Genomic DNA, 72,089 nt, shown 5'->3' with positions numbered 1-72,089 from the left:
ATTAGCCTCAGTCTTAGCAGTAATCCTGAGTTTAAAGAATAACCCCTCGTCATTATTTCTATAGTAACATCTTAAATGAAAGTCAAGTTCCATTAATTATGAGAGAAAACTTTGAAAAACTATACATATTATTAATAACTTTAAAGTGAATTTTTAAAAACATATCTTTAAATAATTCTGACTTTCTTTTCTCTTATTTACACTGTTCATCTTTCTCCAGTCTGACCTCAGAGGCTTCTGACTATCTTCAACGAGTTGTTGATAACTGTACGTATTTGCATACCTAGGTTTAGCTGGAAAGACCTGGATTTTGTCCTTTATATTTGAAAGTTGTATATAGATATTCATAGTTAGCTCATAGCAATTTATAGAAAAGAATGAGAAATATCTAGTTATAAATCCATTATTATACAGTGTCCCTGTACACTAATTGGATCAGATATTCATAGTGCCTAACTTGGATAATTGGACACACTGCCTGCATAGGTAGAAATGTGTGATACAAACTTTTAACTATCAGTAATTTAAAATAAAAATGGTTGCTCTCCAGAAAAAGAATGACTAATTTAATAGAAATTAATTTTAAAAGTCTGTGAATGTCTTCTGGAAAAAGTTTTCTTGACTTAAAAGTTCCTTCTACTTCATACATTAAATTGAGCCGAGGCAACCACTGTTACTGATATCAGTTCTTCTGTTATAGATATGTAGGGATAGTGCACTCAGTCCTTTGTGCAGTCAGAACTGGAACTACATGTTTTCCTTGTATGTTTTTAAGGACATGTCAGGGGATCATATTGGAGGGGAAATGAGCAGGAAGGAGGCTGCAGCCCTACAATAGAGCTAAAATTACCTCTGTATTGAGTGATAGCATAGGATAGAACTCAATATTTGTTGTTCCACATAGTTTTTTCACAAAAAAAATTCTTACTGAATGCACCCACCACACATACCTATGATTTTAACTTAAAGGCTTTTTTACTTTCCAAAAACCACATTTTCACAGTACCCACTTACAAATCTACTGGGTTGAACTGTGAGTGTAGCATCTGAGTTGCCAACACTGAAGTATTTCTCTTCCCAAATCTGTGAAATACTAGGTCTAAATGCACAAAAATACTTGAATTATTCAAAATAAAACCCAAACTCTTTAGGAGATTAAGAACCTAAATTCAGAGATTATGACCCTCAAAAACATATTTCTTGGCCTCCTATGATAGAATAATTACATCAGTGAACAAGAGAAAAGCTATGAATGTCATCTATCTGGGCTTCTGTAAAATCTTTCTCATGGCCCCCTACAACATCCTTTTCTGTAAATTACAGAGAAATGTGTTGGATACGTGGGTAGTTTGGTGGATAAGGAAATGGTTGGACAGTTTTGTCCAAAGGGTAGTGGCAGGCAAGAATTGTTAGTAACATTCCTGTTTATGGTACTCATATATTCACCTCAGACCACACTTCTCATTTATATTTGCCATTGGCCAAATATCAATATAGCTCCCTGTGCAGCAAGCTGGCTTTCTGGATCTGGTGTGTAAGCATCTGTCTCTCCCTGTGGGAACAGCTGCATGGATTCCACTACATGTCAGGATTCTTGCAAGTTATGGATTGCGACAATATACCTAGAACCCATCGGTAGATATAGCTCTAAGTCACTTGTTCAAAGTCATGCCAAATTTGTAGCAGAGCAAGAAATCTGATCCATATTGCAATACCCAAAATACTCTATTTATGAAGAGTCCATCCGCTTGTCCTCTTACTAAACCTCTTCCCCAAACAAGGAGCAAGATGAAACAAAATTGTCCAATGCTCTCAGGCACATGATTTGACTTTTGGGATGTCCTGCACAAGGCCAGGAGTGGGATTAATGATCCTGATAGTCCCTTCCAACTCAGCATATTTTATGGTTCTGTGATAAAATCCTTAGGCTATTTTTCTCACAACTTTAAAAAAGAAGAGGGTTTTGCTGAGGTTGTGTGGATTGTTGAATTATCAAATAAAAAAAAATTCCAGGCAGCTGAAATATCACAAAGGTAAATATTTGGGCTGTTGATTTGCATCCATTTTTATTGGTTTTCATTAAGTATTTTTATTCCTGTCAGGAAAAAGTTTTTTACTAACTGTAATTCAAAGAATAATTGCAGTGTGGAGGCACTACAACAGAGATGCTGGACAAGACCAGTGCTGTTCAATACTCGTTTTAGCTTTCAGCAAAATATTGGCTATATTAACATTAATGAAGGTCTTGCCTACTGATTTACTTCTTGAGGGTTTTGCCTTGCAAGCTGTAGCTGTTTATGTGAAGAACTCCAAGATGTATTTCCATTGATTGTTCTCAGAACCAGGTGAGAATCACAGGAGTGATTCACAGGAGAGAATCCTGCCTACATCTGTAACTTCCCAAAGAGTGACTTAGTCCACTTTGCATAGATCAACGATACAGCCTTAATATCTTCAGGCTCTTTTTCTCCAGGCTAAACAGACCAAGTGACCTCAGACATTCCTTGTATGTCTTCCACTCAAGGCTCTTTACTATATCTGTAGCCCTCTGGACACTCCCTAATATATCTTATGTTGTGATCCAAGACTGCATTGACTCTGGCACAGAGTAGAGTGGGACAGTCACCTCCTTTGACCAGCTGGAAATTCTGTGCTTAATCCAGTATGGTGAAAAACACAGTCTTTTATCTCACAATTTTTAAAGTGTCTTGTTTGCAAAAGCCTGTGTGCAATATTTCTTTGATTTCTTCCATCATGCAGATTTATAAATATCCATACAAACATATTCATATATAAATCTCAATTACTGCTTTAAATTTCCTTCAGGTTGTCCTGTTTCTGTTTGTTGTAGTTGACTGTTTGTTTGTTTTTTTATTGTCTTTTAATCCAAGAAGGAGTATACCACAGTGGACCTAGGGTTTCCTGATCTCTCATATTTCTTAAACAGTACAAAGAGGGCAAATTGCTATTTTTTTTCTTCAAAAATGAATGATTAAATAAGGGTGAAAATTAAAAGCTAAGTAAAATAAAAGCCTTGTGACAACTCCAGAGCACACAAACGTTGGCATACATTTATTTAGTCTGTTGTTAAACGCTGCATCTATACCAGTGTGCTGTAGCTTGCCAATCTGAGAAAAAACAGTGATAGTCCTGAACAACATCAAGGGGCCATTGTCTTAGTCACCTTTTTTCCTCACATTTCTTTGATAACTGAACAGTTCAAAGATCACAGGCCACTGCAAAACAAGCAGACATTAGCAGAAAGGGACATAACCTGTGCCAATATAATTCTAATTGAAACAATTTAATACCTATCCCTGGGAGTCCAACTGTAATGCTCAGTCAGAGAATGAAGAGCATCACAATTGTCTCAGACTGATATGAAAACAGGCAGATTAATTGATCCTGCTGTTCTGTCTATGTTAGCAATCCTGCTTCTCTGGCCCCACTTCCCATGCATGTGAAATATAGATAGTTTAGAGGGACACTTTATAGAGAAATACTGTAGCTCTCAGTAAATACAGCTAGAGTGAGCAGACCACTTCTGCCTTTCCTCTGGGAAGGTGTTAGGTTTGGTATGTGTCAATTGAGAATATAGCTGCAATTGTCACCTCAGAACATTGGTTGAAAGAGAATTACCTTTGTGTGCTGTAATGTGAGTGTATCAGTTATATAGAAATAGCTAAATAGTTATACTAGTGAAATATAACATTGCACATTAAAGAGAACATAAAGTCATATATGACAAATAAATTACTTCCCTCAGGAAGTATATTAGTTTTGTTTTTTCTCTGAACTAAAGTGTTACAGATGGTAAAAGTGTAAAAGAAGGAGTTTGGATTGATAAGACCATATCTTAAGCATTAACTGAAGTAGGAGGAAGGACTTCACTATGAAAATGGCACTTTCTAAAATTGTACTTAAATTTATTGTCCTAAGAGTATCTTTTAAAGTTTGAAGTGTTAAGTGTAGAACAATTTGTTAAATGAAGTATACAATGTTACTGTGACTATGTGGTATTCATTCAAAGTTTCAAGAAACTCAGATATGATAGTATGGACTTAATGTATGAAGCATTACTTAATGTTGTCTCAGTGTCAAAATGACAGAAGAAAAAAGATACTTTAATTTTTTTTTTTTTTAATTTCCTTTTAGAAGAATGTAGAAAACCACAGACTTTGATCTCCATAATGTGACAATTAGCAAGACAAGGAAAAATGTTAGCAGGCTCAGGTGAAGCATACATTAGGGAAGACAAAGTTTACCTTTTTTAGAAAGAATAGTGATTGCTGTTACCTAAGTAGTTTATTCATTCTCCTTGATTCAGTGTAAAAGAGACATACAGCATGTATCATTTTTGGCTACAATGGGCTATTCTGCTCAGGTTTTGGTTGTTACTCCCAGGGTTTTCACATATCCTGTCTCATGACTGCTAGCCCTATACACTTGTCTGGGACCCCCTTGCCTGTCTAGGGCATCTTTAATAGCCTTGGCTGCATTCATATCAGTGCATCCAGCCTTTACTGCTCAGGAGAAATTCAAGAAAAATGAGGCAGACATTCAATATAAGGTGATTCAATATAAGGTGAGGAAGGCAGAGTAGGACAATCCATTCCTTTCAAAACATTTTTTGACTTATTGATTCAATACACCACCCACCTAATTTTTAAACTGAACAATCTGGTGCAATTTAAGAGACATTTTTGAGGATTGATTAGTGTCATTGTACCTGCCTGTATCTCCAGAATTGTTATGGTGACACAAAGTAAAGCAAGGATGATTTAGAAGAAAAGGAGCATGGAACCTTAGTCACAAATCCTGTGCATGTTATTTGGTCTACATGATGGCTAAGAAAATAAGTATATGAACATTATTTTTGAAGATATGGAGGTTGATAATAAAATAGTTCATTGCAAATCATCCTCTCTTGAAACCTGTATTCATTCTATCTTTAAAAATAGGGACATTAAAAATATTGTTTACACCATATTTTAGAAACAAAATTCAAACCATATATTCATATGACAAAAAAGAGGAAGATATTTATGGACTCATAGCCCTTTAAATATTACACTATGTCACATCTCAGAAGTGTAAGACACACCATTGAATCATTTTAGAACCGCAGTGCTCCAATGAGCTTTCAGACAGATCTCCATATCTTAACAGCAGTTTATTTCCTTGATGCAAATTGGTGAAACCAATTAGCTGCTACTGAATAACATTAAAATCCAGCTATTTTTCTCAGAGAAACATTTAGGAGTTACTAATTGTTCATTCTAGAAACAGTCAGGTTTTGAGCATATATACATGCCCATGCATTAGTGACAACCATTAATTATACTTGTCCTTTTTACATGGTCAGAAAAGAGGAAATTAAATCCAAGGGTGACCAAGGACTTTATTCTTCAGTTATATATGTCATACAGTCATTTTCAACTCTGCAAGGCTAAAGGGGTTTCTGATAGTGTTGTAAATGAATTTTGTATTATATTGCTTTCAATTACATAATTACATGAGTACAAAAAAGAGACAGACCTCTGCATCCTTGTGTTTTTCCTCTGCCTTCTGCTGTTCTATTTTCTTTCTTTTTTTTTTTTTTTTTTTTTTTTTATGTGTGGAACTTGAGCTTGTGAAACTTTTACTTTTTTCTTACCATGGCATCTGACAGAATGAAAGCAACACCCTATGCAAATTAATGAAAAAAATTGGGGGATAATTTCTTCAGATATGGACTGTCTGACCTCAGGAACCTGGCAGATATCGCTGCAGAATTATTAACAGTCACTCAGGCCTCCAGGTGGAATTAAGGAGGCAGGAATGGCCACGCATTTCAATCTGTGCAGTTAACCTACTTAGATTAGAATCTATTATTTATGGTGATTATCAACCACTGCAGCTCTTGTAAATGGCAGTAGGTCAGTGCTTTGATAATAATTAAGGTATTCATTATAGGATAAAAGCGGAGGTCAGCTTCACTTCTGTCTTTTGAAACAGAATTGAACACAAGGAATTACAAGACTGAAGAAATTATTGCCACAAAGAGCCAACATAATTTTTTTTTTCATCTTCTTTATTCTGAAGCTGTGTTTTCACAGCTTTCTATATTCATGGCAGCAGTAAAACTAAAAGGTCCCTAATGCCTTCTTTTAAGGAGTTCATTAGAAAGCTGTTAGTGAATTTTTGTGTATTTTTATTACTACTGCACTTTGGAATGAGACACACAATACCTACAGGAGTCTGAAAAATGGGAGGAAATCATGCATGCAAAGCATATAAACTTTGCACTGTTTTCTGCCTTTTTTTATTGCACTGCATGATAAAACCCCTTGTTGTTTGAGCATATACACTACTTTATTCTTTAATAATGCAACTTAAATGTCATAGATACCTTACAAAGCTTATGTTTTTAAAATTTATTAGACAGTGATATGGTAAATGACTCTTAGGGGATTTGGATATTGCTGAACATTGGAAAAATCATAAGTAGGACTAGCAGATTTTCTGCTATTTACCTACTGAACTAAATCAACCTGAAGAAATACCATATTTAGCAATTAAAAAGAAGAGGGGAAAATGTTTGCTTTTTACTGCATAAAATGTCTGTTAGGAGTCATAAGTCTTCTTAATGTTGTTAAAAAGCCATCCAGTTTTAATGGAATTAATTTTAGCCAGTGACAGTGTCCATTTTTCATAAGATCTAGACATCAAAAGATATTCCTGCATATACATCAGAGAAGTATAAAGACCTGCCAGTACTGTAGATGTACATACCATGTATAAATATTAATGTTACGAAGGAATAACAGAAGAAAAGTAAGAATAACTTGTATCATGTACATATGTTTAATTCTTTCTTTATTCTCGGATATAAGAATTGTACTGGTTTGAGAGCCAAATGTTTTAATTTGGACAAAATTTTGAGTATGAGAGTCACAGCTCAATTTATCCTATATGTAAAAAATTATTTAGCTCTCCCAACATGAGCACCAACATCCTTCTCCGATTTCTAGTGGTATGGAATTGTGGAAAATAAGAGCTAACTACTTGCTTTTCTTCACAAACCTACAGGAATGGACTGTAGACTGAGTAGAGAAGAATGGAGAATGGACAAAATCTCCACAGGATTACCTTGCATATAACTCTAGGAAGATGACTCATTTTGATCAAGTTCCTCTGTCAGAATCAAATTATTGACATTTTGAAAAACTGTTCCTTTCATCAGATGTAAAATGGCCTCCTCCATCTGTGTTTTGTGTCAATGTCCTCTAAAGATTGGAAACAAGACTTTTTTTGCTATCTGGGCACACATATTCCATGTAAATGCAAGAACTTACTGATTGTGTAGCCACCCATTTAAAAATATATTCAGGACATATCTTCAAAATGAATCCAAATAGATCTTATTTTTATTTGTTTTCCAAAATTTCAATAATTTTTTTGGAAAAAATTCCTGCCTTCCTTTCCTAAGAAAACTCAACATATTTTGTAGCAGATATCTTTAGGACTATGCTACAATTTAAAGGAAGGGAAAAGGAAAAGAGGTCAACTGTTAGATTTCTTAATTTGAAAATGTAGATAGAAAATACAGAGGGAGGATAAAAATAGTTTCCTCAAAGTGTTTGAATAAGCATTAAAATGTTTTTGTACAGATCAGAGTTTCCAATACATTTGTAATATTTTTCAAGATGATGTTGTGGTTGTGTTTTCCTGTAATGCTATGTGACTTCTAAATGAATTATTTTACAGATTCTGATTTGCCATTAACAGAAAATGCTGATTCACTCTTCATGAAGCATTATATACTGAAAATTACTAAAATAAATAGGTTGGCATGGTGAATGAAGATAGACAAGCATTAATGATATCCTTAAATTTAAATGCTGTTCCCAGGAATTTTTGTGTAGCCTTAAGTCACTTTTCATTTTAAATGGAGTTTTTATAATTTTTTTTTCCAAAGAAATAATGTTGGAGAAAGGCAAGCTCAAAAAGCAACTCATCACTAGCCCTTCTAATCATTATGGGATGGTTTCCTTATACTTTTTTCAGATCTTAAAAGGATTCTTATTTAAGTCATTAATCAGACAACATTTGATTTCAATCTTCCTCGTGTTCATAGTTAGATTAAAAAATTGCTTATTTGGTACTAAAATTATATTATAAGGCATCTAACACCTTATACGTAATAAACAGAAAGGATGGGAATGGTCTACTGGTTTTCTTTCCCAAAATTTTCTATTGCATTATTTTCTTTTCATTTTATTTCCCAAACCTTCTCTTTGCCAGTCTGTACAGTCAAAAATCTGTCAGCTTCTCCATGTAGCTCAGATCTTCCAGTTCCTTAATCATCTTCATGGCTCTTCTGAACTTATTCCAGTCTGTCCACGTCTCTCTTGTGTGTGTGAGTCCATCACTGGACACAGTGTCTCAGACGTGTCTCACAAGCACTGAGTCAAGAAGAATCATCTCCCTTGACATTGGCAATGCTCTGCCTAGCAGAGCTCAGGAGCATGGGGTCTCTTTTGTTACTGTCTTTGACCTATTTGATCTCTCTCCCTAATGCCTTCAGTTCCACCCAGGCACCCTCCAATTCTGTCGCTTCTCTTCCCTGTATTCCCCTTTTCTTCTGTTACCTTTCTACTTCAGCACTTCTCCTGCTTTTACATTTCTATGGAACACCCAGTGCGAAGAAAAATAGGCAAAGTATATTCTTCTATTGATTTTGGCTCAAGCACTGTATTTAGGAACCACAGACTTCCTAAATTAGCCAGTTAGCCAGTTTTCTCTTGCCCCTGCTCTGCCTGGTCTGGAATCTGGAAAGAGGCCCACATGGATCTGTATGTGACAACCCAACTCAGTGCCTACTGCCAAGCTCGGTCTCCCTCATATCCAAGTTTAAGGACATTGGAGTCATTACACTTTTACATTTACACCAAAATGAATCAGCCAATTAGTCACATTTTGTTTAGTGTGAAATTCAAATTAGTCTTCACTGAAGTCACCAGAATAATGTTGTGTTGCAGCTGCTGGTATGCAGTGTTCATGAGTCATGTTACAAATGTTATGAAATAAGCTAAAAATTACACTTTTTAAAATAGCACATATAGAGATTTATTTAGTTTTGTTATTTTTTGTTTTCTCCACTACTCCTAAACCTTCATTTTCATGTTTTCTTAAATTTATCTCTGAGGACTAAACCTAGACTATTTTTACTTTAAAATTACACACTCCGTTATATGCAAGTAGCTGCAGTGTCCAGTCTTTCAAAGGGACTCTTATTATCATGGGGTTTGGCAATTTTGCCACAAGACTTTATTCCTATGAGTACTCTGACAGGCTAAAAGCAAAGCATAAAACCAGTACTTATTAAATCTCTAGTAGCCCATATTTCTTTTTCTGTATTGTTTTACTGAACATGTATTTTGCTGACCTTAACTTTGGCCATGTTACTATAAGAGTAGAATACTGGCATGCATTTTTATGTCAAACCCAAAACAGACTCAGCATGAAATATAAGGAATGAAAATCAATTATTTTTGTTAACCATCTAGGCTAGCAGCAGTGAAACACTAGAAACGTTCAGAAATGCCACTTACTTCATTTGATCCTCCTGCTGACAGGAGCTCCATATGAAAATATGAATCTTTACTGGATATGACTAATTTTGTAAAAGAAGTGATTTATTGGTGTCCTGACTGTATCAAAGTTCCACAAAGTTTTTGCCACCTAAAAGTCATCTACTTCATTGAGAAGTAGATGCCCAAACTTTTTTTTTTTTTTATTGTGGGTCTGCATTTTCTCTCACTGTGTTTGTTCCTTCACTGGTGAAGTAAAAACCATTACTTACTTTTACAATTTCTAATATAGCTCTTGTTGAAATCTTCATCGCTCTGTCTTTTAAATAATAAGAATGACCCTAATGGTTTCAAGGTATTTAACCTCTGATGCCTGGAAAACGTTAAGAAGTTTAATATATAAAATCATAATTCTGTTTAGGTTTTTTGGCCAACACGGTCTCTGATCATGTTATCCTGATTCCTAAGATTTACATTCAGCACAGAAAAAGGGAAAAAGGTGAATAAAGCAACACTCCTACACAATGAAATAGAAGGAGAAGGATCTTTTGTCACTTAGCAAATTGAGCACTGAAGTGTGGTCACTGGGTCAAAGTCAGCTCTTGAGAAAAATCAATACCATTTACTTCCCAGGGTTTTCTCTTCTTTATCAATCCCTAGTCTCCAATGGCAGCCAAAATCCAAGTCTGTGCTGGCTCTTCACTATTAGGAATACCCAGATACAAAAGAAAATGTTGACATTTCTTCTGTTTAACCTGACAAATCATCATTCAAACTGTGTAGTCAAATAATGAAAATCAGAGAATGACAAGTGAAAGCTCTAGACAGTGCATGATCTCACCTATACAATTAGAGAGGAAACAGTCCCTTGTCCCCTTTTTTTTTTTCACTCTAAAGCAAATTTTCTAAGAAGTTATCTTGTAGAAGTTTTATTTGGACTTTGGTGTTTGTAAAGACTTATATTGTCTTGCCAATCAAGAACTACTGGGAAAAACCAAAATCAACAAATTCAGGGAAACATGAAGTCCAAGATTAAATTAAAAAATATTCTATGTCCTCATTTGAAAGTGTTCTGAGGAATATATATACCCTTAGGTTCTCGCTGTAGTAAATTACGTCGTATTCATGCAAGATTTTCAAAATTATTCTAACGATACCTGGAGCTAGACAATGGGAATGGCTACGTTGCTATGCAGAAAGACAAAGGAAATGCCTTCTAAGTAGGTTGCTTGAATATTGAGGCTATGCACACATACTAAAGAGGACTCTAATATATATTTATTCACTCAACTCACCCCACACTGATGAAGAAACAGAAAGAGAAGGGGAGAAGATCAACAGAACCAACAATCTTGTCTATAATGCATTAGCCATCAGCTCTGAAATGGTACATGAGAACTGATAATTTAAAGATGTTTGAAGTACCCAGAGCATATGACAAGACATGGCATGAGCCAGATTCTCTTTCCTGACCAAAACTGATTTGCCATTTGGTCTGTAAGAATAATAGCAATAATTTATTCACAACAGAGTGTATTTTTGACTCAGTTAGGTTCCACATCCTCTTTCCCAAAGGTATACTACTGTAGCTACCATATTAGAATTCCATTATTTTTAAATTTCTCTAGAATTTAAGAACTTAAGTTACCAGAAAAACATATAATACATAACTAGTCATAACTAAAGGACAGGTCACTCTACATGGTTTTTAATTTTCAAAGTCTCCAGCCTAACTGCAGGCAGCTGTGATGTCACAGATCTGTATTGCCCACTGGATGTAGCTTGTGCACTTCCATAAAAACAGGACAATTCTTCAATATCTTATGTGCTCTAGTGGGTAGAGAATGCAATAATATGTATGATATTCTTATTTTAAAAAAAAAGATATCCCATGGGAAATCTAAAAAAGAGAGTATGCTTTCAAAGCTTACTAATTGATTAAGTAGGATCTTCACAGACATTATAAAAATATAAAACTAGAAAAGAAATCTATGTACTTGTGCTTGGAATTGCTTCCGCTTTTATTTTATTATTATTACCTTGGTGACATATTAAAAGAACTTGGTTCTATTTCTTTCTTTTATATTCACAACTGTCTTCACAGAATGTAAAGCAGGAATATTGGAAGTGTAATTCTTGTCTGAACACACCAAAAGCTGTGTTCCAACTGATTCCCTATATTGTTAACTATGCAGATCACTTTTGTTTGGGAAACTGAAGAGGCTGAGTGAGGAACAGTGTTGTGCAGACACATTCCAGGCAGTGTCACTAAAAGAGTAATTTCTTCTTGGACTCATCTACAGCAAGAGCCTCATCTACATCAAGGCTCATCTACAGAGCTGCCTGTGAGAAAGCAAAAGCTTCAGTCTTTGGAATTTCATTTTTATTAGAGAGATTAATATAAAAGAAAAAAAAAAGAAAAATAAAAGAAAAAAGAAAAAGAATATGAAGAAATTTCAAATGGATGCCTAAATAGTTCTGATATGAAATACAACTGATGTGAATTGAAAAGAAACCTCACAAACTTGTGATTATAATTTGGGGAAGGAAGTGAGAAAGGCATGACATTAATGCCTAATTTTTTTTTAGTTTTTTGATTTACAGTGCTGGATACTGGGATAAAAGGCCAAAATGTACGTCAGAAAAGTATCATGCAGTGAGAATGAATGGAGGAGAAGCAAGAATACTTCTCCTTTAGAAAGGGCATAAAGAAAGTAACATATTTTTGCATAAAATGATGAAATTTAACAGTAGGAATCTGGTTAAATTGGTGCAGGTTTTCCACATACACAGACAAGTTACAGGAGGGGAGTCTTCTCTGGATTTAAAACACTCTGTTGATAAAAGAATAAATTCTTGAATATGGAAATCCCTTACTTGATATGCTAACAGTATCATTATAGGTAAATGTTGGCTAAAAATCAACTACAGCAACAACTGAAAGGAAACTTAATCAAATAATGTTGTCCAAGAATAAAACCATAAATCAGAAGGTCAAGAGTTTAGGTGGCATGTGAAAGAACAGATTTATCACTTGCTGAGAATCTGCAAGTGTTTGTATCTTTATACAATGGCTATTTTGGTCATATAAGCAGTTTTTGTTCTCAGGGACTCTGCTGTAAAGTTGTCTCTTCACCTGCTAAGATGAAAATGTCATTTTCAAAATGTGGCAGATCTTACTTATGTCTGTTTAAAGGCAGTTACATTTTTATTTTCTTATTTAAAAGAAAAAAAAAAAAAAGAAAAAAATTGCTAAAATCCCTTCAGGACTTCATTAAATTTTCACCAATCTCTCCAGATGTTTCTGCTATGTCATCTTAGGTTACAGGACAAGACTTATTTTCTCATCACTAGGAGTCATTTGAGTAAGAGATTCATTTAATTAATTTTAAGCATCTCCAGTGTAGAAATATGTGAGGAATTATTCACTTTAGTTCTCTTCAATAGTCAGAGAAAATTACATAAATACAGTCAATGGAGTCTTTTCCACACAGGATTTTTTTAAAATATTAGAATAAATGCCACAATTAAGCACAAAATTATTTCTTTTCAACTTCTAAAAAGGGAGCTGAGGACTACTTTTTCACTTTTAGACATGAGTTGCCATTTAAAGTCTCACAATGTATTTTTTTTAATAATTCTAAAACTATCCAAAGTAATTGAAAAACTAATTAAAATACTAATTTTTATGTTCTCATAATATCTGCTTTTATTGTGATATACTTTCTTCATCAACTAATTAAGTTTTAACTTAGTTTGCTCAAGAGATTTTTAAAATAATCATATCCAGGTTTCATTCACAGCTTTCTGTAGTATGTTTTATATGTGTCAGTGTTATCTCAGGATAATACAATAGGAAGAAGGAAGTCATGTTTTGTATTTCTGTTTTGCAACAAGACTGAACTACAACAAATTAGTTGTGGTGGGAACTGAGACATCCAATAGAAGAATGGTTTATGATGCTACCTGGTTTATGATACTACATGGGAAGAACTCTTTGTCAAACAAGGAAAAGTCTGAAAGAAGGAACTATATGAGGGGAAGTAGAAGAGCAATAATTATAGAAATTATATTCCATAAAGCAGAGGGCTGAGTGACAAGAGCAAGGTCAAAGGTGGTAAATTATATTTGTGAAGAGACTTGGAGACAGACCAGAAGAATTGGATGTGAATTGCACATGAATCAACAGGCAGGAGGTAATTTGAGTATCATAAGTGTTCTATGCAAAAAGATTCAATTTACACTCAGAAAAGTATGTATCTCAATTCATATGTAGTTTTAGGTTGCTTTTTTGCGAGGTCATGTAAAGTGTTATTGTCAGACAGATGGTTTCATATTTCCATGAAAGACATTATTTCAGGAGTACTCTGAGGGTAGCATGCTGCTCCTCATTAAAAGAGACATTTCACTATAATGAGAAACATGCTTTTCTTATAAGGCCTCTGTGGAAAGTTATAACAAGCATTAGCTAATGTTCAATAAAACCAGGGATTGTAAAAGGAAATACATAAGACAGACATGTACCTTGTAGGTCAGCAAATGTGGAGTTGCTATTTCTGTTGCTTGTAACAGGTCACAGGCTGTGTGCTAAGCTAACAGAACAAGCATCAAGTCCTGTCAGGCTTTGTCAAGACTTCTTTTGGCCTGTCTAGAAATTTGTTTCAGCTTGTAACAGCATTATCTAAATACCCAGAGAACTGCTGTATGTGTTTTGGCTTTTCCTTTGCTTTGCACATTGGTGCAGTGTAACACTTTTTGTTATATATACGTAGACTTCTAACTAATGGACAGTAATATCAAGTGACCTTTCAGTGTAGAATGAATGTCTTTGACCCCAGAGTAAAATGCAGTTGTGGGTGAGTTAAAAGGGGAGAGCAGGCACAGGGTGATCTCAAAGGCGCTGAAGCACAGGCACAAATTGGTACTGCAGGCCCATGATTGTAAACACTTCACCAGTGGTCAATTCCAGGTCATCCAAAGAATAAACCCATGCGTCAGGTATACATACCTTTAGAGATAACAAACACAGTAAAGTACAAATATCTAATATATTTAAAACACATCTTAGAAAGTAAAGTTGCATGTAAAACTAACTTGCAGACAAAAAAAAGAACAAGGGGTAGAACAAGTCAATTGACAGAAGAAGCTGACTCCAAGCAGAAAGAAAGAAACAACCAACATCAGCACCATACTGCTCCAAGCAAAGATACAGACAGCTAAACCTGCAGTTTCTCCCCTGCATGAAGCCACTGGCCTTACAAGAGTGAATGTAGCATCTGAGGCACACAGACAGACTGGAAAGTCTGTGTATGTACCATTTTAATGATATACAATTTGAACCATCTTATCATCGTTATAGCTGGTCTAATAACCATTTCTATTAGACAGTTAATACTTTTGTTAGACTGAGAGTATATGACTGACTTGTACAAATATAGTGCTCTTATTTTGGCCATAACAATTTTGAGTACAACAAATTGATGGGAATACAATCAGTTCTTTCTGTAAACTGGATACAACAAACTTGTAGCATATATTAATCGTAATTCTTGCCAGTAGTTCAACTTTGTAAAACTGTAAATGTCATACAACAAAGCCCACAGTTATGAATTTGTTAAAAGAATCTAATCTTTACTGGTTTTATGTAAACCTCATATTTTGATTTGTTTTATAGTTGTGAATCATTTACTTAATCGTTATCTTCAAACATTGGATCTGTCCAGGGAAAGCTGAATACAGACAGATATTTTCTATTTTATTTGTTCTTACCAGTAAAACTTAGAATATTTCTATAGTAGTTAGAAAACTTTCTCTCCAATGGCAGTCACCAAAGAAAACTTTTACATTGGATGGAAAACCATTACTAGTAAAATTAATTATTGAAAATGACCATCAACAAAACAACCTCAGAAATTATTACTTTATTTTTTTTTGACTGATCTGAGATTTGCATTATTGATTTTAATTTTTTTTTTAATATGTTCCTGTAAAAATAAGTTTATTAAGCATTAAAGTTGTGTTGCCTGTGTGTTGTTTAGTTTTTGAACCTGCTCACTGATTATAAATTTTGACAGATTGGAAGAGGTCTAACAAATTTTAAGTTCTTAAAAATTTGATAACTTTAGGTAACTCTATTACTAACTCCAGTGAAGAAGGTGCTTTGAGAACTTACTCTTTATTAGACACAAGAATTTACAAGGCAGCCAGAAGTACTCAAATTTTAAATGCTGGAAAAGCTTTGATCAGAATTTCTGACTTATGTACCAGAGAACACAACCAAACAGTTAAAAAGCCAGGCCTTATCACCTTCACTGTTTCCAGAAGGGCTTTTCCTTGCTTTGGATGAGTGTCTCAAACCTTTATTGTCTCTCAAACCTTTATTGTCTCTCTACTACTTCCTGCTCTCCAGTCTGTCAGGGTACAGATTCAAGTTTTCATGTCAATTTTTGGTGAGTTTCTTTTCCTCCCCTTTAAAAACTTCATCATTTCCAGCCATGTAAAGATCCCTTTTCAGTCACTGAAAAAGAAAGAAAAGGAATAATTATCAAGATCAATATTTCTTCTCCCTTTCTCTAAAGAAAAGCAAAACAGCATTCTGCAGCAGCAATCTACAGAGTTCTGTTGGGCAGTTTATTGTTACCCCAAATATTTTATAATCCTGTGGGGATTTTCAGTCATCATTTTGCAAAATTATTTTCCTTATTCTGTTTTTAATTAAAATATTTTACCAGTGTAGGGCAAGCATAACTCACACCAACCCACAAGCCCACATTCATTCAAATTGTTCATACACCTGCCTATATTGGAATATTTTTTGAACAGTAGTCTAGGAGAAACATTTCTTACCTACATGTTATATTTTTGTTTATTTTTGAAAGAAAATATTTTCCTTCCCAAGTTAGGCAATGGAACATCTGATGAGGCAAAATATTGTTGTTTACACCTTGAACAGCCAGTTTCTCTAAAGTGATGGGAAAGTCTCAGAACAATCTCTGTGACTTCCAGGGCTGTGAGTCCCTTGAGCTTAAGCATCTTCCTCCAACTTGGGATGGAAATCTTTCAATTTAATTAGTTATTCTATGGCTATTTCTCTATAAACTCTCCTCTGCTAAATCCCTCCTGACATCTACAAACAAAACCTCACTGCCTTGGAATGAACCAAAACTGATTCCCTGTGACTGATCTCACCAATAAGCTTGTTGTTAACAAAGGCCTTTAGATCTGACAGCGGGTCTGTGCCATGGGGCCTGAGGGTAAGTGCCGTTCCCAGGTCAGGCTCCTCTGCAGTCTGCAGATGCTTCAACTAGCACTGTCTGTTTAATTAATTTCAGTCTGCTTCACCTATTTAAGCTTTTCACTTGCCTGCTGTTTTCCCTATCAATAAATATAAGTAACAGATTATAAAAAGAGAAATTCTGTATAGAGCGGGATGAATCATTTATGCTAACATGATTATCCCTTTCCATCATTAAAATTAAAGTTTTGTATGCAGCATATCACACAAATTATTTGAGTATATTGCATTCCTGATATAGTTGAGGTGTTCATATATAACAAATATATATGTTTGTAAATTTGTGTTACAGTATCTCCCTCTTTATACACACAGCCATGAAAATATATTAGGATATACCCATTTATATACACATAGCTCTTATGACTAGATAGTTAAATTTTTTCCTAAATTCATTTAAGCATGATACAAAATTCAGCTTATCAGAATTTGTTAAAATCTGCTTGTATTAGAAATATTTCCTGTGTCAGGTAGACCTGCAACTCTGTTTTGTTAAAATGCTACATAAGCAAGTAAGCCTATTAATTTCAGTGTTGATGTATTGGTGGAGCTATACTGACCTACTGTGCCAGCAAAACATTTGAGTGCAAATCCCAACCTTACACAAACTGTGTTTCTCTAGGATACTTGAGCTACCATTTCCAAATCCATATTAGTATTAGGACTTTAGCCTTCAGCATCAGTAGTCCTGTCTATATCACAGTCTTATAAGTAAAGCCATGGTTTTACAAGATGGGATGAACAGAGATATAGCAACCTGTCACCACTGGAAATGAAGGTCTTGAACCAAAGAGCTCTCTGTCCTTAGGTGAACTCATCTGTCATCTGGGAAAAGAGTCTGGTCTTCTTAGTTGACCCAAAGAACTGATTTAACTCAGAAACTGGTTAGTTTCCTGCCTGTTCAGTTAAACAGCCCAGGGAGACTGGGAAGTGAACTACCGATGGCACAAGGGAGGAAGGGAATCTGTAGGATCACAAGAGGCAAAGGAGGAGAGGCCAAGGTAAAGAGGGACAAGAGTACAACTGTCCTTTCTCAATGTAGTGGATGATGAGACCAACACAGCTGAACATAGAATGACAACTCCGGTATTTCGAATGATCATAGCCCAGCAAGTGGATACAGGAGATACAGAAGGGTATTAAAGAGTGACAGTGACTAGAAGACCTGGTGACCATAATTAAGTGAAGCAATATTGGTCAATTTTGAATAAGCCCTTTTTGTACTACCTTTTATTTGACTTTGTAAATGCAAACACATTAATGGTAATTATGATAGCCCACTAGCTTTTTTGAGAGGATAATGCTGCTTCCTTTGTTGTGGAACTTATAGTCACTAAATTCTCATCAATCCTCTTCTGAATATAATGAAATAGTGTACAAAATAACAGGAAAAGTGATGGTGCTACTAAAATATCAAAGCATAGGAAGTTATGAAAATACTTTTCATTACTTCCACACAGTCTTGCAAGATGTGGGGAAACTATGCAGCTTTCTGTGAATATCTGCTTTCTGTGTCAGAATAGTGACGTTCATTGAGTATGAAGTAGGACACAGCTCTTGAAAACGACACCCAAGGCTAAAGACAGGAAGAAATGCTGAGTAAATGGGTCTGTGACTAAGATAGTCTGACAGCTCTTTTTTTCCACTCAAGGTGTAAAAATTTTATGGACTGCGACACGATTTCTAACTCAGAGTTTACTAGAATAATTTTTTTTTCTCAAAAATAAAATCAAATTAAAACTTTTCTCTAGTAAGTGAGATAAATTTTGGTCATATAAGTGAAGAAAAGCACATATGAACAACTTTATGTCCTTCTTTTGTCTCTGAATAACAGAACATTAACTTCTTTCAGTTTTTACCTGCGAAAAGGAGAAAATTTACCTTAAGGTCCAGAATAAAAACTCAATAGCTTCTAAATATTGATAGCATCTTTTAGTTAGAAATTATGCCCACCAAAAGTGTGACACGTCTTAGGAATCTCAGTAAGCAAAAAAGTAGACCTTTAAAATAAGTGTTGAAACTTAGCTCTAAACCATTTTTCCTCAAATGATAGGCAGTTCAAATTATAAATTTTAATTTTCATTTAATAACTTTAATAACATTCTGGCAGAAAAATAATATTTTAATTAACTTGCTTGTTAATACTAACCAATATTTCCAGCATGCATGGATCACCCTGTTCTCATAACTTTTCACTGTTTCTAAGCCCAAAGCAGATGATAAGCACTGCAGAAATAGCTACTCATAACCAGCAAGCTGCTCTCCAGCAGTCATAATTTTTTCAGCTGTTGGCTATATAAGCACCATTTTAATCTAATTTTTCAGAGCAACAGAAGAATCCCAATTATTCAAGTGATTGAAAGAATGTGCAATAGACTACATTGTTATTTGCATATTTTAAGTAAACCTACTGTCATATTTCTACAAAAAGTTATTTCAAATTAATAAAACATCATAGTATGACAGGTACATTAATCTACAGTTGATGGATAGTGATGAGATGACAAGCAGCAGTGAAATAGTTAAAAATGTTGTCATTTAAATTAATCTTCAAAGTTAACTCCTCCAATTAAGATGAGTGGAAGATGTCTAGAAATATTTTAGTGCTATTTTTTCAATCTTTATTAATTGCCATAAAGACAGAAGGAGAGGCATTTTCATTATTAAGGCTTTCTTTTCACCTAAATGTAATTAAAATGAATAACCAAGCTTTGAATCTTGGAATACAGCATGAGGGAAAGTTTAAGGACACCTTTTTTTCCAGCAATAGCTTCCTGCGCACCAGTAAAATATTTTGCCATGAAAGCCTTCCAAGCTCTCCACCACTTATGTGTGACTCTTGAAAGGCTTATATTTGAATAAACACCCACAACATTTCAACTAAGGAAAAATAAGCACATAGTACAAGAGATAAAGAATGTTGTTCCAGTTCCTCCATATGGGGCCTCTGCAGTGCAGTCTGTATGTGACTCTCACAAGATGTCTCAGAAATTCACACAGCTGGTGAGGAATTTGGCAGCTTGCTAGCTGCATAGTACATATTTCTGAGAAAGTCTGGCATTTCTCACTGCCTCCTGAGTTGATGCAGGGTGCTGCACGAGGTCCTGACTTTCAAAGCCTGTAGTGCCCTGACACTGACTGGCAGGGGAGGCAGCTGTTCCCCAAGAGCGCTGGGGAGGTTCCTCAGCCCATGTCCAGCTTGCACATTTGAATGCTAAACCTTTGCTTACAGCATAGGTTAAGGTGGTAGTTTGTTTTTGGTCTGGTTTTGTTTTTTCTGAAGTGCGTGTTAGACTGGTAGGAAACCAAAAGAATGAAACATAATTTGAATTCTGAGTTCTGTATTCATGAGCATTCTAAAGGCAAGCCCTTACTGAATGCAGAGAATGAGAACCAGCATCCACTTCTCTATTCTCACCAGAGACAGATTTAGCTCACTCTGGAGAGGAATCTAGAGCCAAATTAATATTTACACAGTCATATGACTCTAACAAGTGTTATTAATAATGTGGCAGTACTGACAAGAGCTTTAGCTTTCCTGTAGATCTCAGTTGCTCCAGAGGCCTGAATGAAACACAGTGCAAGAGAGAAATGATGTAAATTTGTATAGCTATGCCTGGATGAAAGGGTGAGATGAAGGCCACATAGAAACACTAAAAAGAGAAGCAGCAGTAGTTGCACCTACAGCAAGGAATATTTTCTTTAATAAATGTCTATGCATGAAAAGTAAGTAAAGAACTCTGAGAACAAAAGACTTGTATCTGAAATACAGTCTCAAAATAAACACCTGGCATTAAGCCTATTCAGTAAAACATTGACTTTGTATCTTAGGAATGTCTGTATTTTATCTCACTTTGACCACCCAAGTGGGATTTGCTGTGTGGTAGACATCAAAGTTGTTTAAACCATCAGTGGAGAAAGATAGCCACCTTAACCTGGGCATGGTCTCCTCAGAGGAGATAAAGACTCCTTTGGAGGTATTATTCTTCTCCATATACAGAAAAGAGCCTGAATGGCCATCTTACATCAGAAGCTTAGCAGCTAGGTAGCTGGATCTGGCTGAGCTGAATCCCACACTCAGCTCATGCAGTTCCACTCCCTCAGCCTTCCACATGGTTCAGGAGAAGCTACAGCTGTGGGTTTATTTATTTATTCTTCAGCATTGGTGGGATCTTGACTAAATATGACTTTCTAGCAGGTTTATTGACTAAAGATGAATCAAGGAGGAGGAGATTTTAGTTTCTACTGGTATTCTACCAAAGAAAATCTGCTATCTCCTCTTTCCACAACACCAAACTTGGAGGTATATATCTGATTCACATCAACTTTCTGAGTGACTCAGGACTCATCCTAAAATCACAAGATATTCCTCATTCAGAGCCCTTTTCTAAAAATAGTGTTGCACTTTTTTCTTCCTCCTCCATTATCAGTGGTGAAAGATCTTTTTATCTTAATCCTTCTTTGTCTGCACTTTATTTAAGAGGTAGTCTGTAAAGCTTTCAGCGTTTCTCCATGCTGAAACTGGAACAAATTTTTCATGTTGGCTGTACTCATTGTTCTCTTTCTCCTACTAAGAAAAAGTACTGGCTCCCAAAAGTAAACTGTTGCATTGTCATCTAGCTTTTTCATCTATTTCTCTCTGTTTCTCTTATTAAAACAAGACTTTTTAATGCTATATTTTATTGTGTTCTCTGTATGACTTTTAAGAGTTATACAAGGCTTAGAGGTTGTATTTTTGTTTATTTGTTTCTATATTTTTTATCTGCTGCTCCATTTAGTTAGATTGCTCAAGTTTAAAACAGAATGTTATATTTACTTAAATTGCTATTAGAGAATCTTTTAGATGTAATTTTCAAATTGTTCTGTCAGGTTCTGTGAATGACTTAGATATCTTCATTGCAGAAACAACATTTCCTCATAATAAGTTTTTCTGTTAGATTTTCTTTCATTGTATTTGGAAATTTTTTCTCTGCCAACAATTGTTAGTTTTAGGGGAAGACTTTGCCCTTTCCTGCAATTTGACATTGTAACAATTTGTTTTCCCACTATTCTATTTTTCTCTTTAATTTTGTGTGTTGAAGATTAAAAAAAAAGAGTTAATATTTTATTCTTTCCCTTTAAGAATGTAATGCCAGAGTGAAGTGCTATGATAATTTATTGCTTTTTTTTTCATCCTTTTAAACCTGTTAAGAGAAGGAGCTATATCCAGTGGTTAAGTAGCAGCAGTTACAGGTGAGAAATTGGCAATTCAGTGCCTGTCTCTGGCAGGGAGTTTCTAAATAGACACAAGCAGGCTGCATCAGCATTACACAAATGATGGACTAATAGAGTCATACATGAAAGGTAGAAACAGAACCAAAAATAGACCAATTTTATTCAAGTGGAGGTACCCATTGCGTTTATATTTGCATATAACATCATAAAAAGTGTCTGCCCATGACTCAGTAAGATAAAATGGCATGGAGTTATTTGAAAAAATTTCCTTTGCTCTTTCTATGAAATTTACATGTTCCCTAAGAGACCCTTTTTTCACAAGGAATATATGAAATAAAGAGATGATAGATATATTTTTGACAGTGCTAGTTACTATGCATGGAAGTGGACTTTTTCATCTTCTTCCCTTAATTCCTGGAGAATAAACAAAATTTACTTCTGTTATCAGTCAGAAGTAGTTGCTGCTATGTAAAGCTAATTTCATAAGTGCTTCTATTGAGGAGATTTTCTGCTCTTAACCAGAAAAAAATGAAAGCATTTTAGTATAAGTGTATTATCTTATTTTCATTCTTCTTCTCCTTGTTCTTCTCATAGAGATTAAGAGTATAAGGTTCATAGGGATAGTTAGATCATCTCATCTGACTCCTATATTTGCCCATTAACCCCTGGATTCCTCCCAGCAGCATTATTGACTGAAGTACATCTTGCCTAATTCAGGCCATGCCTCATTCAAAGTCACCTCTTTGTGCCTCATCATAACACAAAGTTCCTGGACAGACAAGTTCTTAAAACTCTCAATTTTTTTTCAGCAATTGACCCAATTTTACAACATTTTTTTGAAATGTGGACACTATATCTCTGCCTTTATTTGCCATATACTTATCACACTGACAAAGGAAGTTCTGCAGAAAGGGTTCATTGCACTTGAGATACCCACTCCACAGACACCTGCAACTGAGGTAATCAGGATTCCTTTACAGACAACTGAAAGAAACAGGAATTTTCAAGGCATGTAGCTTTTAGTCTGCTTTAAATGCCTACGTTAGACAGGATGAATCATACTTCACTAATAGGCAGCAGAACTTTTCAGACTTTGGATGTTTTCTACTCATTACCTCCCTGTTTATGCACTGCAAGTGCATTACCTTTTTCATCCACTATTACTAATGAAGGCTCTTATTGAGTTGCTTAACTAATGTGTCTCCTAAATTCTTGCAGAATCACGCATTTCTGATAATTTTTTTTTCCATTTCTATAGTAATTGTTATGTTCCATGTACCAAAATGCATTCAGTGATGATTCCTCTTTGACTGATATTTTTTGTGCTACAATGGAGGCTGGAAAGCTTAAACTTGTCTCTGGCTAGGTCAAAGCAGCAGAAAAGATTATTTTAATAGAGAACTGCCGCTTTTCTCCCATGAAGTATGTAGTTGCTCACAAACAAGGTGAACCATCTTGTTTAGATTTTATTTGTTTAACTTTTTTTTTTTTTTAATAAAATAATCTTTGCATAGAACAATCTAAAATACATACCAGCTAAATTTTGGAAACTTCAGAACTAAGAAATTACTAAAATTATTGAGACATAAGGATAAATTAAACAAACTTCCATTGTCTCTTCCAACCCTATAAATCTGAAATTTTATTAATTGAAATATTTTTTTATAACTAAAGCTTTTTTGATTTCAGCAGAAAAATTTTAGAGGCATTCTTCTATAGCAAGGATTCCATTTTTTTAAGACATTGGCACATACATCCAGGCACAAAATAGCACAAAAAAATTATAATTTGTCCCTTAACACTGTCTTTAATGCTTCAGTATAATTATTTAACAGTATAAAATTATAAAAATAAAATGCATCAAATTTATAAAATTTACCAAAAAAAAAAAAGTATTTTAAAGTGTTCAACAGAGGAGTGATAAAAGTACTTTAATTTCTTGGAAGTCATTCAAGATCCCATACTAATGTTTGTAAAAGGAATTGAATAACCCTTAGAAGATAACAGAGGGCACTGAATGGATAAAACTGCTGGTTAACAGACAGAAAAGACTGATTGTGAGTTAGTCATTTTCCACAATGAAGGAAGGCAACCTGTACAGTATGTGAGCAGTCTCTACTGGAAACAATGCTGCATATTCACAAGTAATCTGCAAGAATGAAATTTAAAGATTTTCAAAATTATTTTAATCTATTCAAGCAGTGTAAATAAGAGGACTGTCTGTAAGAACTGCAGGCAAATTTAATATCTGAGCTTGACCATTTGCAATCCACTGAAACTGAACATACAATGAAACTCATGAAAAAAATCACCTTAACCTGATGACCTATAACAGTGTCGTGAACACGCAGTAGACAATTTTAGGAAAATAACAGATAAGTCCTGTATGAAAACCAAAAAGCAAGTAGCAAGGTACTGACCTGGGAATAAAGAACTACATTTATACCTCCATACATCCATAGCGCTTGCATTGGAGGGCTGACTAAATAAACAAGGACACCAAGCTGGGAAATGGGAGATCTGTCATGTGCCTGAGGAACTGTAAGTGACATTTCCTCTCTCCCATTAAAAGAGTGGGAGCTAAAGTTCATAAACAGGTTTTTGAAAGCAAAGAGAAAAATAATTCATCTCAAATTACATTGTGGAGATGAAAAACTCCCCAGTGAAGAGCAAGGGGGTTGCTGAATGCTTGCACACCTTCAAGAATATGCTGGACAAGCCCATGAAAGCAAAATAAGTCATGTTGTTTACAATGACTCTGTCTTACGTTATCAAGAAATTATTGAACCATCAATTACCAGAAAAAGGAAAATTAGTAAGAAAAATCCTACTATGTATTGTGCCTGCTCTGATATTTTCTTCTGAGCCTCCACGTAGAGGCGCAATCAAGTGGTGTGTTTGATGAAACTTGCAGTCCCTGCAGTCTTCAGAAAACCAACATAAAACTTCACAATTCTATACACAATATGCTTTAAAGCACAATATAGAATTTTATAACATGATTGTGCCATTACATTTTTAATGAATGATTTTAAGAAATTGTGAAAGATTAGGTAGAAAATCTACCATAAGTTGTTTGATAGCTTTATTGTGTCTTATTGTGACTCAAGTGATTTTCTGAATGTTTAGGGTAAGTATTGTGTTGTAATCTGCAGCCATAGTTCCATAAATCCATTATACAGATAAATTTCATTTGTTAAGGTAATGTTCAACAGAAATAAATTAATAGAAAAATCAAAGAGAGAGTGGAAAGCTCTGCAGAAACATTTGATATAGAATTTAAATGGCTGCTGAAGCTGTTAACATTCAAATTGGAAAAGGATAGAAAGCCAATGTCTATTTATGAAATAGGACAACAATGAACTTTATAATTGTATATACAAATGTTGAAATCCCCTACACTAGATAAACTATTTTGAATGTATTTCTTATAGCTCTAAGTATTTTAAGTTGTGAAGAGAATGACGTATGGAAAAAAGCGTGGTACAATGTTTGATACTGAGGTCCTGTGTTGCATCTGCATGCATAATATGATAGTAAAAATGCCCATATTAGATGATGAGGGTGGGTGAATCAGTCTATGGAAATGGAGCAACACACTACTATATAAATGCAGATTCAGAACAAAAATAGTCTAAGGACAAGAACAGATAATTAATGTAGCATTCTTCTCCTGAGTGAATCTCTTATGGATCATGATTATTTTGCTAAAACTGTATAATCAGGAGATCTGATTGGATAATCCAACATCTCTCAATCTGAAATTGCTGCCCAAACTCTTTGATGTGTCATAATCAGCAAGTGTTCTCTTTCTGTTCCAAGTATTATGAAATTTCTTCATCCTCTACTATAAGGTCTTCATACCTGCTGCCGTGCTGTCTAATGGATAATTTTTACAGTTACTTAATTGTGGCAACTCTAAATATTCTAGATGTAATTAAACAGCTTAAGAATGTCTTTGTTCAGAAAGAAAACTTTATTATTATTGTAAACCTTATTAAAGTATACCCAAATAAATATATCATTATGATTATAAGTATAGAAAGAAGTTACAGGCATATGTGGTATGGGGAAATCAGATAATTATCTTTCACTGACATTCAGTGAGAACTGTGTGCTTAACTCTGGTACATGTCACTGCACCAAACTGATATTAAGAGTAGTCATGAGGAAAAACTTTCTGATGATACAGACAGTGAAACACTGCAAAGGACTGCAGGACTGCTGGAGCAGACTGCTGGCCTTTATTGTTGGAAGTTGCACAAACATCTGTCTCCATTGACCTAAGGTGATCCTGTATTGAGACATAAGTATAAATTAAACAAACTTTCATTGTCTCCCAACCCTATAAATCAGCAATTTTATTAATTGAAATATTTTTTTATAACTCTAGCTTTTTGGGTTGGGAGTTGTGGAATAAACATATTGAAGTAAAGATAACACATAGCAAAGTTTATAAACAAGAATTATTTTACAGAACAAGGTATAGAAGAAAAGAATACCAAAATTGACATTTGTTGAAATAGTTCAGTATGTCAATGATCAGTAGAATTCTTTTAGATTTTGATAAAATCTAGGATAATCTAGATTTCAAATCTAAGTAATTGAGTGTTACTTAGCTTATGGCTATGACACCTTATACAAGTGATATACCAAATATGGGGTGATACCTCTTCAGGTATTCAATTCCCCAATGAATGAAGGAGTGTTTCTATTAAATGAATCTGAATGAAACACCAGAAAGTTTTTTAACTGAAATCAAAGACATTGAGAGAAATACTTGTAATACAACTATATTGTAAAAGTAAAAATCTGTACATAGACTTTCTTTTGTTGTGAATAACAACTTCAGTGAATTAAAATGACACTATTGTATTTAATTAAATGATGTTTTCATTACAGTTTTCTACTGAGAATATGTCACCCGTTGAATATTTCCTCCTATATTATCTTTGGTGAAAACTGTGATAATCAAAGATTTTATATCACATCTTTCTTCACTAGAGGAGACGATGGTTACCAAAACATTTTTGCAGCTATCTTTCATTTGCTGGCTGAGGTTAAACAATGACACCTGGATGACTCATAATTGCTGTCCTTTTAAATTTAAAAAGGATTAGTAAAGAGAGATTCAACAAAGCAGGTACATCAAAAAGTCAAAAAAAATTACAAAAGTGAACTACCAATGTAAAATGTCCATCTGTGTGATTCATGGTATGGAATTCATTATAAAACTCTGTATAACAGTGTTTCAATGATACCCACTTCAAAAAACATTTTCAAGAATGCTGGAGAATGTTTACTAAGGTTAAGGTTTTTTTGCATCTCCTTAGATCTGCCTTCACTTGTAAAATATAAATGCATGAAAATTGATAGAGTGTATCTATTTAGGAGTAATAATGGAATCCACTAGTAGTGAATTTCTGTGAAATATTCTTTCAAAATAAAGGACACACATCCATCACAAGCAGGCAAGAAATAAAGAAATGAGAAAGAGAAAAGAAAGAAGGGAAGAAAATAGGGGGAAAGAGAGAAAACAGATGAGAAAAAAATTAAAAAATTTAAAATTACATATATTTGTGAATTACACATCAGAATCTGCAATCACTAGTTATTGAGAAATACTTCAGAATTTTACTTTTTTACAAAATACTTTTCAGAATAATTCAGAATTCAGATGCCCTTCATTTCAGGGCATCTGTCTTTGAGAATCACACAGTTAATTTAGAACAAAGTATTGTGACTTTTGTATGCAGAGGTGTTCTGACTCTTTTGCATTCCTTGATCCTGCTCCTGAGGTGAAAATAGTTTAGCAGGAATTGTGACCAGAACACCTTCAGACTGCCTGAAGCCTTTCTAACATTATCATCTAAGACAATAGTTTCTTCTGGTTCAAAACTGGAATTGCTCTGAAGCACTCTCTTAAAAATTATTATTTTGAATTTGAAAGGGTGACTGACCAAGCTTTGTTGCCAGTGAGATATTAGTCTCATAAAATCTACATTATTAACTTTGTATTACAAGAAGATACATAAAATATTAAACAGAAAATATTTTGTGTGTGTGTGTGTGTGTGTGTGTGTGTGTATTTACAAATGCATTTATAGACATTACACCAAAAGATTTAATATATGATCATTAAATATAAAAAACAACTTTACAATATAACTAAGATAACTAAACACTACTGACTAACTTAATTTCCTGGTTGCTTCAGGCAATTTTACTCAAACTATGTGCCAAACTGAAAGCATTTATCTGACTTACAGGTTTAAAATATAATTGTTTAAAAAGTCACTAATAGGCTAAGAAAAAACCTGACAAAAACAAGGTTTTGAAAATTTGAAATTATGTGACAATTTAAATACTTCTCAACACTTAGAAACTCTTGGAACTTTGCTTTCAATACCTTGAAAAAATTCAGCAATGGCAAAAGTTTCTATTGTTTTTATTCCTTTAATACTGAAACTGCAATTATATTTCATATTAAATTTCATCAACCACATTAAAAAAAAAGAATTTATATTGAAGTATAGTGATGATAGGATATATGAAGTTGCTTTGTAGAGTTTCATTATTTCAGCATTTACTGTTACTTTGAAAGAACTTCGGAATTGCAAAATGTCTGTTCTTTGCAGAATTCTAAATTTGACTCTATTTCCTCTATCCCTAAAGGCCATCCAAGTAAAGACTATTTTAAATATTTTACTACCCAGGGTTTCTTGATAGATCTAGGCTATTTTGCTTTTTTAGCCATTTATACTTTCCAAAATACAGCACCTTTGTGAGAAGTGCTCCTGTTGGTGACTCCTGTCCCCTGAGGGACAGTCACATCTCCAATAATTATATGTGATTTTATAAAAGTGACTGACTTTTTGACTTCCTGTGTTCTTTTCTTTTATGCAATATAAATAACATAAGTCAAGTAATGTAAAGCATGTATAACAACTGGAGAAGAGCAATTCAGAGGTAGTGTGGTACTTTCTTAATTAATTGTCTGTAACAGGCTAATTAGAAGGTCCTGATAAGAGGTATTGTTTTTCCCATCTATTCTGAGTAGTGTTAATAGTCTAGCTGGAAACACTAGCTAATTCTTGTATTAGTATGGCCAGCAACAGCAGAATTAGTGTCCTGAACTCTGTAAGTCTATCAAGCTGCAGACGTCTCCAGAAGAATCAAAACCAGTATAAATCACTTCTGAAACTTTTAAGAAAGCCAAGGACGAGATGCTCTGATGACTCTTTTTAAAGCTTGGAGCTGGGAAATTCTTGGCTCAAAATGTTCAAAATGCTGACTTTTAGCCAAGTACTGCACAGTAAGTTTACTTTTTGGCATGCTATAATCAGCTCAGAAAAAGTACAAGGTGAACATAAAGAAAAGGTTGAGGTAAAACAAGGGCAGGAAAAATAAACAGTTACGACTGAGAAAAAAAATATCTGTAGAGTTCAAGATGTGGTGGACATTTTATTCTTGGATGAAGAGACCTAATGTTAGAAAAGCCTTTATTTTATCAAATTTACAGATTGCACTTTGTGAAATACCTGATTTTTATGGTTTGCAGCTGTGTGAATAGACATAGTCCCTAGGATTTGAATTAAAATGGTGTCGATTTTCAGCGCTATATTTCAATAAGTTTCAATTGCTTGATACCACAATGTCAGTGGACATCAGAAGTGCTAATGTGTTTAGTCTAAAAACAAGCACATAAGAGTTACCTGATCCCTGACAAGACAGAAATGCTCAAACAACAAAACCTGGAACAGAACTGGGACAGTAAGTTACTGTTTGCTTAAAGTAAGCGAATGGAAAGTATCCTATATTCTGAATGAAATGGACCTATTAGAAAAAATTTGAAGTTTAATGATAATTGTACTACTCAAAGAAATAGAGACAAAATTGTGTAAGATTGCAAAATTGTGGACTATATATCTTAGATGTGACTATCTATAATGTGACTTAAATATCTTAAAATATGATCCAAACATAATTTAATTAACAATGACTCCCTTATTTGAAATTATTAGAGCAACGGAATCCTAGCAACTCGTGTTTGAAGTAAAATAAATTTGTTGTGTTGTCTTTATTGTTATTGCTATTGTTATTACTATTATTAATATTTATTTTGAGTAAAGCGTGATTAGACAGCAAAAATTCCAAATCCTAGTATTATTTTATCGGTTTTTAAAAGACATATCTGATGTATCTCGTGTTAAAAATTCACCACAATATGAGTGTAACTCTCAGCTGTAGTGCTACCATATTTTTATTTTGGGAATATACATAAAGGATGTATGTGCTTCATGAATATTTTTTCATTTTATGTAAATGGGAAAGCCATGTTCCAAACTCTGAGCTTCTTTGATATATTGCAGCTCACACTTCTTGCATCCTTGCATGTCAAGAAGACTTGGGCTGTATGTTCTTTGAGTCAGTTCTCCAGTATTTGCCTAATGTTAGGGAGTAACTTCACTGTGATGACTGTGAGGCCACTAAGCCTCAAAGACTAGTGAAAGTGAAGAAAATTAAGATCTGTTCCCAGGTCTTGAGGTGGATACTGAAATGAGACAAAGCCCTACAAGGAAAGAAGAAAAACCATTAAATATGCATAAGAATGAACAAATATACAAGTTCAGCATTGGATGACTGTCTTGTACGATATTTGCCTTATCCCAGGATTTTTTGGTCTGTATGTCATGTTAGAACATGGTAAGAAGATACATGTAATAAGTACAGATATCATCAGTGGAAAAACCTTTAAATGGCCTAGATTTAAATTATTATTTATGCATCAGTGTATTTATTGTCTAAATAAATATTGGCTCTGGATACTGAATTCAAACAGACTTTTGGGAAGATATTAATGTCTTTTTTCTGAAATATACAAACTGGTATCTAGACATCAGCCTTCTTATCAACAGGTACTGAAGAGATTTTCATTATCATTTTTCTCTTCCATTATGTACTAATTTCTTACTGAAATCAAAATGAAACTTAAATACTTACTACACAGGCCAAAAAGAGTGACAAAATTTAGCCCCATGTTTGTAAATATAGGTCATTTTTTAGAGGCAGGACTTAAAGGCAGCAAACTTTGCCATTTTAATGAGTCGTTTGACAACATAGGGCTCGGTAAAGCAATTAACAACATATGAAACATAGAAAAAATAAACAAAATTAGGAAGACAAAAAATAGAATAAAGACTGTCTCCTTTGGAGAAAAGTAAGCTGCAATTTCACTGCTACCTGAGCTTGGTTCATTACTGAAGGGAATGCTGAAGACCTCCCTAATGAAGGAAAATCATCAGACTGTGATGAAAGTATATAATACTACATCTGCTCCATTAAGGATGGCAGCTATAATTCTTTTAAACATAAAGGTTTAGCTTGAACCAAGTAACTTACTTTCACTCTATCTAGAAAACATAATCTTACCCCTTCTTAAAAACCTGGGTGAAATTTAGTAGACTAAGCACACTTTAGCATGGTAATGGTTTAGAAAGACCAAATCCAAATTAAGAGAGACAAATCAAAATCACAGGATGAACATAATATATTAACACTACGTTTGCTACAATTTATTCTATGACAAACTGGAGTCCAATCCAGATTGTTCTGTGGAGAGTTCCTACTTAGTTCAGTAAAATTTAGATCAGACCCTTCTGACAACAGTCTTTCTGCCACAATATATTTAAGTATGTGCCTCTACTTATTATGTCCTCATATTATACCAATTATATATTTTATAATTTAGTAAAATAATTTTTTATTAAAATAATTTTTTACAGCATCCCAGACCTGTGTTCAATGGACTGTCTTTAAGATTTGTCGATTCAGTGATGGATTATGCAAATGGTGCTCTCTCTTTTTAAGCATTTCCTGTGAGGGGCAACACCTCTGATAGTTAATACAGTATCTTAATGGAGCACCAAGTACTGACTAAACTCATATTTCCAACCAATTAATTTTGTATTAAAATATTAGTCTTCTGCTGGCTTTCTGGGCCACCTTATAACATGAACTGGGTCGTTGGTGTTAGCAAGATTGTACATACAATACAGAAAACAATAATATTTTTGTAGTTATGACCTCATCCTATAAGATTTTTTTTTAGTATGAATGTTCTACTTGAATTAGATATGAATACTTCCTTGAGTTTCAGTGCAGGTCAAATTCACTCCAACACTAGAATTTTCTTCCCTAAAAATGGAATTTTAAATCAGGTTCTTGAACTATGAATATGCTGTAAAAATAGAATGACACATGTGTTTATCACCTTTAAAAAATTTTCTTCATTATTTAATCCTTATAGAAGATGATTGTTTTATTTTTCTTGTTCTTTTAAATTTTTTCCCCCTAAAGAATAGTTCCATCTTGGAAGTTTCTCTTAAGTGTTGAATTTTATACTCTTTAATTACAGGACATAAACAATTGCCTCTTTCATCTTTGCAGTTCTTTGAACGGCTTTTGAATCAAGATCAGAGACTACAATAAAAGAACTTCCTATGTACAGTTTTATATCATTCCATGTGAGATACATACCATGTTGAAAAACTTAATATTATTCAATATTTGTTGCACTAAAAAGAGACAAATGTCGAAGTTTGCTGTCACTTCTTTTCATGCACTCTGCTGAAGGAAAAATAAATTTTCAGGAACAAACATAATTTACAAAAACAATGTTTTGAAGAAGGGAAAACATTATTTTATTACTTCTCATTGTTCAAAGCAAATAATATATATAGCAAAAAAATCAAATAGAGAAAATGTGTATCTGAAGGAAAATTGTAGCCCTGTTCATGTAGTCCAGTGTAGGACCCTTTTCCTCTTCCAGATACTCATTTTACTTGTCAGCAGCTTAAATACTTTGAGCTCTTGAAGCTGTTCATGCCTTACATATTTTTTCCTTGTGGTTTTAATTTGCAGGGATCTGGGCTGCTGATGCAACTGCAGGCGAGCCCAGGCCGGCGCGGGCGGGAGATGAAAGTGGCAGCCTTGCCTCCCGTGGGGCGTCCGCCGTGACCTACTTCCAGGGCAGCCAGACGGAGCACGGGCACCGCGTGCGCCCGCCCGCCGTCACAACAAACCATTAAACACAGCAGCTTAAGGCTGGTTTAGGACCCTCTGGTCTGTGAGTGGTGTCTGACTTTTTTGATCTGCTAACTGATCACAGGTGGATGAAAGGGGATCACTGAGACAATTAACCATGAATTCGACAGGTTCACTGTCACAAAGGAGAATTAGTGTTTCGCCTTGGAGGGTGTTGAAAAAGCAGCATTCGATGATTGTCATGACAAAGATGAAAAAGCAAAGCAGAGGATGAAGACGTGGTCAGATTAATATCCATGCAAAAATTTCTGCCCAAAGTGTCACATCCTCCTGATTAAATTCTTGGTTCTACCCTCAGTAATGTTGTGTTTCTGCAGCATCAAATATTCTGTGACAAATAAAAGCACAGCTTAAAACAGCTGGGAAAAACATTGTGCATAAAAAATCCCTAGTGGTGCCTGAGAAAGTCATCATTCTTCAATAAACTACAGATATCATGCTCAACAAACTTAGCATTTAAAAAAAAAAAGATTTCAAACTGACTAGGTTAATAATTAAGGTTGTTTCTTCTTTGTTGCCATCCATGTGATCTGAGAATTATGCTTGGCAGAGGTTGAGTAAAGCCGCTGAGGCAGGGCACCCATGGTAACATTTTCAAAAGTACCTAGCTGAATTTTTTTTTCAATGGAATTACAAAATAATTATTATTTATTAAACCATTATTATTATTGTTGTTGTTGTTGTTGTTGATATTGTTTTATTATTGTTATTTCATTTTTTTTATTATTTTTCTTATGTTATTGGTAATTTTGAATAGCATCAAGAGTACATAATCGCGTCCCAACAACCACTGAGACAGACAAATTCCATATTCCACATGACAAAGGTGTGAGTATTGATCTTGTCTTTTTTAATATTGACCATGGACTTTTTCTTTTTTGAAATGGAAAGCTAGTACATGAAGCCAGCAGACCATAGAAATCTATCCCACTGTATGCTTAAGTACTAAAATAATGTGTCTTACTAGAACCTCTTTATATGAGAATCAATAGGTTTGGAAAAATAGATGACTGCTGCTACTGGTGGTGGGCAGTAATTTATTGGCAATTTGTGAGAAAGTTGTAAAATACTCCATTTCATGCATTTTTTTTCTTATTTATAGCTAAAGTAGCTGTAAAAAATGCTATTCTCTGCTTTTAAGAATTGAGGATGCATAACATGACATTTAAAGTAAAAGGGAGCAAAGTGCATCAGATAACACAACCCCTCATCTTTTTCATAAAAACCAGAAAAATGCCTTCCTGTCCTTCATTGAAAAAAATCCATTCCTTAATCATATAATTACATATAGCATTGGGGGCCACATCTCAGCTGGTATTCTGCAATTGCTGGCATGTTTGCCTGAGTCCCCTGACACAACTAAATATCTGCTATTTTGACTCATTTTAGGAGAAGTGATTCTCAGACAAGGTAAAAAGAGATGGACAACTGGAAACTGAACCTGCTCACAAACATAGGCAGGTCCACCATGGGTCATCTGGTTTGGCAGAAATGCAGCTTAGTGGTGAGAGGAGCCCATCACCCTGGTGCAGTTGGTCCTAGAATGTCCAATCTCACACTGGGTTGTTTCTTATTCTGAGTCTGCGTTCTTTTAGTCTCTCCAACATGCCACGGACTATAGACCTCCATGATGCAATGTTGTGCCTTTGGGCATAGTAAGCTCTCAGAATAAAAGACAGCTGGAGTGAGTGGGGTGCCTTTTATTTTCTAAATCTTTGGTTTTATAGTAATTTTGCTTCTTAGGACAAACCACAAACATAGCCTGAGCACATCTGGCAACTCCTGCTCCCATGTTAAATGAGGCAGGGACAACCTAACAGCTGAACTAGAATCTTTGTCTTGGACAGGATTCATCTTTTTCATATTAGATCCCTAGAACTTCGGTTTTTAGTCTAACTCTTATATCTCTAAAAAATTAAGCTTTTATATAAATTCTTACTGCTTGCAGAGAGACTTTCAAAAAGAAGGTATGACTGTCTAAGAGATGATTAAGAGGAGGAAGACCTTCTAGAAATATGTATCCTTCTCTGCAAAAGACACCATTTATTTGCAAACTTTTCTCCACTGTCAAAAAGAAAAAAAAAAAAAAGGAAAAAAAGCCCAGGCTGAAACCAAACTACAACCCACCAATCCTACAAGAAAAACAAATAATGTCTTGCTTCTTCTCAGAATTCTTGGCAAGGAACTCAAAATACTTTTAGGAGTATAAAAGACTTTGTGATGAGTTTGGGCATTGTTATTTTAAGCATCCCCTTAAAACTTTTAAATCCTGATATAGCATACATGTTTTGTAAGAACATGGTGTGACTCTTGGGACCGGTGCTGTGCCGAGCCAGGAATTGGACTTGATGATCCTTGTGGATCCCTTCCAACTCAGCACATTCTGTGATTCTGTTTCTGTGATTCTATGATTATTTTTACAAAAGAGACGATTGTACTGAGATAGAAGACTTTGAAATGTTTCTGATTTTACCAAAAGTACCTTACATGTCATTATAATTTCTTAGTGGTCTTTTTTTGTATTTAACAAAAAAAAAAAAAAAAAACCAAAAAAAAAAAAAAAAAAAAAATTTTTTTTTTTTTTTTTTTTTTTTTAAAAAAAAAAAAAAAAAAAAAAAAACAAAAAAAATTTTTTTTCATTGTTTAATATTGCATAATTCTTTTTTCTGTTATTTATCTAATGTAATACATGTTACAAAGAAAAATTCAGTAACATTCATTACAGAGAAAGCCTTGGGTGGTTTTTTATTCTATACTTATTTTGGGAAATTAACACCTATTTATTAGAGTTATTTAAACAGTTAGGCTGTTAACATGTAAATTTTCTACAAGAATGTTCTCTTGGTGATGCATGTATAATAACAGAAAGAAAAATACCTATAAAATGAGATTAAGTAAAAGTAATGAAAATCACTCCATTGTTCTTGCATACTGATCGCTTTAAGTTTTTCACTTCTTGTAAACATCTCTTGGACTACTCTTTTTACTTCTGGGACTCTTTTCAAGTCCCAATATTAGGTCCAAGGAAAATAAGTAAAGAAGTCTGTTTAGTTTCCATCATACTTGGCAAGTGAAAATTCTGGAGAACTGAAGGTCTGAACCAGAATAACAGCTGCATCACTCAGTTTTCTCTTTTCCTTGGAATACAATTTATATTTCAAGGACATAAACAAAAAAAACTAAAAAAAAAAATTAAGTGCAGTAGCTTTTTTTTTTTTTTTTTCTTGATTGTGGTTTTTTTAATATTTTAAAGAAATGGCCTCATAAAATTGTTTAGTTTGGAAAAGGTCTTTCAGACCATCGAGTTTAACTGTTAACCCAGCTCTGCCAAGTCCACCACTAAAGCATGTTCTTAAGTGCCACATCTACACATCTATAAAATACTTTCAGGGATGGTGACTCAAACATGTCTCTGGGCAGCCTGTTCCAATGCTTGACCACCATTTCTGTGAAAAAAGTTTTCCTAATATCCAATCTAAACCTTCCTTGGCACAACTTGAAGTAGTTTCTCTTGTAGATGAGATATTAGTCAATATTTCCACAAGACTTAAATAATTCTCAAAAAAAAAAAAAAAAAGAAAAAGTAAAATAATCAATAAGATCATGGACTAGTAAAACTACTACACTAACTATGGTATCTCAAAGTCTTTAAACAGGTGGCAACCCTGGTAGCCCTGCACCAACGACAGAGTTTCATGGGAGTGCTAAGGAATACAATGTTAATAACAGAAATACATCTTGTTGTTGTTTTTGTAACGAGAATAATTCCAAATAGAGATACAGATGGATTTTGGTGTGCTGGTCACTGTGAAGATTAATTTTCAAAATATTCATATTTCTTGCATTTTGACTAAATCAAAACATGATTTCTGGATAAGCTGAGAGGAAGAGTAATTTAACAATCTAAATACGTTTTGAATGAACAAAAAAATTGTATTGTAATTGCTGTTGTGTTTGTTACTAGATTGTTTAGACTGCCCCTCATTTTGTATGAAGCTGTATTCAAACACCATGAGCACAACAAGAAAAACTAAACAGCCCTCAAGTGTATATAGGACATCTGCAAGTCCTTAGAGTAAGCGGGATTTTATCTTTTATTGTCATGCAGAAGAGTCCTAATTGCCTTATGTCTTGACTATGCCAACCACTCTGCCTCTCATCTGATTTTCTTCATGTTATTATGATGGAATGTGAACCAAGACTTCCTTGTTTTACTGCTTTTAAGTACTAGTCTCAGACACTAATATCTGCTTCTGTTGCTCTAGCCTTTAATTTAGTCTACTGTACAGGAAGTGGCCTATTTAATGTCCTCTCCCTTTTAGTTGACTAAACCTAGCTTGAAATTTCTAAAAGGAAACAGCTGCCCTTTGGTAAAACACAAAAATCACTGGACACATTCCCCTATCCTTCCTGGGACTGAGGACAAGGATGGGTTGCTAAACCAGGAAGAGACATTTATTGCGCTAGCAGGTGCCACAACCTTTCGTCCACACAAGATCCACATGTCATCTTTGTCTAAGACTGTCTAATGGTTTCATTCATGAAAGAAAAAATCTTGGCACAATTGGCTCCACAAGTTGAAATTCTCAAAGTTTCTGGGGAAAAAAAATTAAAAATTAAGTGAAAGATCAAAAAATGTAGTCTAGATTTTGATTCTCCAGTAGTCTTCTCCCTGGCTTGCTCAAACTGCACAGTATAATTTCCAGGAAAAAAAATTATTCTTGTCTTTCTTACGAGCCAGGGTGCACAACAGAAAACTGCAGTGTAAAAGTGAGCTGACAGGCCCAGTATCTCTAATGCTTGTGGAGAGACCCGAGCATCCAGCAGTAACTACTGACCTCTCCCATATTTTTTCTAAACTTTGCTACTAGGAATGACAGCTGCAGTCAGATCAGGTATTCTTAGATATTTTGTTGCTTGTTTTACTCACTATTTTCACTACTTTCCAATGTAATCATCAGAATAATGAGAAGTTCTCGCCATGGGGATTGAGATGAAGGTGAAAGTTCCCTTTGGGCTCTAGTATCATGAGCCAATGCAGAAAGTGTTTTTGAGAGAGCATGTTACGGAGAGAAAAAAAACCTTCCAGTGATGCCCCCTCACCTGTGCTTTCTGACTTCATTGGGTGGCACATAACCAAAATGGTCTTCCTTTGAGTTGAGCTGTGCATTCATTATAATTTCTTTTAAAGACAGGACACATCATATTGCACCAAAATTTATAAATTTGGCTTGTTAAAATAGTTCTAATTCTATATCCAGAATATCCTTCTGAGGCCTTTTCAGAATGTGTCTGTGTTTCTGTCAAACAAGATTTCTTGAAATAAAAGGTATCAGTTTTATAGGAAATATGTTGGCCTCTTGCCTATTCATTCTCAGCAACAAAGCACGCCACTGTTGGTGTCCTGGCTATCTGAGACCTTCTCTCTCTCAGCAAGTGTTGCTTGTCTTAGCTTAGTCAGTATTTTAGTGCCTGGGCACAATATCTGAGAGTGGTTGCAAAGTGCTTCTCTTTAACAGAATTGCATATCTACTCCATTTTCATCTTTAACCACATTTTGACAAATGAGAATAATATCCTTATACAGAGGATGACTTTCTTTTTATTTCTAACTTAACATCAGTGTCAGATTTCCCACAACCAGAATCCAAGAAAGCAAGTTCTCTCTACCTATAATTCTTAGTCACCTGCTGATAATTCAGTAAAGATATTAAGAGTAGTTTCTAATGCAAATTCAGTTATATGTTGAATGTTCGTATCTGAGTGTACTTTACTATTGGATTGGATGTTAATACTTGCTTCCCTGCTTGACCTATTTATTGATAGTGTGGTCTGATGGGCTGTGGGCAGGAAGGACACCATATCTCAACATTGCACAGCTTTCTCTGGCACTTCTGCCAGTGGCTTGAAGAGCTGAAGAGATGCTAAGATGTAATGGAAAAGCAGGAGTTCCCTACACTTCTTTTTAGCATGTGGGCATGTTGAGATACTGGTGAGGCAAATTGCCTTGGACCCTACAGCAAATCTCAGTCTCTGGATGAATAAATATCAGATTTTCTATGACTGTCTTTTCCCCTTAACAGGCTGGCACAGTTCTTTAAGAGACGTTTAGTTTTAGTCTTTTACTCTCTTAACAGAAAAAAGGAAGCTAACGTTCTCAGCAGAGATAGGTGAAAATGTATGATTCTTTTTTAAACCTTAACAGGTTAAGGTTTTTTTTTAATTAATGTTAAAATTAGATCATCAGTGAAACTGCAACAGATAGGTATTTAGAAGAACACCTACAATAAAATAATTTTGGGGAACAGAAGTTATAGATGTCAAATGTATCAGGAGATACAGAAATTTGAGAGAATATCTCCAGGTCCTTCCTAACTGTTTGGCTACTGAGGTTTTGCGTGCGTCTTTCACTACAGAGTAGCTTTTCTCAAGGTAGGTTTTCCTTGGTATAGATCTTGTGCATAACCACAGTGCATTGAATACCATCAAAACTTTGTGTTGGATTGCTACTAAGTATATTTTTCCAAGGTTGACATTTTTGTTACTGGACGTTTGGGCCTTTCTATGTTGAATTATTAGTACAGATGAATATCTACCCACTATTCATAGCACATCTGTCTTGTCTGGATGTTTTGGACAGTTTAGAAATGCTGATAACTGGGAGCAATTTCTCACCAAAGACAAAGCAGAGTATTTAATAATTAAATCTTTCAAAAGAATAACAGAAATATATGGGGAGCATTCATAATTCCCAAGTTTAGACACCTTATTCTGTTACTTGAAGTAGCCAAATGGCTACATCCAGCGCAGGATAAAAACCCTGGGACAAAACAAAGACCCAAGGCACATTTTTCCAGGTGATATTTCTTTTAATGCCTGTGTAGGCATTTGGGGCTCTCCAGAGTGTAACTCAGGTGATTTAAAATAGAACCACTCTCAACTGAAATTTCATAGAATCATAGAATGGTTTGGGTTGGAAGGGACCTTAAAGTTCCAACCCTCCTGCCATGGGGGATCGTTTCTGGGTGCTGAGAAAACTAACCAAGGAAGATACTGCAGTAAATAAGCAGCTTTATGTGGGAAGGTTTCACCATTCACTATGGATATACAATCCTGTGTGCAAACTAGGCAAGGTTTTGACAAGTAAAACAGCAGGAAGTTTTGACTTAACTTTTGGGTCTGTTTACTTTTTTTCTTACTTTAAAAGAATGAAAGTGAAATCAGAGGGTCTCACAATTTTATCTCTGAGAGACACTTTTTCAAAATCAAGTTAATTTGTCACTTGTGTCTTCATCATGACTGTGGACTGGAAGGGTGGCATGGATAATCAGAAAAATGAAAATGAAAACTGTTTTTGTGTAAGCTCTTTTCCTTTCTAGCTGGGAAAGTTCAATAGACAAATTCTGTACAATGCAGAACATATGTAAAAATATTTACAAGGACTTTAGGGATAACTATATATTTTTGTGTTTATGTAAAACAGAAAAAAGCTCTTATAAAAACTCAAGTCAACAGTCAGAAATTTAAAGTGAAATTGTGAATAAGCATAACTACAAAACAGTTAAAACCAGGGACAATTTCTCATCTAGCCTCCAAAGCAGAGTGAAAGTGTTCACTGAACACTTTATGAAAATGATATTAAAATGTAATATTGACATTATATCCTAAAGGAGTAATTTAATTAACTGTACTTACACTCAACAGTTTGGAGACATTGAAACAGTTAACAAGATGTCCCTCAGTTCAGCATGATAGTGTGCAAACTATGTAGGCAGCCTTAAAAGGAACTGAAGTTCACATTAAAGTTTTTATGCTATTACTCAAAGCTATTATGGAAAGTATTCTTCCTCCTATGTAAATAACCTGCATTGCATCCAGTGGTTCTCAAGGCTGGCCAAGGAATGCATTTCTGCTAGCACAATAGGCAAAACACAATTGTCTGTCTTTAGGGTGGGCAGAAAGTTGGGAGCAGCAGCTGGAGCATTAGAGGAACTGACAAGTTATGTTTTTATGACCTGCTTGAAACAATCTGTTTCGACATTTCAGAAATTACCACAGCTTCTGGGAAAAGCCAAACATGTACTCTGATCCCAACAAGCCAGTGCTCTGCACTGAAGTTTAATTAAGCCACCTACTGAGAAAGCTACCATAGGGGAAGCTCTTCTCTGAGCATCGGATTTGCAAACCAGTGGAGAGCATCCAGGGAAGACAGCAGTTTCAACACCCAATATATTTGCCCTAGTTCCTATGAATTACACGCCCTACTTCTTATGAATTATGCATATTGAAAGCTCAGTAAGGAATAACCTTCACAAATTTAGTCATTACAATGCTGAACTAGTCAGTTTATCAACCCACAAATAAAGTATATATTTTACCCACCCTACTAGTTTAGTTTTGTAATTGAGTAGTACAGTTAGACCTTAATTAGTTTACAGATTGTCATTACCATGATCTATTTACTATTTAAGCTTCTTCTGGTTTAGTTTTAATCCATCACTATCAGTGTATTTTCAGAAAGCTTCATGATGTGATGCAGTATGTCACTTGTGTCCTTAGATAGCATGGTATAAGAATGAAAACAGGCACCACGCCAGGGAACGAAGATCATTAGATGGAATTAAAAAATTTGCATGCAATAGGTGTAAGTTTATATTATATTAGAAAATGAGCTCTTAATTATAACTTATTTTAAAACAATTTAGTTATATTTTCACAGAACTGTTCTTTAAATTTATGGTACAATACATTGTGAGGAAATTATGAATGATTTTTAAATAAACACTGTGATGATGTCAGTGGGACAGTTCCTGCAAATTAAAATTCCAAAGGCTGGGGCCAGATATAAAAAGTTTATGTGAGGTTTTTTAAGTGTAAGTACAGCTTGGTACTCATCGGAGCTTGCTAAGATTAGTTTGTAGACCATAAAAGGAAGTGATACATGACTACACTCCTCTTTCTTCTTGCCTCTTTGTCTTCTCACTTGTTGCTGTTTTTAGAATCAGTCCCATGTTCTACCTGGTACATGAGACCTGTTTTTTAATTTTGAATGAAAAACCATATTGTAGTTTTGAGACACCTCTTTAAAAATGTCTTTCCCAACATATTTCTGCTTTATTGCTTCATCTACTTTGTCCTATCTACACTTTAAAAAGTGCCTATTTGTTACAGATGGTGCCTTATTTTAGCTTGCAAGGAATTATTTTATTCAGGAAAGCATGATGACTTGCGCGTATTTGGATTATTGTCAAATGCCAGCATTTTCAGTTTGTTTGTAGTAGTCAGCCATTTTCTAAAAGTGGGGAAAATAGGGGATTTCTATATTGATCTCAGGTTTAATCTTAACCTAACAAAAATCCTGAGGATTTTAGAGAGTGGTATTTTCCTGTATGGACTATATAAATACTTAGAATTCATCTTTCGCTAGTGTTTGCAGCTCACCCTGGGGAAGCCCTGTCTGCCAGGAAGGTTGGAATTTTAAAAAACTTAAATGTCATATGTAGAAGTTATGAAACTCATAATGCTTTCCATAGATGAATTTGTGCAGAATACATGAAGAGGGGTAATGAGGTTCTTCAATTTACTGGAAAAACACTGGCAGGATTTTTTGAACTATGAAGAAATTCAACGGCCTGGGAGCTGTTTTCTGTTACAGCTTCACTTGTTTGACGGTTGCAATGATGTTTCTCTGTTTTTCAGTTTAAAAAATTAGAGTCAATCTCTGCTACAGTCCCAGGAAAAAAATATATACTGGCTTCCTGAAAACTAGAATGACAATTTATTTGTTTATCTACTACTGAAATGTTCCAGTATTCTTTAATTCTTCCAAATCATAACTTCAAAGAAAATTTATTTAAACCATTTCCTGCTACCCAGACGTCTCAACATTAAAAAAAAAAAATGTAGCAAGCATAGCAGAATTAAAAAACTTAAAAATTACTCTTGATTTGAAAATATGATATAGAAATACTTGTTCTTCATAGTAGAATTTTAGACATATTTACTAAAGACAAGGCATGAAATAACTGCATAAATGATACACACCTACATGCAACAGTTATATTGTAAAATGACATGATTTTACTTGCTGTAATTTAGAGATGTTAGCAGAGAATTAGAATGAGAAATCAGCTTTACAACTGTAAGTAACAATCACTTTTATCATTAAAGGGCTTTTTACATTCAAAATCCCATGGCTTCATTTAAAAAAAGGATATACAAGATATTCACACTGTACACATATGTATATGTGATGAAATAGTTAAATGAATAACTAGAATTAATAAGATTAAGATCCTGAAGAATGGAGTATACAGGCAAAAGATCCCCAGATTAGTTTGGTCAGACACACACAGGTTCTTAAAAGAAGCTGCCTATAAGCTTAGAGGCTTGAGCAACTGACAGCCAGAACAGGAAAAACAACATAAGACATGAGATAGCTGGGCTCTAAGTCACATTTAAACAGCCAGTAAATGGATCTTTGCTGAGCTGAACCTTGAGCATCTGCAGATTTTATCAGACATGCCAGCTGCGTGGGATATGAGCACGAGGCCGGCTGCAGGGATCAGAGCAGGATGCAGGGAGCAGCTTTGACATAGCTGATGTTCAGGGGTCATATGTTCTTCCTGGTTTTCAGTGTGTTGTGGATTTTACCCACAAAAAATGAAACCAATAGACTAGGTGAAGAATGACTATAGCAGCTCCTCCATAGGGTACAAAGTTCGGGCTGGCAATGCCACAGAGTCCCAGGAGGAAGAGTTTATCTATATATAAATAATAGGAAGTGAATCAGTGACCCAATTTTACCTGTTCTGATTTAGTGTATGGGTCCTTCTTTACAGGGTTGCTAGAACAAGATGAGTTTCAGTCACTTGACTAAGATCATCTGTTTGAGAACATTGATTGGATTAGTTACTTACTTCAAGGTTTCTTACACATGACCCTGGCACACTTTAAGAAATACCCTTTATCCAGTTATAGATTTTATGACAACAATACTTATCACAAGGAAAAGTGTCTTCAAATTTACAAATTTATGCTGAAGGTGCTATAAATGTAATTCATGATCATGTTTAAAATGAAAATAGCTACTTACACTTCAGTTGAATTAGAGGAGAAAGCATGCTTAGGCCTTTTGGTTTTGTTTTTGCCATTAACAAGATTAGGGTAGAATCTTAAGTAAGTTGGATTAGTGTCCTTGTGGAGTCTGCAAATAGGATATCTATAAATAACCCTAAGTCTTAGTTTAGTTTGTATTTTAACATGTTCCAGGATTGTGAGAACAGGACCAGAGTGAGAGTATGAGGTGACCATAAGGTAAAATTTTATAAGATGCAAGGAAAATGACCTGGGGCTGTTTCTCATGAAACTAACTTCATTTCAAGGCCATTCCATAGTTTTGCTCATAAACAGGAGAATAGATTATATCATTTTTATTCCAGTTGACCAGTAGCTTATTCTTGGAGCACACTCTGTCTGAATTTAGAAAATGGAAATAAAGATAAATTCACATACCAAAGAATGAAAGGTATAACAACAACTGACAGGTATATCAGATTATTCATTTGTCATAACATCAAAAGAGCTTCAGCTGAAAGTACAGAACAGTGGGAAGGTTAAGGTTCATGCACTGTTGGGACTGTTTTGGGATGACAGCATGAAAGTTTGTTTGCTTGTTCAATGAGTAATGACCTTCAAATGCTACAGGAATGAAGACATGCAAATGTTGAGAGAAAGTCTTTCCTCAGGAGACTGCCAGTGTTACAAATGGCTGTTGCTGATTGTCTCAGTTTCAGTGGAGAAAGGAGAAAGACAAGTGTCATCACCAGGTCCTTTGATTTTTCTTGCTTTTATTGAAATAACTTCTTTTTTTAAATCAGAAATTGATATTTCTTAAAAAATATTTGCTTCATGCAGGAAGAATTGCTTTGATAACCTGCTAAACTGATTTTGGATTCCAGAGCTCTTTTGCCACCTCAAAACTAACAAGAGGAGGGAAACCCCACAAAAATCTAACTATGCAAGTGTTCACTGCGACCCACAGTACTTCAGATGTAGTTCAGACAAACAACACACAAATTAATTTCTCAGTAGTAAAGGAGATAAGAGTGCAGCCTTCTGTATGTTGTATTTTTCAAAAACTCTGTATGAGTGGTAACAAATATAGACCTAAAAGTGACAATTCAGCCTTGTCTCATAGGGGATTTTTCTGGGCACTTTTTCTTATGAGTTAGTTTCTGCAAGAAAAAATTCTAGAGGGATTTACCAACATCAGAAAAAAATACTATATTAATTTGAGAATAAAAAAAAATGCAAGTACTGATTTGATCATAGCATTTTTTTAAATGCAAGGTGAGTGAGAAAACTAACTACAAATAAATCAGGGAAGGACTGACATAAGATTTAGCCAAAAAGTTATTTCACTTTATGATAAAAATGTTTTGAGTTTTATTTTTTTCTTTTTTTTTCTGTTGTCCTTTAATTTTAAAACTGCAATTGAAGCAGAGAAGCTGTTTTTCAAATTATAGTGAACTTTATGATAAAAATGTTTTGAGTTTTATTTTTTTTTTTTCTGTTTTCCTTTAATTTTAAAACTGCAATTGAGGCAGAGAAGCTGTTTTTCAAATTATAGCGCGTGATTCCTAGAACTGGCATATTTCTATTCATTTGTAGTATTTAGAGATCACAAGAAGATCGTAGAACTGCTTTAGTGATGTTAGACTTTTATGTATGCTTCCTTCCTGGCCTGCTAATAAGTTTTGCCTCTTACTCTTCTTTGGGTACTTAAGTTCAGTAACAGTGGCTTGTTGTTGCTGCTGTTGTTGTTGCTGCTGTTGTTGTTGCAGATACTCAAGGTTATTTCAAGTCTCATGTTGCAAGCAGTTTCACAAAGCTTGAAGGTCTGAATAAAGAGGTCACTTAAATTCAGGGTCAGTATTTGTTCATTTGTACTCTCCTGAGTCACTAAATGAGTGAGCTCATAGTCAGTAATTTAAAAGCTCAGTAATTTAAAAAGGAAAAAAGTAATTTCTGTTACCTGTCTCTGGCTTAGTGAGTTAGCAAACAGGATTGAGTAAAAATAGGAGAGTTAATCATCTGTAGTACAGACAGCAAAGCTGTTTCTGACTGGGAATAGGTCACTTGTGCTCTATCACATCTCAGTCACTGTTTGTTGTGCCAGTGTTAGAGCAGCAATGGAGTTTTTGCCCCACAGGTAAAGTCAAACAGGCACACAGAGCCCTCCATACACTACCATCCCTACCTAATCACAAACTGCTTCCCTCTCGGAGCAGCAGATCACAAATGTAAAACTGGCGTGTGTGTGTGTGTGTGTGTGTGTGTGTGTGTGTGTGTGTGTGTGTATCCAAAATCAATCACAATATAGCAAATCAGGAATGCTCTTTAGATTAAACATCTGTAAAAATACAAACAGACTTTTATGGACTGAACTAGTCTCTTTGTTGCCTCCCTACCTGCAAGAAAGGTGAAGAGAGAGAAGGATGAAGTAATAACGATAATAAAGAGAATGAGCAGAGTCATGAATGACTGAAAGTAGAAAAGATGCCCAGTATTTTTGATGCTGTGGGCTATCTTCTTGAACTAGTTTCTTTTCAGATGTTCACTTAGAGCCTGATTCTTCCTCACGTGGAGCACACTAAGCAGCATTTTAGAGAAAATGCTGTACTCAGGATGGACATTGTCAATTTGTTTTGAGATGAACACTACACTGTGGACACAGCCTGTGCTAAACTATGAGACTCAGGGACATGAAGTATTGCTCTCCCTCCAGGAAATGGGGCATATCTATTATATGAGAGACAGCTGCCTTTCAACTGTGCAACTGTACAGAGGTAAATGCAGGCAGGTGTTGGCTGCTCCTCCCTCAGCATGCAGGAAGTGCACCTTATTATCAGGATGATGGATAAATTAACTGCCCAATTAACTCTCTTCCATCATCATCTTCCACAGAGTATTCAGTGTTTTCTTCTATCTCCCATATAAATCAAAAATTGTGAGTCTTTGCCTTGTAGTTTCAGAATGTGATAAAAGTGCAGTTTAGATCCTTCCAGAACTAAAGTCTCAGGTACATTTTAAATAAAAGATGACTGTCAGCATTGTCATCATTTTTTGGGATGACTGCCTTTCAGATCTTCAAGAAGTCCATAAACTGAAGCTAAATGAATAGCTTGTCAGTGTAGAAATAATCTGAATCAAGAAAGTATAGTAGAATAATGATCTAAAAAAATACTAGTTTTAATTCATGCATGAAATTGACCTGGTGGCTCCTAAAAGATGAGTTATGATTAGACTAGTTCTCTTTCAAGTAGATGAAAAATAAGACCTTATAAATATCTAGATAATAAATTCATGCTAAAATTATTAACCTGATTAATTGCTCAAATGGGATAGATCATTCCAATAAAGTCTTCAAATATGTTACAGGAAAAAAATAATATCACACCTTGTTCAAAAGAACAATATTCTTTTATTGAGTTTTTTTTAACAGAGTTCATAAAAGTGCAGTAATTATATTTTTTGTTTTCAAATAATATATGCAGATAAAGGGCTACACCTGTTTCATTTATATGGTCATGTGTGAAACTAACAAACAGTTAAATGAGGAATTTCTTAATCAAGATCTGAGACTGGTACTTCTTGCTATTAAAGGAAAAATCACATATTTTCATCTTCTCCACTTTTTTAAAATTTATGTTTCACTCTTCAAGGAATTCAATTTTTGAAACTGAAAGATAGTTGTTAATATGAGATCACTCTTCAAGGAAAGGCTAACTTTACACTTTTGGTGTAGTCTAGTTGTAGTCCATGTGCACACCCTACCAAAACCAATTGCTACAAAGTCTTTAATTAAGCGTGATATGATAGGTGCTCACTCCCTGGTTCTTCCTCATGACAAGGACAATACTGAAAGATGAATTTCATTTATTTTATTAATTATATACTGAGAACCAAATAAACGCAAGCTGAACTGTATTCACAATACCATCTGGGAAAGTATTATTATCACTGTATTGGTAAAAATGTTATGCTAGGCTGATCAAATTATTGAAGGAAATTCTGTGGAAAACAACTTCCAAGAAAACTCATGTTATTTCAGAGACAGTCAGTGGACTACATATATATATATATATATATATATGTACACTTTCTTTCTATAATTTACAAAATGCTTCTGTTTAAATGACTGGAATTAAGTGCTGAAAAATGAGGGAAGGCTGAAAGAATTGGGTTTGTTCAGCCTTGTGAAGAGAAGGCTTAGGAAAGATCTTATCACCATGTTCCAGCATTTAAAGTGTACCTACAAAGAAGATGGAGACTCCCCTTCTAGGAGTCACATGGCAAAGACCAGGGGTAAAGGAGTATAAATTATTTCTGGGGAGATTTCATTTAGGCACAAGAGGAAAATTTTTCACAATGAGAGCAGTCAGCAATTGGATCAATCTCCCCAGAGAAGTGGTAGATTCCCCAACACAGAAAAGTTTTAAAATTCATCTGGACAAGGTGCTGGACTGTCTGTGTTAGATCAGTTTTGCCAAGAATTGTTGGACCAGATGATACTTGAGATCTCTTCCAGCTTACTATTCTTTGATTCTATGATTGAAAGGCAGCGTGGGAAAAAAAATAATCCAAAAAACCCCAACTTTGTAGACCTTAGTTACAATACGTATATTGAGATGCTGGTGAACTTTGGCTATTCTTCTGTCTTGGTAACTAGTCTATCTGCAAATTCGTCATGCTAATAATGTTCTTGTTCTTGCAGTTTGTATGCTTGGATTTTTTTTAAATTGATTGAAATCCAACATTGCCAGATAATTATGAAAGAGATCTGAATATCATAGAAGAAGGTTTCTTTTTTTTATCTCTGATACAGACCCTTCATAAAGTTTCTGATTGCATTTCTTTCATTCAAAGTAGGTAGTGCTTCTTTCCTGAGGCTGGATAATGCTTTCATCATGATGGGTTTATGAGTAAGGTACTATTCAACATAATGATATCACTGTCTAGCTTATGTGTGCTGCTCGTTTGCAATTCTTAAACTGTACAGAAAATCTGTCTTAATCTGTTGTAAGTCTAACTTAAAAGAGTTAGAAGTAATGCAAAATCAAGGGTAAAAAGAGAACAGTTGTGATTCCACCACTAACAACTTTACACCAGTAAATGGAGTAAGTCCTTACATAAGTGGGTCTATTTTGAATATAAACAAGTTGTGCTCAGTGTTGGAAAAGGTAACTGCTCTTTTGTTCCTGTTTTCCTCTCAAGATTTTTATTCAAACAAATTGCGAAGAGTTTAATGCCAGAATCATAAAAGAAAGAAACAGAATATCAGAAAAGTAACTGTCTAGAGCAGTCAGGGCAGTCATTTTAGTGACTTATTCAAGCCACTGATGGTGTACCACAATTCCTGTTGCTACTGAACAGGAAACAAAACCAATTGTGTACAATATGTATATTAATATGTACAGTGAGAAGATGGCAGGGATGCATAAAACTTTAATGTTCTCCAATCTGTTTACTTATTTTAATCAGCTATTATAATCATCACCCACTGTGTGCTTTGTTTGCATGGGGAAGTGCTGGTGTGATCAAGCAGAAGAAAATCCCGAGAAATATGGCAGATCCAAAATCTGGTAATTAGAATCAGGAAGCTACTGTGTGCTACAAAGGATTAGGGCAGACCAGAAGACACCATTAAGAGTTAGCATTCACTCAGGACTGCATTCACTCACAACACAGCTGAGGTGAAATCTGCCAGCACAGATTCAGCAGGTGACACATATGGAGAGATGCTCTATTAGCACTGGCCTGTAGGGCTCACATTTCTACTCCCCTTGAAATGGTAACTGAAGCTTCTTTTCTAGATGTAGCACATTTTTATCTCAGTTCTTATTCCCTTCATAAAGTACTTAGATGGTTCTAGCAAAAATGGCAAGATGTAATCATGTAATCTTCAATATGATTTCTGTGGTTAAAATGTGACTTGGATGGAGAAAGTGGATTTTTTGGGGTTCTTTTTGATATACTCAAAATCAAATGGGAAATTAATAATTCAGATGAAAACATCTGTCTTCTAGTGCTGAAGGTGAAAGAACCATGCTAAAAATCAAGCCCTTCTGAGATTTAAAATATTCATTTTTATACAAACCTTTAAAAGCTCAATTTGGACTTCAGAAGCGTGTTTGACAAATGTCTTACTCTGGATATGGTCACGATGAATAGGGTTGAGGAATCTTCAAGTAGATGATAGGACATAACAAGTGTATATGATATTGTAAATAGCACACTTATTTTAGATTTACATGCTCTGATTTGCTGCTCTGATTGTCAGTTGTTTCCTGATGCAGTAAGGATTTTGTTTGTCTCAGGTTTGTTGTAGAAAATGTTGTCAAAAAAACCAAAATTTTACTGGTCATAGGAAAGACAAATGCTGCTCTCCAAATAATGTTTCCATGACAGATGCCATTTTGTGTTCAGTTAAAAAAAAGGAGGGAAAATGATGGGAATGAGTTGTTAATATTTTAAAATGCAGCACAGAAACTGGTTTTTATAATAAACATAGTTTACAAACTGATTATATGACACTTAATAATAGAAATGTTTAGCAAAAATTTTCTCTGAGAGGAAGGAAGTGGTGTAAAGGAGAAAAACCTGATGTTAATCAAGTTATTCAGGGCCCCACAAATTCATTTCCTTGTCTGAAGTCAATAGAAGATCCTTCTTCCTCTTCAGTAAGAGAAAAGAAACGTACCTGCTAGGGACTTTGACCCAGATTTTGTCATTCTTGAGTTAGGGAAATCCTAGTCTATAATTAAAAGTGAAGTAGCTAATAAATTATGTAGGAAATAATCTTGCTATAGAAACAATCACCTGAAAGGTGACTGCTGATCTGCAATCCACTGTGCTGTGGGCTGCAAAATTATCTGATGGGAATGAGGAAATGCATCCGGGGAAGGACCAATGACAAAATTAATCTTCGAAAGTCATTCTGGGAGGGATATGCCAATTTTCCTCCTACACGGATTCTTTCAGGAACATTGTCTATGTCATTATTTCCTCCTCTCTAAAGTAGGTAAAATAACAATTACCTTTGAGAAGTAATTCCAGTTAGTAATAATGTCGACAATAGGTTCAAGATGCCTGCCTAATACAGGCATTTATTTAAGAAATTAATATTAATCCTTGAACTTGAACAAAGGAATAAAAGTCAGTGGAATAACAAAAAAGTCAGTGACTGTGGCTGGATCCCTGCTCTTGATGCGGAGTTGTCCAAACTGAGGCAGAGTTTTTCACAGCAGAAACTCCCAGCAGCAAAACAGGAGTGAATAGAAGACTGAATTAATTTCTTCTGTCAGCCTATATGCATTTTCTAGAATGTGTTCGCTCACCTAAAAGGCATCAAAGAGTTCCTCTTCCCTAAAATTGTAGGGTTTAAAAATGGAATGATGATAATGTGTCACTAGGCTGTTTCTTTTACGTAACAGTCCCGTGCCTCCTTTTATTTGACTACTTTTTTATTTTTTTTTATTGGATAAAAGATAGTATTTTATCTTTTTTGTTTTATTTTTATACCAGATTCCATGGAGGGAAGAGATTAACACCTCCATTATACGAAGGTGTCTTATCCTCAGATGACTAATGAAGAAGATCCAGGTAGAAATGTCTGTTGGAAAGCAGAAAAGCTTTTCAAACATCATTTCAAGAAGTGGATTTATAGTACCAATCAGATACAAGTCCTGTAAATAAGCTATTTCACTTTTCTTTAATTGCCAGGTATCCACATGTTCTTTTGTGTTTCAATTATAGCTCATCACATTAACACCTACATTTATGGCAAATTATATTTGAAAGTCTTCTTGTTTATTATAGTATTTAAAGTTCATTGTGGATTCAACAGTGTGTACCCAAGTGGCAGGTCAGCTGAGGTAACTCTTGTGCCTCGTATCTTAGCAAATGTAGTTGAAGAATGAACCAGAGGAGTTGATGGCCAAACACAAACCTGAGCATTTAGGTCAGCTCATGCATGCCATGAGATGCACACAAACAGATGGGCAGAACCTTCTCAGATAAACTTCAGCAAATATGGTGGAGTAGCAGAAATACCGCTACTCCAGCCCAGTGTCAGCTGAATGATGGCAGGTTTGATACAGTCCGCTAGAAATGATGCATAAGGCTTACAAACCCCTCAGTCAAACAGAAAGAAGAAAATCTTAATATTTGGGTTATACCATTTGACCTTTCCTGACACTAAACAAACCAAACAAACCTTGGGAAGTGACTGAAGAACATCAGTTTGTTCACATGAAGATTCCTTGATTAAAAAATTATTCTATCCTTGCTTGACTTCTTACTTAAGTATCAGGCTGCATGTCTTTGCTTCTGTCAAGTTTATATCTTTAGAAATTTTTGAAAGGTTGAATCACAAAGCTTTTTAATCACATACACTTAAATAAAAACCTAATGCTGACCTGCCATGACAATCAGGCACAGTTTAAAATCAACTCACAGGAAGACAAAGTTATGTTTAGTTTGGAGAGTTTTTACATCTACTTTGTATAAACTAACAAAGCTGTTAAGAGCAAATGGAAATGACATGAGAGAAAGAGGTTATACCAGGCAAAGCAGATTTCTTGGTTTTCCTTTCCATTTTAGTCAAAACAAATGCATTTAACCATTTAAATACAAGTCTGTTGGCATACATGTAAATATGTTGGCATACATATTAATCTCAGTTGCATAGAAGGTTTGACTTATGACAAAAAGAAGTATCTTCTGTTTTCTTTGATTGTACTTTATTAGCTTGACCTGGATCTCTGCCTTTGTACTAACCACACGACAAAAAATGAGATATTTCAAATTTTTAATACTGTATGTTGGCACACAACTTCAGAAACAGAAATGTTAGGACTATGAGTATATATAAGTCTCACATAGATTACAACATTATTATATTGCAGGCAGAAAAAAAATCTAAAATGTAAAACAATGACATGGAAAGACTTATAAAGCATTCAAGAGCTTGTTTTATAATGACAATCAGTACCATGTGTCATGGTCTGCTTGGAAAAAAAAAGTCTTTTGAAACTGAAGCAAGTAGGTTTTTACACATGTATTTCATAAGAAATCTAATCAACACTGACAGATACAAATGAAGTACATAATGCATAATTTAAAGTATAAAAAATAAGTGCAAAAAACAATATGCTTTTACAGTATTCAGCAGGTATGTTGTGGATTTATGTGGAGCTGCAGCAGACACTCTTTGATTCATTCAGCTCTGTGATGTCAATTTTATGGCAGAGATGGAAGAGAGATCACAATTTATCCCCATATTCCAGCCTTCATTTTCTATTTTTCACTGAATTGAAGTTCAAACATTACAAAGTATAGAACAAGCAAGGTGAAGTGAGCTCAGCTTTTGTGGAAAATGAGACAGGAGGAAAAGACAGGGACTGGAACTTTACTAGATGGGAATTTCTTTGTATTTAATACCCTATTCATCTATCAACTTTTGTTTACACATAATACACAAATGTATAGAAACTCATTATCAAGACATGAAAAACCCAGTGTTGCATTGCTTTATTAAAACTGCAGAATTATGCATCTGAAGGCAAGGAAATGCTTGAAGAGGGATACCTGGGAAATATCCATTCGCAGATTTTTGTGAAGGTTTTTGATTTACACAAACTGTGATGTAATTTTAATTAAATTATTTTTTTTTAGGGGACCCCTGTTTCATTCACAGTACAGAGTGGACGATGCTTGCTTAATGAGCAGCTGCTCAATAATGGTTTTGTTTCATTGTTCAGCATGTGTGGTCCCATTTGTTATTTACTAGACATTAACAATCCAGATCCCTACTGAGGACTATTAATTTCCTCACAGACTTTTCTTTTCTGATTTCGCTATCATGTAGGAATACATCACTTAATCCTTCTCAGCACCCTGTGATACCCAGAATGATGTCATTCCCATCAGAGATGGAGATTTGATATGTAAAGGGATTCAAGTCCAGAATTTCTATTGCACGGCCAGCTTAAGACAACAGTGGATTCTTTATTCACAGTCTAAATCTTTGTATGTTAGCTCTATCTATTCAAATATATCTCACACCAAATTTTACTGTAACTGAGGACAAAAAATGGTTAACATAAGTTTGGTTCAAGGGACTTGAAAATCGTCAAACAACATCTTTTTGACAATGATAGTAAATGTATTTCTCTGGGACAGTCTTCAGCTCCTATAATATGAGACAGCTTTCTTTCCCTAACAATCTGCCCTTTGCCTAGCGGCTGTAGGACCTTCATGGTGAACAGCTTCCATTGCCTCTATGGTGTGTGATGATTGAAATACTGAGCTGTGTCCTGGACAGTTAGCATAGTGTAATATTCACAATGGGGAAGTAAATTCAGATTGCATCAGCAATCTCGGTTCTGATGTGTTGACATCTGTCTACTTAGTTTTATAACTCTTGTAATATTCCTTTACCATACCTTTCACATATGGCTAAAAAGACAGAAATCTTAAAGCAGAATCCTCCTGACTCCTTATCACTGTTGCTTCTATGCAAGTGAGTAAACCAGTGCTGCTTCAGGATTAACGGGTAACAAAGGCTCTTATCCTTTTTCTACTCTCTCTTTTAGTTCCCAGTTTAAACCTCCTTGCCTGGCTATCAGAGTGAGACAGAGTAAACAGCAACCCATAGTGGAGCTTGGTACTGGGTGTTATTTGAGAACCATCAAGATTAGTGCTTCTATCCTGTTTGTTTACTGCACTTCCTTACTCCAATGCTGTGCTGAGCTCGCTGGGTCTCCACTTCTTGGCTGGCAGCTCTCTGCTGGGCCTGGAAGGTTGGTCAGAAAGCTGTGCCCATTCATGCTGTGCAGCTGCTTGTACTGCTCCCTCATGCTACCTGCCAGGGTCCCTGGGCATTTCCCAGCAGATATCATATTTCCAAAATCCTCTCTGACTTGCAAGATATTTATTCCTGTCAGGTTCCTCCCTTTTTTTTTTTAGACCCTCTTTTATTTTCCCTGGCAGCTTCTCAGAAATCCTCCTTTTTGGCATTCAAAACCTTCTCTCAGGAGTTCATTTTTCCCTCCTAAATAATGTATGCACAGAAGAACAGTATGTGGTCTTCTCTCTAACTGGTTAATGCATCTTATATCTTTAATTAATATCAGAATTCAGGGGGAACTTCTCTTATTTAGTCCAGGTGTTACCAAAATTTATGACCAGCTGGTAGTAGTGGCATCCAGGAGGTAGCAGATTTCCACTTTATATTTCAGAAATTCAGTCAGGCATTCATCCCTATACAGACATGTACTCAATTATGTGCCACACGTTGGTACTCAAAATTTAAGGTACTATCAAGCTCCTTGTTTTCAGACTTCATGCTCAAACAAGCTTACTTTCTGTTTCTCATTCTCCAAAGCCAAAGGACAACTATGGGAAAAAGACAAACGTGTCAGGAAAGACTGAGGTCAGACCATGGGGAAGGTCTGTCCTAAAATGAATTATTCTTATTACACAGCATATTTGAAACAAGTTCATTCTGGAAACTGTGAGAAACTTGCCCATTACTCAGTGATGCTGAAGTCAGAGACATGATTTTCCCAAAACCTAACAGTTTCTTCCTGGCACTTATGGGCCACAGTTTTTCACATGATTTTAATTTGCCTTTTGCAAGTGATGTCAAGTCACATTTCCAAAATAAAACACATTTCTTTCATTTGCTGTGGCCCTTATTCTTCCTCTTTACAGATATGACAATTTATTAGTTTGAAGGTTGTTGGATTAACCCTCCCACCACTGCGAGTATAAATATTTTCCTTCACTTAATTTCCTTAAGCATTTCAATCAAACTGTGTGGTGGTGAGAATGATAATGGCAATTACATTTCCCTTTTGCATATGTCTTCCACTCCAATTTAAATTTCAAGATGTCAGGCACAAACTTCATGCTGAAAAAATGTGAATATCATCTATGCAGCAGTCTAGCATGTTCCCATTATTATTTTAATGCTTAGGGTATGTGCTATTTTATGTGCTATTTTAGGGACAGAACATTTTGCTGAAAGAAGCCGAACTTAGTCTCATTTTTAGAGACTTCTAGGAGAAATAAGGCTTGGCTAAGTCATTGTTTCAGTTCAGTTCAGTTCTGTCACTCAATAATAGTGTGAAATAATTATTTTCTAAATTACACCATGGCACCGTTTTTGGAATGAGAGTGGCTCAGCATGCATACTATTGAGCCTATATATAATTAACAGAATGCCTTTTGTACTGCATTCTTCAGTAATTCTAAAAAATTTATTTGAATGTCCAGCCATTATCTAGCTCCAGAATACCCTAGGAGTAAAAGAAATTATTAATTTTCTGGAGTTGGGAGGGATATTTGTACTATGGACATTTGTACTATGTACCTGATATATTCTGGTTCAATTACATGTTGAGAATTTTTATAGGTGTGGTCAAGGACTATTTCATAACACAATAAAGACAGAAATGTATCATTTATATCACTACAGAGTCTCTATACCCACCACAGTTTTAAACACAAATTTGGACATGATTACAAGGTTTACATGTTGATCATTAGCATGGCAATATTGAATTCTGATATGCTAACATGTTGTCATGGTTTGACCCATGGCTCACTCCTCTGCTGCAGCTGGACCTAGGAGACAAAATCTAACTAAGTGGTTCTTGAGTTGAGATAAGAATGGGGAGAGAGATTGCTCACTGAATACCATCAAGGGCAGAAGAGACTCACCTTAGAGATAGAAAGAAAATTTATTGCTAACAAAATCAGAGCAGGGTAATGAGAAGTAAAATAAGACCTTAAGTATATCGGGGAGCAGTACCATGGGTTGAGCATGAATTGTACATTAATAACAGTCCAAAAGCTTACTACGCAATTTTGGATTAGTTATTTCTAGGCCTGTTTCCATAAAAAGATTGAAAGCACTTTGCTTTTGTGGAATCTAAGGCTGAATTAACCATTTTGTAGACTCCTCCACCAGTTCTTAGCCCAGCTGCTGCTGAACTGTTTTTATACATGCCTTCTTTCTTTTCCCAAGGGCACATCTTTTTCTACAAAAGAATGGTTGGTAGGTTGTTTTGGGGGTTGTTTTGCTTTATTTTGAACCTGGTATTTCACTGTCAGTTGCTGAAATCCACAATCACATATTAAGAACCCTGACTCCTTACACATATTGTATCAAGAAGGATTTCATTTTTAGCAGGAATAAAGACAATAACACCCAGAGTGGGACAAAGCTGAGAGTAAATATCATATAAAGTTGTTACAGAGACCAACAGCAAAGACTGTAATAAGAGGTCAAAGATACAATGACATTGCCCTAAAAGACTTAATTGTTCAAGATCTTTCTAAGACATACATCTGTATGTTTAATAACTCTTGACATATTTTGTTTTCTTGATTATGCACTGGATAAAATTGTTCTTGTTCATGGAAGGATTTAAAATTCAGTCTAAAAACAGTGTCTTAACAGGAGGGCTTAGGGTACTTAACTTTTCTTTGAAGGGCTGTTTATGTATTTTACAATAATTTTCGATTGGATAAAGCAAAGTTGAAGCCCAGGGGAATGTGGATGCTTTTCAGTTAGGTGAAAACTCAGATACATTATCACCCTCTCTTCAGCACTCTTCTGGTCTCCAGATTGTCTAATAATTTTCTTCACAGTAGCTTGAGAGAAAGAATAAGAAATGCTTGCTCTAGGTATAACAATGCTATATTATGGTGCAATTATGAGATTCTTAGTTTGAACCTGTCAACCTAGGGTCTTTGAATCTGTCTTTAACAGTGTGAATTTAGTGTTTAGATGAGTATGCATATGTACATAGGTACACATATATACACATGTAAAACATAGATACCCTCTAATCGTAGGTATCTATCAATTTGAATAAGATCAAGGAGCCTTACTAAATATTACTATAAATTATTTTTCTTAACATATTTCCCAGGTCAAATCCAGGCCAGTTTCTCACTTTTTCATAGTATATCTCAATTTTGTAGTCAGTCATTTAACAGTTTACGGGTTAGATCCAAACTGACAGTCCTGGCAGTTCGAAACAAAGATAAAACAGTAGCAACAAACTGAGTGATTAAAACTATTCTTTTAAGTGTTTTTTTAAATCATTATAAAATTTATCAAGGTGAAGTGGAGAGCACTCAGTTAATGCAAAATAAATTCAGGATTGACAATATTATAATACACTATTGGCATTCTAATATTTGCTGTCATACATTGAAATTGTGTTTAAATTGATGGTATAATTTTCTCTTCTCCAAAAAAAGAGTATGTCTTCTGATATACTGAAGATGTTGTTGCAAGCCCTTGAGCCTTTTGTTGCCTTCAAACCCAGTTATAAAGAAAATAAACTTTCTAGGAAATGGAAGCATTGGTAAAGTGCTAATCTATTTGAAGCCTCAGGCTATTTGAAAAATCACAGATATACCATGTGTCTGCAGAGCTAAGAATGAAACTAGAACAGTACTGAGAATCCCATTTTATGCACTGCTGTCAAAAACAGAAAACACAAAAGTGCATATTAGCTATAAACCACAACGTTGTCTTGTTTCCTTGCTTTCAGCCCAATACTTTCATAAATGAAACATGCTCCATGTCAGCATGTTCATCTTTTTATGACTAATAAACATAGGAAAAAACTGTGGTAATTAGAATTTGCCAATGTAAATTTGACAGATACATATGCATAGAAACATATGTGCATACACATGTGAAGAAATGCTCAGGTGAAATATTGTTTACTGTAAGAACTCTTGCAACATTAAAGTTGCAAAGTCAGTGTGATGCTGGTGGTCAAACACAGGAACATATTGCCAGAGAGGCTGTGCAGTTTCATATGCAGATCCTGCCTGGACAACACCATGGCTGAACTGATCTAGTAGGTTTTGAGTGGGGAGTAGGAATAGATTATCTCCAGGGATAAATTACAGCCTAAATATTCTATGATGCTGTTGTTCATTAAAATTATCACTGAATCGAGGTTGATAATATTTTTCAAGGTAAGTTAGAAAATACATTTTCTTGAATCTTTTCTTACAGAAATGATAAAATTGTCTGCCTAGGAGGATGTTTCATGTTTTCAGTCAAATGTCAGACCATAATACTGCTGGGTGAAAGTAAAAATAGAATGCCCGATATTTTCCTTATTTTCATGTTCCATTTTCTGTTATCATTTACTGCATGATAATTTTCCTTTCCTGAGAACAACATGACAACAGTGTCTCTTTGGAAATGAACCTCTTTGATAAGACTGGCTGTAAGGAAAGATAAAATGAGAAGACTGTCCTAAGGAGATACTGGTAACTAATAATGCAGAAATGAAGTATTGTGGAAGGTTTCTTTCCTCATTCCCCTAAGAAAATGTTGATTTCAGCTGAAAACAATATTTTTAAGTAATTTAAAATTCAACTTCTTCGGTAATGCAAGCCAAAACCCTCAAAGAGCTCAAACTCTATTTTATTAAAATTTTTTGGTCAGTCCTATATTATTGTCACCTGGTGTTCTTAAATGTATTCTCTTACATTACATCAAGTAGGAGAATATACTGGAGCATACATTTTTTAAATAAAATTACAATATTACTAGCCCCACAGCTCTGTAAATGTAATTTTCTCCTTGATTTTCCAGATCTCTTTCTGTCAGGGGAGAATTTTTCCTTTGGCTGATAATTAACAGTAAAATCTTTCATGTCTTTCTTCTTGGGTATCAATGAGATGCAACTCTACAGTTGCCTTCCAAGAGCAAACTAGCAGTCCTGTCATTTAATATTTTTCCTCTAGCTGAAACATTTTCAATGACTTTAATACATTTCTGATATTGATCTTAAAGAAATGCTGCCTTGATTTCTTATCTCTTGGGACAGTATTAAACGAAGTTCCTCATTTTTGGAAGTGGAATGAATGAAGATGTGATCTAAAAATATCAAAGAAAAAGACCCTACCTAATTTTGTAACACCCTTAATGTATCACTTCAACCCATTTAGTCACAATGATAATTCTTTTTTTTGTCATGTTCATGGAAAATTATGGCATCTTAATAAAATTTTTACTTGAGTAGTTCTGTGCCAGGCAGTATGTAGTGATAACCAAGTTCAATGTGTTTTTAAACTTTCAAAATCAAATCAACATGTTGTGTCACATAAATCAGGAAATTGCATTCAAAATACATCTTTGGTTCTTGGCCAAAGATGGTGATCTGTGGGGAGTAAGTATTACCAAACTATTTCAGTGATTTTGGACTACAGAAACCTCAATTTCTGAATAAAAAAAAGTAGCATATCTTGAAAGGAAAAATTATAGTGTCAGATAATTTTCTTGAAATAGCATTACTTAGGGGAAAAAAAAGGAGTAATTATCAGGGAGTAAATCTGTGGATGAAGAATCAGACATAGAGTAAGCTATCCTATTTTTTACCATGTCTGAATTCTGATTATTACTTCTTAACAAGGCCTAAATGTGGCAAACTGGATATCGACAAGCTCAGCTCAGATTAATGGGGCACTAAAACTTGGCAAATTATACATTATGTCTTGTCATGACACAGGAAGGGCAGTGAGTGTAGAACCAGAAAAAAAGAACAGCTTCGTGGCTCTTTTTTTTTTCTTCTTCTTTTTAGGCTCTTTGAGCAGTAAGACATGCTGCTGTCAGAAAATGAGCCTGGGTACTTAGTGTCAGACTGGACACACATAGATTCCACCTCACTCTTGCCCAACTGTCTAAGCTCTTCTGTGACAGCAGCAAATCTCCCTGTGCCAAAGACATTTTGAAGCATTCATGGAGTGCAATGATTTTAAGGTGGCAAATTGAAGAAATTTTGATGTAAAAACTAATAAAATTCAACAATGAAAGAAATTTATACTTCATTGACCATTAACAGATATGTAGTTTGGTTTGCCTTAAATTGTTAACTGAAGAGTATAATAGATGTCAAAAATGGGCTACTAAAATAAATAAATGTCCACACTAAGATTTTTCAGATTAAAAATACCGAAAAATTCTGTAAATACATATTGCTTAGTCTGCTGCAGACTGCTCTTAGGCAAAGCTAAGAAAAACCCATTTATAAGAGTTACTGTGTTTCTATCACCAAGCCCAGCTGCTAATTTATATGATGTTGTTTTCACCAAGGAACAGGTACATGAACATGAAATATTTAATTTAAATCTCTAAAAGAAATGTGTAAAAAAGGTTAAAAAAATCTACAAATTAATATCATACTTATCTTATTCTCAGTCTCTGAAAAGACCTTTGTTACTGCCTGGAAATCAATTACATCTGAAACAAAATGTGTATCTTTGATTCTGTTTTTATATTCTACACAATTTTGTATTCTTTGTAAGTTGGAAGAACTTCAAAAGTTTGGGAGATTTAGGTCAGTTGAATACTTAAATAGAAATGTTTTTCCCTGATTTTAATCAAAATGTTTTGATCTATAAAACTAGGTTGAACTATTGCAAAAACTGCTTATGGGGGAATTTATGATGCTTCTATTTCTGTTTAGCTGGAAAAGTTACAATAACAGGCACAGAGAGCAAGTGCAGAATTTTGGCTTGATAGAAGAGTGGAGATAGAAAAATGTCATGCCTGTAAATAGTTTAATTTCTTATTCTGTCTGTGTGTCTTTCCCATTAAAATTGCTTTCCTCTACATTGGTAAGGTCTTCAACTAAAGCACATATTCTCTAAAACATTTAAAACAGTTAAAACAGTTACCCTGTCATAGAAATCTCTGTGGATCCCATACAGCTCCATAGAGGACACACAATGGACCATGCCCAGGAAATGATGGCACTAATAGTCATGACAGATACCAAAGCAAATACTAATTTTTATCACAATTGTGTAAAAGAATTTCCTGCAAGAACAGAAGAGATGGAAAGCCTTATTCTTATTTGGCTCTACTATAATATTATTCTTTGCTCCCATCTTGTGAAAAAGACTAAATATCCAGAAGGTAGCAAGATTCCTAATGAAATGTGTCGTTTTCTCTGCTGCAAAAATCCTAATCCTAGAAAACAATTTAAATGAGATTATTTATCAGTGGGGCTTCTGATTACAGGGGAAAAGTAGAGCAGCTGTGTGTTGTGGAAAAACTATGCTTTTTGCAAATCTTGTTTTCATGTGATCAAATGGATCAGAATGTGCTTGATCTGGCTAAAATGTTTTAAGTGAGGATTGCAGTGATTTTCCAGAAATAATATTATCTCCATTATATAGCACTATTCACTTCAATCAATTTAAGACAGTTTCACAGCTAAATGTATGCAGCAGTACTGAAATGCGATTACCAGCGGGGTGGAAATCTCAGCCATTCAAAATGTAACACAACGGTGGAAACTCAGAATGTTTCAGCTGGAGGACTTTTCAGAGTTCTGGGGAAAAAATTCAAGAAGAAGACAGTATTAAAACAGACCAAATCAGACCCTAGGTTTAGAGACTGCTCTGAAATACTCATAATAAGTGCTTTCCCCTTAGGCTAACAGATTAGGAAGGACCTGTCCTGAGTCATGTTCTTAACTTTTGTAATCTGTGACTCCTGATATTTTGAACCCTAAACAATGCCATGAAAAATCACTAGTGGTTTGGCAGAGCAGTGCATTATAAGCAATTTCCTGCCAGTGAGCCAGCTTTTTTATAGTTACTCTACATATTTATGCAGTTCTGAATGTAATAGCTGAAATGATCTGTAATCAGCTTGCATATTCAACTCCTGGCTGCTTTTCTCCTGTCACACAGAAACATTATTTCTGTGAATAAAATTAAAGCAAAAGTTATTTTAAAATGAGGGTTTTTAAAATATGTGACATCTCAGGAAACCATGCAACAAACCATACAGAACACACCCTTGAATGTCATTTTTTGTCAGTAGGTTTGTTACCCTATTGGCAGAGAGATAATTCCCTTAAGACAATGAGACAGTGGAGCTTGTCCTGTGAAAGTAATTTTAGGTTTGGTATAGTTGTTAATATAGTGTCAGAATCACAGAATCATTAAACTAATTGGACTCTATGATATAGTTTTAATTGTGTCAGACTCGGCTCAATTTAAGCTTAGAACCACTTAAGGGATGGTTCTTCATATTTCCAGAAATGCTGGAGCTCAAACATAGATACCTGACAAACTTGAAGACAGGGTTCAAAAAAATATTTGCCCTTGAAGGGCATTTGCCAGAAACCTGGCAAATGGACAAACCTTTCCAAATGGACAAACCTCTCCAGTGAGCACTTAGCACAGTGCTGCAGCAAGGAATGGTGCTCTGATTGGAGCCTGGCAGGACCCTCTTGTAGTGATACTGGCACTAATTTTGTAAATTGTGTTCTCCTTCCCTAGATAACAGACAGCTGATTGCAATCTACTAAACAGGATTTATAATATTTCTGTCTCAAATCTTCAAGTCCCTTATGCTTTCAGATAAATAGAAAGTGCATCTTAGAGGGTTATTCTCCATTTCATCCTCCAAGCTGTTTTATACTAAAAACAATGAAATGCTTCGGAAGAATACTAAACAATTAGAAAGAAATGAGCATTTCAGAATTACAGCAGTTCATATTCTGTTATCCTAAATTAGTACTTTAAACTGCTTTATTTTGCCCTACTGATATTGATTAAACTCACCATGTGCTCATATGTAAAAAGTAAGGGATTTTTTTTAGAGATCTCATCTAGCTTTAATTACAACCTGCTGTGTATTACACAGAAAATACTGTTTCAAAGTACTGCTTTCAGTTCACATTTGATATATTCAAATTAATTAATGGCTATAATTTTAAATTACTAACAAAGAAACAAATATTAATTTGATATTTTAAATTACTGTATGACCAGGTACTAGAGAATGAGATAATTATTGTACTGCATGGCATATCCAGTCCTAATTTTGCAAATCATCTTCATTCATGTAGACTATGTTGACTTACTTTTGCTTAGTAGAATAAAAAATTAGATTTTTTTTTCCTTTTTCTTGTATAACTTGTTCTCTTTAAATCCTTCCAGGAAATAATTTAAACATAAACTTTAAACAAATTTACTTCAGAGCTTTAACTTTGAAATGTAATTAAGTAAAACTACATTCCAGAATTAGGGCCTACTTCAGTCTAATCTCTCTCTCAAAATCAGTGAGGAACTCTATTTATTCTATTGATAGTGTATAACAAAAGGCAATGCTAAGTCCAGCTAGATCTTTATGGATACCTTAACTAGTAAAGCTAAGTTAGTCTGGTTATTAAATTGTGATCACAAGAACTGGTTTGAGACCTTTGCCCAGCCCTGCTTTTGCCAATCACATGTGAGAAATTTTTGTGGTTCACTCTGTCATAAGGTGACTAAAAACAGTTACCTCCCTGTATTTTCCCAATGAAAACCAAATCCAAAGCAAAGCTAAAATATTGTCTGAAGTACATCTTGAAAATTTGCAGAAATTTAAGGAAAGTAATTATTTTCTGAAAATATTCAATTGTATGCATTTCCTGCCAGTAAATAACCAGTCAAAAAGACCTGATGTTCAGAAGAATAAAAAAATAGAAACTCCCTCCCCCTCCCTCAAAAAAAACTAAACAAAACAAAACCCAAAAAACAAACCAACAACAGGCATGTGAGCAAAATAAATCAACCCCAACCACAAAACAAGAAAAAAAACACCCACAAAAAACCCAGTAAAAAAATAGGTTCAAATTGAAGCAAATGACTTAAGCTGTCTGACATCTTCCTTTAGAGACCAAGTGCCCACTATCTAGGTTTTGGGAAATTAAATTAACCATGTCAAGCAAGCAATATGGGTCTTGGGGTCAAAGTCAATATAGAAAAAATCACTATATAAAGTCAATAATACAGTCTTCTATATGATGACAAAGAATAGAGAAGTCAGATAAATTTCAAACTAAAAGAGGAGATTAAAAGGTAAAGAGAGATACATAAAAATGTAAACAAATAGATTTATCACAGAACCTCATGAATTAGCTACTTTAGGGAGAATCTGAATGTGCTGATATATGTGAGGTTAAAACTCAAAATGTAATAGGCAGACAAAGCAGATTTTTCATTTAAAATATAGCAGTAATAAAAGAGAGACTTTTAAGCTAGGGAAAGTCAAAGATTGGCATGCAAATAAAAAGCCTTACTTTTTTTGCTTACCTAAAAACATTTCAGATATTTGTTTCTCAGAAGTAATTAAAAGACAAAAACATCCCTATAAATGACATGCTGCTCTCAGGATATATTTTAGATGAAGTAATGACAAACAAATAAATCTACATGCCAGCAGCTAGTCTGAAGCAAAGGTAAATCTCCAGGAACTGTGGATATCCCCTTTGAATTTTATAGGATATGTAAAGTCCCTTGGGGGGGGCCTTTAATTCTGTTATACTTTGCTACAAAGACCTGATCTTATGATGATTTTACTTGGCCAATCACCTGTGAATCATAAATAAAAATAGAAAGACACTACAATCCAAATTAGATTGCACATTCTCTGTCTTAGAGTTCAAAGTAGATTCACAAAGTATGAAACACTTTGTAATACTCACAAGATTTGCTTTTTCTGTCAGATAAAAAAGAAATAATTTTCTATGCTTTCACTAAATTTAAGCCCACTTGTACTAGAATAGGGCAGAAGTTTCTGTGTTAAGTCCTATTCCATATAGAACCCACGTGTTTCCTGCATCCTTCCAGGTACTTGAATGGCTTATTTGCCTTTATTTACAGCTAAATCAGCTGCTTAAATCAATAGTGTTGAATCTCTCTTGTCTGAATTGCAGAGAAGCATGTCCATCATCTCTTTTGCTGTTCTCTGTGGCAGGGACCACAGAATATTTTGTAGAGGATAGAACCCCGTGAATCCATCAGAGATCTGACATGGAAGAATAGAGCAAAAAAAAAGATTATAAAGTGATGATGCCGTGTTATTTTTATCTAACCTGAACAGTTGCTTAAAATAAATACATAAAGCAATCTGTGATTTTCGGAAAGTGTCTGGCTCCATAGTAAACAATGCCTGATAGAAAGTGCCAGTTAAATCTGCCTTACTCAAATAAGTAAGAGAACACTTGGATTTGATAACATATTCAAGAATTAAAATTTCATGAATTCAAGATTTTAGTGAAAAAGAAATACCAAAACACTGATATATTAAATAAACAAACAACATCTGAAGTGCCAAGGAGAAATGCTATTCCCTAGCTTGTGTTTTTGTTTGTGAAGAAACCAATCACTTTTAAGTGAAGATTTCATCAAGTTATCCTTTTAATTTCAATTTTTTCTAATAATCCACTCATATAGAGCTTTAATAGATCAGAGGTATCCATGTAAAATCAAAACAGATTAGGAAGAGCAAGGTTCATATGAGAAACAAGGCAATTATTTTTTTAAATGTTACGTACTGCTGTCAAAGGAGAAAGATCAATGCGTAAGAGGAATCTACCTTTGAAGAAGAGAAAACTACATGTGAAAAAATCAACACGTCACCTAGACTGTGTTAGATGAAATAGATATAAATTACCTCAGAGATTTCCTTTTCACCTTTACATTTGTCCCACTTTAAAAACAAAACACAAATTGTTTTGGTAGACCATCTCTAAAATCTTTATTTCACTCTCTTTTTTCAACATAGGTTAATGCAAAGCTTTCTGAACCAATTTTAATTTGAACTAGATTGAACAAGTAAACCATGTGAACCTTAAAACCATCAGTGAAATCATTAGAAGTCTGGATAAGTTACACAAATGGCTAATTGTCCTGTTGAATGTATACACTTTACTCCTAACCTGAACTTATCTACACTTCTCTGGCCACCGGACATAAAACTTCAGCAGCATGCCACACTGGGCAAATGCAAAGGAAACTCAGGTTCACTTGAAACTCTTCAATTTATGTATCCAAAGATATCATCTGTCATACTACAGTGTTCCTTATTCTAGATATAGCCCACTACTCCTTATGCTAGCCATATTCATGCATTTAGTACATGTGTAGAACATTTCTTTGTCTGAAAACACATCAAATAGATGGTAGTTCAGTGGCTCCTGTGTTTCTGTCATCTTTCACTGCACTGAGGATGAAGCGTCCTGCTGGAAACATCATATTTGTCTAACCTGGATGAGTGCCTAAATGTACTTTGTCTACATCTCATGGCAGTGAACAATGTCAGAAAATCAAATATTTTTTCCTTTAAGCTATATGTAGGAGACTCCAGTTCTAATGCTTATGTCACCACTGCTTTTTGCAGAATTCAAATGCTGCCTGTGAGAATGAATGGGTCTAGAGCAATGTATAGGAGGGCTGTGTTAATGCTTTGGCATGTCTGGCACAACATCTTTCAGCATACACCTTTGCTTCACAGGATTTGATTTTTTTTTCTGAAAGGAATCTGCTTAAGAATATTCTGAGACTCATACCTTCAGGAAATGGAATTCTTGTAAAGACTCCTCCTTCTTCGGAGAAAGAAATATCATCTTTTGATTCCAAGTCGTTGGGTTTTTTTATTAAGTGAAAGTCATTACATGCAAAGCTTGTCTTAATGAAACAAACTATTTAAGAAATCAAATTCGGTTTCAAAACTATTTAATAAAATATTCCAGTGTAGACAATACTTATAATAGGGAAATCAGACAAAATCATAGAAATACTTTTCCTTAAGTGGGACAATTTTCTTCCACTGTCTGTTTTGTATTCCCACCCATCCTTTTGAATTTTTTTGTAGAATCTTGCATTAAATGAAATAAAGATATTTCAAGATCTTTCTCTTTCTAGGCACCTTGTTTTCTTTTTCTTTCAGGTGGGCACTAAGTGGGGATTTTAATGAATTTTCTTCAAGGAGGTCTGTACTTCAGATTTGTGGGAAATTCATATTAAATTACTATATTTACTCTTCAGAACATTTTTTTCCCCTGAAAATAAAATTATATTTAATTTTTCTTTTAAAAAATTCTGTTAGTAATTTAACAGGCTTTTCACTGTGATTGTTCTCCACCCAGGAAATGTCTTTCTGGAATAACAAGGTTTATGGTTCTAGTAAATATTTACTAGACTTTCTCTGTTCTAATCTTCCACCATAACCTTATAAAACACGCCTCTTTTTTTGATGAAGAAAATGTTAATGAACTATTAGCTGCAACATTTTATGCTGTGAATAATAAAAATTATTATGCCTGAGATTTTCTCTGACTTTGAAGGCCTTAAAGTGTGTGTATTTTGGCTCCTTTTTTTTTCCTTTGTTTTATTAGATCATATTAATTGGCACTTTTTTCAGCTTGGCTTCTATCCAGAATGATCTTTCACTACTGGGAATATCAAAGATGTTCTACAATACAAACTGAACATTTCTTAAGAAGTTCCAAGAGTGTCTTGTTCAGCCCAATTTAATATTATCTAACACATTAATTTTTAGTATCTTCTGAGATTGGTAGGGTGTGCATAGGTCTCACACTATGGCCTTGAACATGAAATTCTGCTATTATTCTGGTGTTCTCTTCCTTCGATAACAACAATAATCAAAAATGACAGTATTTCTTATGTTACTTACAAAGTAATCACACTTCACTTTCAATATTGTTTCATTAATTTTTCTATATTTCAAAAGGATCATGTGAAAAATTTCTGTTTAGGTGGTAGTCTTTGCTAGGTCTTTTCCTCTAGCTGTTTTTTGCCTTTCAGCTTGTTCTAATGTGAGTATACAGTCCATTCCTTCAGTGCATCATAGAAGATATATAATCATTTATCACTTCTTTTCTTTTCTGGATATATTTTATATACACTTATTAAGATCATAAACCCTGAGGGTTTATAATTTGATTATAGTGCCATCTCAAATTTCTGGAATACAATCGTATAAAACTAAATTTTTATCACACATTTTCATTATGATGATGTTATTATCATTCTTACCTTTTTTTCCCTAATTTTTACAGGTTGCTTTTTCCTATTTAAGTGCTTTTGTTTGTTTGTTTGTTTGTTTGAAGGTTTTTTCCATTCCCACATTTAAGTCTCTTTTTAAACTGATTCACTACTCTTTTTTTTTTTTTCACATTTCAAGATACTCAGTTATATCTAATTCTTTTGCCTATTAAGTCATATGACAAAATATTAATGACTTTCAACTTCTCTCACTTTCATAACTGAAATTATACCTTAAAATAAAAAGAAAGTGTTAGGCACTGTAAATGAAAGAAATTAATAAATAGTATGATCTCCTCAAAAACTCTAATTGCCAGAGCTGTTTCTGAAAAGAGTGTGAAAAATGAAAATTTGTTTTTCCCCTCCTTTCCATGTAATAATAGATGGGAAACTATCTATGTGCTTATTTGTTCCAATCCAAGAGATTTGGGACTAAAACATGCAGCTGTTCTGAGGAGACATTTCTAATTAATTAAAGGAGCTCTACGCATGGCTGAGGGATTTTCCACCTGGGAAGCTGTGGGAGAAGTAAACACACTCATATGGTCAAATCCAGGTATTTCAGAAATGATTATGCTTCAGACAACTTTTGCCAAAGCATGTGTCTTTTTCTGTCAGAATATTGTCCAATTCACCCATTTTGACTGACTGGCAGCCGAGGAACTGGAATGTTCAAGACTAGTCTGCTTCTGATGCCTGCCCCAGGGACTCCACATCAGAAAATCTGAAAGCCTAGGCAACTTGCTAGGAGCACAGAACTTTAATATCCTGAAAGTTACCAAATCTAGGTCTTGTAATTCCTTTGTGCACAGCTAGGAACCTGACAGCCCTACAAACTATGCCTTGATTCCTATTTCTCAACATTTATGTTTCCAGTGCATGAAATATCTTAGAATTAAAGCCTTCTTTAAATGTTTGAATTTCAAAAAGAATGGAAAGTAAGCACTGAAACTCTTTGAAAGGGTTTACCACTCATATGCTACCAACAGCTAGCACGCTATAGCATCAAGTAGCGTTTAGAAAGAATTATCTAAATCAAGGTGCATTCGTGGACAGCATTAGGTATATCAGATTTGCTCCACATCTTGGGAGTAACTTTTAACTGCCCTTATTAAAATAATTTAAAAAGTGGAATTCGATATATTTTTCGTAAAACAACGTTTAACAGTCTAATTAAAAGACCTTTGAAATCGATGATTAAAATAGGGTAATTAAGAACCCTTAAAGTACTCTAACTTCCAGTTGCTTCGAATACAAATAACTGTAGCAAGTAGGGAACATTTTTGGTAAGTGCCTACACATTAATGTATTTTCCTTGTTTACTGATATTTCTTAGATCTTCCAGAGGTATTGTAGACCTAGTTGAAAAACATGAATAATAAGATGGAGATAAAATCACAAATTTTGTTTAAAAAAATCATTGTGAAAAGAAATACGTAGACTAACGTAAAATAAGCACATAATTGCTAGTTTTCCTTTCCCCTTTTTCTGTAAATAATTTGTTTGAATTTTTATTTGGTGTGGTATTTACTAGTTTTTTGCATCTATTTGTTCCTACCAGATTTTATCAGTTTTCACATCTATGTTCGCTTTGTCTAATTCACTGTGCAAAGGTGGATCTTAACACAAATGAGGATGTGAAGAGTAAGACAAATTCCAAAATGTACAGAACCACACAAGTCCCATATCTTTAATACAGGTTTTGACTGCATAGGATACTCACACTCTGTTCTCTGTATAACTTTTAAACTTTCTGAGGGCCTCACCAATACTTCAACCTGAGCTGAAATCCATGTACCTACAATGACTAAGCTAGGTCCACAATAGAAAGAAGGTTTTTTTCATTTAGCAGTTGCTGGAAGTTGGATCTGAAGCAGTTGTGCTTCCATGAACCCACCTCTAATATTGATTTCCTTATTTACATTACACTGGATACCAAGTAATTTACAGATGAGAGGTGTTTGAAGAAACTAACTAACTTCTCTCCTACAAGAAACAGCTTTCTGGCTGAGAAACCAGTAGCTGATCATATAAGACCTTTTTTTGTACTTTTAAAGAACAATTGGATCAGCAAGAATAGGACAGGAATTCTTCACTTCAATATGAGTATTGCCCAGCTTTTAACAGTCAAAATTATCAATTATCCCCAAAGACAAAGAAAAAAGTTTGAAGTGATTTTTTTTTTTTTTTTGCTGTACTTCAAGTATATAGAACAGCAATCTCAGTTCAGGAGGAGGGATGCTCAAAAAGCCTGTATGTGGTCTCTTTGTCTCTCTGAGCTGGTTAGTGGACCAGAATAGCTCTGGCTGAAAATTGATTAATTCATGTCTCAGTCCAATATTTTCAGTTGAAGATCAGCGAGCCTGAGCTCCTTATTCAGACTATTCAAGTGAACACTAACATCTGGTTTTTTGGCTTAGTGAGATCCCCTCTAGCTAAACCTGAGGCTCTTAGATTGTTTATGGCACTCAAATATTTTCATTAAGAATTATGGAGGCTGTAGAAACCATGTGAACCTCAAATTCTCATTGTAAATCAAATGATAGTAGGACACATCAGGCAAAATGGTAAATGAATGCCAGTTAGTCAGGGAAGACAAAAATGCAAGGTGGCTTAAGGTGTTGCCCTGTCATGTTAGCATGACAAACCAGTTGTAAATGTTTCTGCTTGAACTACCTGAAGGTATGATGCTACATTTTTCACACAACAGTCACTATGCAGTACCTGTCATGTTAGCATGACAAACCAGTTGTAAATGTTTCTGCTTGAACTACCTGAAGGTATGATGCTACATACCTTCTGTATGTATGTATACCTTCATACTGTTTTCACACAACAGTCACTATGCAGTACTTTGTGGCCATTGCACTGTGCCCACACACTTGAATAAATCTTAATCTTTCACATCCTTTCACTGCAAGTGCTCTAGTTCTGATAATTCA

This window comes from Pyrgilauda ruficollis, unplaced genomic scaffold (genome assembly GCF_017590135.1).
Source record: "Pyrgilauda ruficollis isolate IOZ18807 unplaced genomic scaffold, ASM1759013v1 scaffold99, whole genome shotgun sequence".
NCBI classification, from domain to species: domain Eukaryota; kingdom Metazoa; phylum Chordata; class Aves; order Passeriformes; family Passeridae; genus Pyrgilauda; species Pyrgilauda ruficollis.
The sequence above is the reverse complement of the archived record's forward strand: the minus strand, read 5'-3'. Positions refer to the sequence as shown.